This window comes from Eptesicus fuscus, chromosome 22 (assembly GCF_027574615.1).
Source record: "Eptesicus fuscus isolate TK198812 chromosome 22, DD_ASM_mEF_20220401, whole genome shotgun sequence".
Lineage (NCBI taxonomy): Eukaryota > Metazoa > Chordata > Mammalia > Chiroptera > Vespertilionidae > Eptesicus > Eptesicus fuscus.
In genome coordinates this window covers 31,552,453-31,623,899 of record NC_072494.1, presented here as the reverse complement: position 1 = coordinate 31,623,899, position 71,447 = coordinate 31,552,453, and the positions used below count along the sequence as shown (strand labels likewise).

Genomic DNA, 71,447 nt, shown 5'->3' with positions numbered 1-71,447 from the left:
TGAAGTACTGAGGAAGAAATTGTTAAAAAAAATAATAATAATATGAAGTGATATGAAAAAGTAGCAAATAAAGTTTCAAAACATAATAGAGAACCGAAATACATAAATATGTCACAATATATATTTATATACTGTATTTGAGGCCCCTAGAACCATAAGAAATGCAAAAAAAAATTCACTGTTAATAACTCATTCTTGAATTGCCCCCTTAAAAATCAAATTGATCCCCCGTGGGGCGTGTGCCCCACGTTGGGAACCACTGGTATAGAAGATGATGGCCTTCAACTGATGAGACCATGGTAACAACAACCCTTTATATCTCCACAGGCTTTACAGTTTTTACGTGTATTTTTACTTAATGTGTCTGATTCCATCCTCATGATCTGGAAGTGGTATTATTCTCATCCCCATTTGTAGCCGGGTTAACTGAGACACAGAAAAGTTAAGTGCTTTATCTGGGGCCTGGATCCAGCACCCCTGAATCAATGTGCTGTACCAAGTCCTGCCACTGCACCCCGCCATCCAAATCTCTCCCTTCTTCTACACACTAAACACCAACAAAGACGCCAGCAGCACGGAGAGCCAATGAAGTGGCTGGGAGAAGACTGCATGACCCCCCTCTTCAAACACACCTAAACCAGAGTTCTCTTTCCAATCACCCTCACCACCCAAAATCCCAGTGCCCACAGAACCACCTCGGCCTCGTTGAACTCAGCCCTGCTATCTCTAGCTGCCATTCCAGCGAAACTCAAGGCCTGTGTCTCCAACATGTATTGAACCAGCCAAAGAGCAAAAATGCTAACCTACCCCCTCCCTTCACACTGGGCACTGAGCAGGCACATTTTCAACCTCCCCCAGGCACTAACCATGCTCTCTCCTACCCCCGTTCCAGGGGGCAGGTCCTCTATAAACACCCCACTGCCACTTCTGCAGCTCCTGCCCAGACAAGTTTCCGGGGGCACAGCTACCCCAAAGCTGAGATTTGGCCGTCAGAGTGTTTTCCGCAGATTAAAACACACCGCTATTTCTTGCAGACAGGCCTGGGTGGTGGTCCTGTTTTTCCCCTGCCTCCCGGAGGGAACTGAAATGCCAACTTCCAGGTTCCCAGTCAGTCCTCCCTTTAGTTCAGCCCTGCTCAGGGGTAAATTCTGGGTCGATAGCCATATTTCCCGCGCCCTTCTTCTCTGCTGGACTGAATTTGGGGGCCGGCGAGGGGGAAGTGCAGGGTACTGGGTGCCGCTGCCCTGCATACGTTAGACATATGTTTAACCCTAAAGGACTATCCGGGCTCCCCACCCGCCTTCACCAGCGGACTCGAGCGCCTTCTCCCTCTCCCTTCCCAGGCTTCCACTTTTGACATCCATCAAGAGCAGGGTTGGGGCAGGGATGACCCCTTTACCACCGAGCAGGCTCCCTGTGAAGTGTGGCACCTCAGGCCTCCCTTCCAGCCAGGCCGGGGAGACTTTCCACATTTCTCCACACCGCCAGCCCTCCAGCCCCGACGGGAAGAGGCCTCACCCCCCAGCAACCACGCCCGGCGCCACCCTCCCAGCACCTCGCTTGTCTACTTGGAAATCCACTGGTGTCTCCCAGGGTGGGGGCCGGACTGTGCTAAACAAATCCAGGGAGAGAAAACAAACTGGCTAAAGCTCCTGGCCTCCCCCCCACCCCCAATTTCCCCAAACACCCACCAGCACCAAAAGGCCCGCGGGCCTGGGAATTCCCCTCTTGGGAAATACAGAGGCCGGCGGCCCAGCGATCCTGCAAAGGGTGGAGGCTCCTCAGCTCCATCCGACGGTGGGTGGTAGGAGCCGAGGGCGGGTGGGGCGGGGAGGGAAAGGGAGTCGACGGAGTGTGGGGTCGGGAGCGCCCAGCGCTGCGGGGCTAGGGCACCCCAAAAGCTACCAGGAGAAGGGCGACAGTCAACCCCACAGGGTATCCCTCCCAAAAAATACAGATGTCCCCAAGTTTTCCTAACCCCACAAACTCAGGAGCGGACCTTTCTCCACCAGCGGGCGTGTCCCTCCCAACCACCACCACCCCCAGATTCGCCTCCAGAAGTTGGCGTCCCCACCTTTCCCCAATCCGGCTACCAGAAGCGGACGTCCCTCCGAACCATGTCCCCAGCTAAGATCACCAGTCGCCACCGCGCTCCTCGACAGGTTGGGCAGGTAACACCGGGCTCGGCGCAGGTCGGGAGTGCGGGCTCGGCTCCGGGTCCCGCACTGGCGCTCACCTGCTCCGCCCAGGTGCGCCCAGCTCACGTCAGCGCCTCACCCCAGACGCCGCAGCCACCGCCGCCACCTGGCCACGCCTCCCAGGTGTGGCCACGCCCCCCGCGCTCCGGATTGGCGGGTCGCGAGGAATATGAAACTCTGTGCTGGCGGGCGGCCCCGCCCCGCTTCTTACCCGCACCGAGAAAATGTGCAGATTCGGGCGCACACCTCGTGCCCACGGGGGCTGGTGGTCCAGGGAACTGGAAGCGACGGGGAGGTCAGATCTAAGTCCAGAGGGGGCCACCCCGCCTTCATGCCCCATAAGGACGCTGTTGTGTGGAGACTGTTAACCCCAGATAAAGGTTTTAGCGATTCTGGGTGGCCCGGCTCCCCGTGGGCCTGTGGAAGCAGGATGTGGGGAAGGGACTCTGGGGCTCTTCCAGAGCAGGAATTCCGCCTTGACTCCGCCTCTTACCTGGGTGACCCTGGCTGAGTTACTGCGTTTCAGTTTTCCTCATCTATTCAGTCACTCTCCGGTAAAGACGAAAAGGTTGGCGTCTGGAGATTCGCACCCCAATGGTTTATCTCATTTCAAAGTATTGGGATTCAAACCCCAACTCCCTCGGTTACTACAGGCTTGGGAAAGTTTCTAAGCTACCCAGACCCCAGTTTCTTATCTGAGCTGGAACAAGGTAAATCATAGCTCCCTGCTCAAAGGGTATTGTGGGGATTCAGTAAGTTACTTCAATATAAAGTGATCGGAACAGTATTTGGCACTCATCGAGCGCTATATAAATACTTGCCATGTTTATTAGTGTATAAGGATAAAAAGTACCATACAGGCAGAGCAAGATGAAATCTTTCGCAGAACAAGATGAAATCTCCAGTTATTGCCTGAAATTCAAGGCCTGTAGATCCCATAACAGGCACTTGATGAGAGAACCCCAGTCCAGACAGAATACGTGCTTACAGTGAGCTGTGCACCAGTGCACGAGACCCCGACTGCACTGGGCTGTCATCAGTAAGAACGGGCATAAGCAGAGTACTTAGGTGTTGGAGTTTAAAGCACTGAGTGAGAGACCATGGAGGGGGAGTATTATGGTTGAATAGTGTCCCCCTAAATTCAAATGTTGAAGTCCCATAACCTCCAGTATCTCAGAATGTGACCTTACTTGGAGAAAGGGTCCTTACAGAGCTCATCAAGTGAAAATGGGGTCCTTTGGGTGGATTCTGCTCAAACATGACTGGTCCTTATAAAAAAGGGAAATTTGGACATAGAGACAGGCACAGGGAGAAGATGGCGTCTACACGCCAACGAGAGGCCTGGAACAGATCCTTCCCTCAAAGCCCTCAGAAGGAACCAACCTTACAGACACTTTGATTTTGAACTTCTAGCCTCAGGAACTGGGAGACAATAAGTTTCTGTTGTGTGAGCCACCCAGTCTCTGGTATGTTGGTTCAGTAGACCTAGCGGCCTAATGCAGGTAGGCTGGAGAGCTCCAGATTCGTAATCATGTGGACTTGATCCCCAGTCCCAATTAAGCTTAGGGACACAGCCAACAAAAGCCTAGGAAGGCAGCAAGCCCCAAGCCTGACTCAGCCAGCTGCTGTCTCAGCCGCTGCGTGTGACCAGCTCTGCCTTCATGCAGGGGAAGGGCTATCTCATCAGCACAGCCAGATCTTTATGACGGATGAGCTCACTGGACAAGCAGCATCTTCCTTATAGCCCAAGGCTAGGCTCCAGAGACCGAGCAAACAGTCCACTGCAGGTGTGTGTTAGGATCAGAGAGGGCCACCAGGAGGGTGTCATTTAAGGGGAGATAAGTGCCCAGTCACACCCTAGCCTGTTTGGCTCAGTGGATGGAGTGTCAGCCTGTGGACTGAAGGGTCCCAGTTCTATTCCGGTCAAGAGCACCTACCTCAGTTGCAAGCTCAATCCCTGGCCCTGGTTAGGGTGTGTGCAGGAGGCAACCAATAAATGTGTCTCTATCAGCTCTTTTTCTCTCCCCCTCCCTTCCACTATCTCTAAAAATCAATGGGAAAACAAAATAAATTAAAAAGCCCAATGGCATAAAAGTATAATAAAAGTGTAATATGCTAATTAGACCGGACGTCCTTCCCGACCTTCGGGACATAGCCAGGGCTGTGAGGGAAGCTCGGGTCCTGGGTGCCAGAGGGAAGCCAGTGCTGGCAGCCAGGGGAAGGAAAGCCTACTCTTGCATGAATTTCGTGCACCGGTCCGCTAGTAAAAGTATAAGCCCACATGCAGGCATTCACTTTTGCACTAGCTGAGATCTCCACAACTAAGGTGATTTCTTAAAGCTCTTTAGAAGACTCGTATTTTAGAATCAGAACATTCAAGCTGGGAGAGCCCCGCCAGTCCTCTAGTCTGAGGGTGAAACTGGCTTAGAGATATTTGTTTGACCCACACAGTATTTTACACACCAGGAGACTTCACAGAAACGTCTGGATTCTCGGCAGCTCTTGAAGAATCAAACGCTCTCAACACCCTGGGCCCGCAGTTCCACCTGGCAATGGCTGCCCATGGAGAGGGGCCTACTCATTACCGCTGGTACAACCCCACCCTCTTGGGTTCACGCATTTACTTTAATTGCCTGACCCTGTAGGCATATGAGGTTGCAACCTCTAGTCCAAATCCCCCCTTTTTATAAGTGAGAAAACTGAGGCCCAGAGAGGTCAAGTGATTTGCTCAAGGTCAGATAGCAAATTAGCTACAAAGCCAAGACTAGAACCCAAGCCCAGGGCTGTTTCCACTTGGACCTGGCTCAGCACCCCAGCCAGAGTCTATTCTGATTAGAACTGCACTGGTTGTTAATTTTTTTTCATCACCAGGGTATGTAGGCATTTTTGATGCTATATGGAACAAAACTAAGTCCCAAGACTTGTGTCACTCTACTGAAGAGCCAATGAAAAGGGAGGAAGCAGGAGGAAGTAAGGTAGAGACCAGAAGGAACTTCCTGACTCTTTGAATGGTGAGATCTGGCTTGGTCTAGGGAATGAACCTCTCCAAGGCTCTGGAGAAATCAGTTCTTTTATGCTCTTGAAGGACTCTCTTAGGATTCAGATGTCCCCGGTGTGGCTTGGGCCTGGGATGTCCCCATTGTCTGTCCATCAGATGGGGCAATGCTGACTCACTCCTGAGTGTGAGTTTCAGGCAGTGGGATGTATGTTTCAGCACATGGGGCTCTGATTCACAACTACATGGAACGGGGAATTCCCCTCTCCTGCTCCCAGGCAGTTCTGACTTGGTGAGGAGGGGTCTCTTTCATCACTCAGAGGCTTTAACCTCTACAATATCAATCCTGTGACAGTAAGGTCATGTGGCCCAAATCCTACTCTTCTTAGTAGAGCAGAGGACATGGCAACTGGGGAGCTCTCAGTGGCTCAGTACAGTGGAGAGCTTAAGGTCGCTGGAGTCAGTGATAGCAGCTACTCTCTGAGGCGGGGCTGCAGGCTGCTGGGGCTGCTGAAGATGCAGTGGGGACCTCCAGCTAAACAATCCAATTCTGTGCACTCAGGGTCACTCAGACCCCAGCCAGCCTTCTGCGAGGCATTCTGGAGCCCAACTGGTCTACCCCAAATCCTTTCTCCATCTTGGTTTCTCTCTGGCTCCATCCAACTGCTTTAAGGTGCCACAGTACAGATGAGCCCAACACATTGCCTAGCCTAAACTTTAACGCACATTGGTTATTGCCCCTTCCTCTGCCCCCATACCCTCCATAGATTCTATCCCAGAATGCAATCCAAAACCTTGAATTATCACTAATTCTGCAGCAGAAGCTGCACCAGAAATAAATTCATAAATAAATTTCACTTTCCAACTCAGGCACTGCAATAGACTTCGGTTCGGCACTTTAGGAGAATTCCCCACTAGGTATTCAGCCTCTATTTTTAAAAAATATATTTTTATTTATTTCAGAGAGGAAGGGACGGGAGAGAGAGAAACATCAATGATGAGAGAGAATCATTGATCAGCTGCCTCCTGCACGCCCCCTACTGGTGATTGAGCCTGCAACCTGGGCATGTGCCCTTGACTGGAATCGAACCCAGACCCTTCAGTCCAAAGGCCGATGCTCTCTCCACTGAGCCAAACCAGCTAGGGCTCAGCCTCTATTCTTTTTTTTTTTTTTTTTTTTTTTAAATATATTTTTATTGATTTTTTACAGAGAGGAAGGGAGAGGGATAGAGAGCTAGAAACATCGATGAGAGAGAAACATCGACCAGCTGCCTACTGCACACCCCCCACCGGGGATGTGCCCGCAACCAATGTACATGCCCCTGACCGGAATCGAACCTGGGACCCCCGAGTCCGCAGACCGACGCTCTATCCACTGAGCCAAACCAGCTAGGGCTCAGCCTCTATTCTTAAGCCAAGCTTCGCACTGGCAAATGTTCTCAAAGAAACAGCTTTCTTTATTCCAAACTTGGATCTAGGTGGGAAGAGGAAGAGGAAGAACTAGACCCAGTAAATCACTTGGAAGGAAGCCGCCCACCCCTCCTCACCCTTACTCCCGGGGCACCCTCCCTTTATTCTTTCTTTCCTTCGGTGTCAATCTGAGGCTCCACTTCCATCTCCCCTGGCAAAGGAAGCTTCCATTGGCCCTACAGACAACGGAGCCCACTAAGAAACTACAACTGTCATGCATGTGGGACTTCACAACTCTGATGTCAACTCTGCTGCCCTGTTGGGACAGACCAGTGCCCTGATTCTGACTTCATGGTCAGCACCAACCCACCTACCCAGTGACTGCATGCTGCTGTGAAGTGGGGTTGTGGATATGAAAGCTCTCTGACATTGGTCAAGTGCTTTGCCGACTGGGGAGATCATCCCTAGTGTTATCTGCTCTTTGTTTCCTCATGTAAATTCTTCTCTCCTGGCCTCCCGTCAAGTCTTTAAGGCAGCAAGGCACGGGCCGGCCAGGATCTTGTAAGCCAGGAGTTCCTGGCACAGGGCTAGGCTCAGGGTAAGGTCCGTGAGCACGGGACAATGAGCTGCCTTCAGAAAAATGAGTTATATGGACATATAGAATTTTGGGCGGGGGTGGGGGAGAGCAGTGTGGTAAGAAACTGCGCTTCTGTTCCATAAGGCTGATTGACCAAGTGTTTTATCTCTTCTCCTTCCCTAGCCCATTCCAGTACAATAATAATGAAGGAATTGTCGAAAGATAACCTTGACTCACAAAGTTAAGACAGGAGAAAAAGCATGGGAAGGGAGTTAAAAAGGGATGAGATATTTCAACAAAAACATTAAGAGATGGCATATTTCAACAGATATAGGGCGTGGAGAGGGACAATGTTTTGGTTATAAAGCTTTCAGTACTATTTGATTTTTAAAGCAGATATGCATAATATGTCAGAAAAATGTTATCATTACTTTTTTTTTTTTTTTTTAAGAAAGAGCAATTGGGAGTCAAGAGACCTGAGTGTCCGTGTCAGCACAGCTTGTCCCTGTAGTTATCTGAGCCCAAGGAGCTGAACAAATTCCTTCTAATTGTAACCAGTCCTAGATTTACGACTAAATTCTAGAGGCAGCACTGATGTCTTCCCCAAATAACCTGCGCTTTGGAATGAATCTAAACTTGTCTTAAGCCCGGCTGGTGTGGATCAGCAGTTGAGTGTCGACACAGAAACCAAAAGGTCATTGGTTCATCCCTGACTGGTTCGGCTCAGTGGATAGAGCATCAGCCTGTGGACTGAAGGGTCCCAGGTTCGGTTCCAGGCAAGGGCATGTACCTTGGTTGCAGGCACATCTCCAGTGGGAGGTGTGCAGGAGGCAGCTGATCTTTGTTTCTCTCTCATCGATATTTCTAACTCTCTATCCCTCTCTCTTCCTCTCTGTAAAAAAATCAATAATATATATATATATATATATATATATATATATATATTTTATTTTTTTTTTTTTAAGGTCATTGGTTCGATTCACAGTCAGGGCACATGCTGGGGTTGTAAGTTCGATCCCCAGAAGGGGGTGTGCAGGAGTCAGCTGATCAATGATGTCCCTCTCTCCTCAATGCTTCTATCTCTCTATCCTTCTTCCTTCCTCTCTCTCTCTCTAAAAGTTAATAAAAACATATTTTTTAAAAAAAACTTGTCTCAAATTATCCTTTTTTCAGTTGCTAGTTGTATGAATGAGCTAGCTGGACCTCAGTTTCCTCAGCTCATGCTTGAGGATACTGCCTATTTCACAGGACTGTCAAGATAATTAAATGAAATAAATACGACAGTAACAGGCTCAGCAAAAGTTCTTTTTCTTCAGTGCTGTGCCCGCCCATTTTTTAAAATATATATTTTATTGATTTTTTATAGAGAGGAAGGGAGAGGGATAGAGAGTTAGAAACATCGATGAGAAAGAAACATCGATCAGCTGGGGATGTGCCTGCAACCAAGGTACATGCCCTTGACCGGAATCAAACCTGGGACCCTTCAATCCGCAGGCCGACACTCTATCCACTGAGCCGAACCGGTCAGGGCATGTCCTCCCATCTTCAGGCAGGAATCTGACACAGTTCTGGGCACCCAGCATTCACTTAAGAAAAACTTGAAGAATTCAGATATGAGTTCCTGTATATTTACTCTTGGGGAAGGAAGGCTATGAAGTGGCTCGGGTCTGGCACACTCATTGTCACACGACAGACTCCCACACTAATTTCTCCACATCGCCTAAAACTTGAGTTGTATAGCATTAAAAAGTCATTCAAAAGTCATCCCTGCCCAAACCACACCCAGATTCCTCAGCCTGAACCACAATTAACCTGCACAAGCTGAAGCCTAAATGCCATGGAGGGCTACCCCAATCAAGGAAGGAAGGGAAGATGTACATACAGATGTAGGAGTTCAGTGTTGACCTCATATGACCCCTGGCAGGCAGAACCCCAGAGTCAAGAGCTAAAAGGGTTTAGGTCTTTTCTAAGACAGGCTCAGACCCAGCACCGGGTCCATCTTGCATGAGACACAAGCATCAATCCTTCATTCATCATTTAGTAAATATTTTTTGCACACTTAGTATATGCCAAACAATATCCCTGCCCTCATAAAACATATTGGCTTCTTTTTTTTTTAATTTAAAAATATATTTTCATTGATTTCAGAGAGGAAGAGAGAGGGAGAGAGAGGAAAAACATCAAAGATGAGAGAGAGTAATTGATCGGCTGCCTCTTGCATGCCCCCTATTGGGGATCAAGCCCACAGCCCCGGGCATGTGCCCTGACCATGAATCGAACTGTGACCTCCTGGTTCATAGGTCAATGCCCGCCCAACCACTGAGCCAGGCTTGCTGGGCAGCATGCTTTCCTTTAAAGGAAGCAGCCTCTAAGCTCTGGCTGATGGTTGCTATACAGAAACACAGGCCCAGTTTTGCCGCTGGGAAATCTCCCAACTTTTTACATGCTTGCAACAATATTTAAAAATTTTTCTGATGGACATGTGCCGTATGAAACATCCCACAGGAGCTGCTGTCCTGGAGGATGGGGACATCATCATGGTTCCTCTGTGTTCCCTGTACTTGCTGCACACAGGGCCTGGGACACCGTGTTCAATACGTATTGACTGAATACATTTATACATAGATTCATTATTAGTATGTGTATTTTGCACTTGAGGAAAACAGTCTTGTGGAGGATGCAGGTCACGTGGGAAGTGGCAACGCTCAGGTTCAAGTTCAAATCTCTGAACTTTGAAATAGACCAAATGACTGGCAAGAAAGATGGACTCAGAGTGGAAACAGGGGTGCCTCGGAGCCTTCCACCACCTTCCACCCCCGAGCTGTCCCCACCTGTTTCCAGCATCCTGGGTGAGGGCCCCACCTGTTTTTAACCCCCTGGGAAACTTCTGATCCCACTCTCTGGGACTCTTATTTTGTCCAGACCTAGGAATCAGAGACTGGGGCAGCCCACACACCACCTGTCCCTCCCCTGGCACAGCGACATCTGCTGAACGTTGAGCTGCTGGCGGCAGCCTTTCAAATCCAAAGAAGGACCCTCCAGGCTGGCCAGGCGCCTGGCCCACTGAGTCCCCTGGGGCAGGCTGGTGGCTTCAGAGCTCTTTCCGTTCATTATTTACAAAACATTATTCGCAGAATCCGGCGAGGCTGCTGCAGAACTGGAAATGGAAGGACGTGGGAAAATAGTAGAGCCAGTGAGGGGGGGATTTGGGGAAACAGAACACCAGCCACGAGGCTTCTAAAATGAGTCAAGATTTCTAGTAAGATCCGCTCAGTTGACAGGACCCCGCCCCATGGGTCTCACTCCTGCCCTTTCTCTTAGGTCATGAGGGGAATTCGAGCTTCGTGCTCCGGAATGTTCATCTTGCTCACAGCCCGATTGACAGTCAGTCATATCCCCGGATGTGTGTGACCATCTGTCTGTCCTGGGGGCGTGAAGAAAGTAACAGCTCTGTCCTTGACCCTGACTGAGCCGGGGGCTGGATCTGAAGCTTCAGGGGCCTGGGAAACTGGGCGAGTGAGTCAATGGCTGGAGGCCCCGGGAGTTTCGCTCTGGTTGGGAGCTGGGTCCCCACCTCCCAGTTACTATTCTGTGCAGTGGCAGGTGCCAGCTTGCCTCCCCTTCCCGCCCAGCCAGGAAACCAGCCGCATTTCTCGTTCAGGCCCAGACCCGTCCCGGCCGCCCGGATTCCACCGCCCAGGCAGGAAGCGCCTCTCTGCCCAGCGACCCTTTCTTACCCTTTCTTTCTGGGTTTTGTCACAGAGGAATTTTTATTCCAGCAGCTCAGAGCGGTGGGGGGTGGTGGGCCCAGGGTGGTGGGGTGGAGGTCAGGGTGTGAAGGAGAAAAGATGGGAAGGAAGGAAAGGGGAACGTTAGGCATTCCATTCCTGGAGCTGTTTCATCCCTGAATCCAAGGCCAACGAAGGAGGGGGAGAAGGATGGACACTGTGAGTCCCCGCCCCTGGACAGCTGTGAGGAGGCCTTTCCCTGATTCCCACGGGTGGGTGGGAAAGAGGCCGGGTCTGGGCAGGTGTGGAGAGGGCTGGCTCCCTGTGGCCCTGGGGGAACAGGCCCTGGCTTGCTGACCTCTCAGGTAGGAGTCTATCAGGTAGGAGCACATGCACAGAGAGAGAGAGAGAGAGAGAGAGAGAGAGAGAGAGAGAGAGAGAGAGATGTGCAGACATGTATGTGTTTATTCTTTATCTGAGATTCAAATGTAACAGGGTGTCCTGATATTTATCTGGCAACCCTGATATAGGGGGTCAGAGCTCCGGAGAACTGGACTGAGGCTGAGACTCCACCCCGCCCCCTCCCCCCCACCACCACCACCTCTTCAACATCAGCGAGGCAAGGGCCAGTTTCGGGCACACAGCCTTGCCTTGACCTGCTCCCCACCTGCTCCTTGGGCACTGGCTTTCCAGGCCCCGCAGCCCACAGCCAGGGCCCCTCTCCCTGCAGCTCTGCAACTGCAGACTTTCATGTCAGGTTAATGCTCCATCCTGGAGCCCCTTTGAAGATGAAAGCTCTCCCCAGGAATGAAGTCTCTGTTGTTGTAATTAACATCATTAAAAGTGACTTTTCTCATAGCACTGTAGAAACCTGGGGGACTTCACTTCTTCTTTTTTTTTTTTTAATATATTTTTATTGATTTTAGAGAGGAAGGGAGAGGGAGAAAGAGAGATAGAAATATCAGTGATGAGAAAGAATCCTGCACGGCCCCTACTGGGGGTCGAGCCCACAACCCGGGAATGTGCCCTGACCCAGAATCAAACCATAACTTCTTAGTTATAGGTCGATGCTCAACCACTGAGCCATCCTGCCAGGCATTCGCTTCTTGCAAAAACTACCTACCTTGCTCTTTCCGGAGATGGCCAACCTCTTCTAATCCAATGCTGGGGTTGGGTTAGAAGCCCAGTCCTTGTGCCCACTTAAACTTGTTTTTACCTTTTTCAGGGGATTCTTCACCACAACAAGGCACCCATCTCTCCAGGCTCAGTAGCCACACTCTCCTGGGACATATCTGTGCCTCCTTTCCTGGGTCAATAACACCTGGTCAATGGTAAAGCCTACGGCTACTGTTTCCACCCCAGCTCTGGACCAGACAGAAGGGGTGCCAGCTGCTGCCATCTCATCTCTCAACCCAAATGCCCAGACCACTTAGTGCAAACTCTTCCTTGATTCCAAAAATCAGGTTGTTCTTGTGCGAGAGACCATCTGGGAGGGCGTGTATTTCCCTCCAAAGGTTGGTCATACACTACTCACCAGGGCAGCTGAAGGTCATGCCCAGAGGCCCTGAACGGACTTTGTTGTCTTCATTCTTTCTTTTTTTAAAAAAAATTTTAATTCTTTATTGTTTAAAGTATAATATGAGTCTCCTTTTCCCCCCATTGACCTCTCCCCGGCTGCCCCTACCCCCCAACACATGCCCTCATCCCCCTACTGTCTGTGTCCACGGGTTATGCTCATATGCATGCATACAAGTCCTTTGGTTGATCTCTTATTCCCTCCCCCTCTCCCCCCTCCTCCCTCCCCACCTCCCACCTTCCCTCATAGGTTGGACAGTCTGTTCAATACTTCTATGTCTCTGGTTCTATTTTTGTTCATCAGTTTATGTTGTTCATTATATTCCACAAATGAGTGAGATCTGTTTTAATTATTTCTAGGAATGTGTTCACTTGCTTTTCCCAAGAAGGTGATCAACTCTTCCACAGAAAGAGCCACAGCATTTTATTCCCTAAAGGTATGGCCTCCTCAACATTACTAAGTGGGTTGTGCCAAATTAGCATCTCTCTCTCTCTCTCTCTCTCTCTCGCTCTCTCTCTCTCTCTCTCTCTCTCTCTCTCTCTCTCTCTCGCTCTCTCTCTCTCTCTCCTCTGTTCATTCCACTTACAGAAATGGTCTATGCGGGTACCATTGGCAGTGCAAAGCCTCTGCTCAAACTGGCCATAAGTTCACGAATTTCAGATGGTAGACTCTGTTGATGGCAAATTAGCAAGAGGTTATAAAATGTCCCTGTCACCCAGAATCTGTCTTTAATACACTTATATTGGCCCTACTCTAGATGCTCTTAGTAAATCATAAGAAAGAAGCTTACGCTCTCAGGGCCTGGTCTTTATAGCTGGCTCATCTCCCCACAACCCCCCACCACACCACCCACACACACACACACACTTGAAAGCAGAGAGCCAACTCCTGCCCACCCTTCCTATTTCACTCAGTTTAATAGGAACTTGTGCTTAGACAGCAAATAATGCCCCACAAGAACAGTTCATATTGAACAGTATTGATCTAGTCTCTTTGAGATTCAGTTACCAGAATGTGTCAGATGAACTGGGGATGGGTGGGCGGGGAGGAGGGAAGGGGAGGGGCTGACTGAGGCCCAAAGCAGGCAGTTGTGACCAGGCCGCTGATGTGAACTTTACCATAAGACGGGAGAATCTGGACCAGTGAACTGGGGCCTAGAGCCCATCAGAGGGGAGAACTGGCTATGGGAACATGGGAGGCTGATCCTGAAGCCTCCTTCCACCCCATCCCAACTGGCACTGTTGGGAGTGCCTGGGGAAATGACCCTAAAGAACTGTCCCATTGGGAGCTAGCTCTGGCATGGCACCCCTGAGGCTGGGTGTAATGAGCTGGCGGGATCTAGGGGGAGGGGAGGGAATGTGGGGGAGCACAGCCAGGCTTCAGCAGTGACTGCTCAAGAAGCATGTAACCAGGACCAACCCTTGGGATTGGGTCCCCATCGTTGAAAGACTTGGCCAAACCAGGGGGGAGACAGGACTTCTTGCTAATCTACTCACGTAGAAGCTCCATGTCTTAGTTTGCCTGGGCTGCTAGAACAGAATACCACAGACTGGATGGCTTACAGACAGCAGACATTTATCTTCCACAATTACGGAGGCTGGGAAGTCCAAGATGATGCAGTGTCTGGTGAGAGTGCCCTTCCTGGTTCTTAGAGAGCTGTCTTCTCGCTGCATCCTCACTCGAGGAAGAGGCGAGGCTGCTCTCTATAGTCGCTTTGATAAGGGCACAAATCCCACTCATGAGGGCTCCACCCTCAGGACCTATTCACCTCTCATGGCCACACCTACTGATGCCAGCCCACTGGTTGTCCGGATTTCAACATGTGCATTTTTCACTTCAGTCCATTATACTCAAAATGTCACTGGGATTCCCACATTAAAAGACACTCAGTCCTTTTAGTTAAAGGTTAAAGCACAGGGACAACTTTGAAGGATGATTATTCTTTAAATAATATATGTCCTTTGTTATTTTGTTTGTTAATCCTCATCTGAGGATATGTTTCCATTCCTTTTTCAGAGAGAGTGGAAGGAAGGAGAAAGGGAGAGACGGAGAAGGAGAGAGAGAGAGAGAGAGAGAGAGAGAGAGAGAGAGAGAGAGAGAGAGAGAGAGAGAGAGGTGAGAAAGACACATCTACTGGTTGCCTCCTGTACCCACCCCAACCAGTGGCAGGGAGTGAACCTGCAACCCAGGTAGTACCCTTGAGCAGGAATCAAACCTGTAACCCTTTGGTGGGCAGGCCAATGCTATAACCACTGAGAACACTTGCCAGGGCAATATATACCCTTCTTAGAAAATAAACCTTTAGTATATTTTTCAAGAGAAAAGCCAAGTGTTTTCTTCATTTTTTTTTTTTTTTTCTTCTTTTGCTTTCTTCATTTTAAAACCAGGAATATGCATTTCCTCAAGTTTCTTTCCTTTGAAAGATTTTTCAAGATGTTTGTTTTGTTTTCTGAAGAGAAAACACTGATTTCAGGGTATATACGTGTATGGTTGAAAAAGTTTCCTCCTGCCCTAGCTGGTTCGGCTCAGAGAATAGAGCGTCAACCTGTGGACTGAAGGGTCCCAGGTTCGATTCCGGTCAAGGGTACATGCTCAGGTTTCGGACTCAGTGCCAGTGGGAGGCGTGTAGGAGGCAGCCGATTGATGATTCTCTCATCATTGATATTTCTCTCTCTCCCTCTCCCTTCCTCTATGAAATAAAAAATAATAATAATAATAATAATGAAATAAAAAAATAAAAAGTTTCCTCCTTGGACCCAGCTAACAATGCTTAACCCTTGCCTATGCTACCCTCATCTCTCTCTCCACTAGAACTGCCTTGTCCCCAAATACATTCACCAACATCCCTGCCAGCCATCAGAGGGACTGTGGTTCCAGTTGCTTTAGGATTGGAGGACACACTGATCCAAATATTCATCTGGCCCCCAATCCCTCATCGTGTCTCTGGGCAGAGCTGCAGGAGCTCTAAGTCTGCAGAGTCAGGTTAGCATGTCTGTGCTCGACCGAGTTCCAAACAGCTTTGCAACCTGCCTCTGTGGAGCTTTCAGTGCAAGAGTTTATCATACACTCAGGAAGGACCTCTTTAGTTGTGAATTTTATTTCTGAAATTCTTCCTTCTCCAAAATTGATCCGGAGACATAGAAGCATGGAACAGACTGTGGAATCTCAGAGCGAAGTGGGGGTGGGTGGGGGGTGGGTGGGAAGAGATCCACCAAAGAACTTGTATGCATATATGCATAAGCCTTGGACACAGACAATAGGGTGGTAAAGGCCTGAGGGGGGCGGGGCAGGGAATAGAAAGGGTCAATGGGGAAAAGAAGAGGACATACGTAGCACTTCCAACAATAAAGATTTAGTTTTGAGAAACATAAAATTCTTAGTTCTCCCCATGAACGCATAGAGAAGAAAACAAGGAGAAATAAAAAGCACAAGAGGACGCCAGACAATCTTGTTCATGAGAAGTGGATGGTTGTTAAATGCAGGGCTGATAGTCCTGGGGTTTCACGATCTAAACTAAAGGAAAAGCTGGCCCCACCCCCAAGTGGCAGGTAAGTCATCGCCCCAGGAAAAAGAATGAGATCGAGGGGGCCCAACCCTCCAGATGCAACAGGCTCCTTTGGTGATTAAGCCAGCGATGATGTGAGGGCCGCAGTGGGGAGTGATCTGGTAACAGTCAAAAGTGGGAGAGCATTTCAGCAGCAGCTGTTGATTGGGGCTAATAGGCGATTAGAGACTTGTTTTATGGATGCTAATTCTTCACTTCATTTTTGAAAAAGTAAGGACCACAATTCTACCCCGAGGATTTTTTTTTTTTTTTTTTACTTCTTTTCTCCAAAAGAAAAAAACAAATCACATACTGTCACACAGATTGGCTGGCGGTGGCTCAGGAGGGTGGAGGTTTTCTTGGGCAGGATGGCATGGAAAAGACAAACGAGAAAAAAATGCCTCACTTCTGAGCCAGCATCGCAGGCTGGATGAATGACTCCTCCTCGCTGTTCTCTTAGTGCATGACTCACACTTGCATTAAAGAATGTGTCAGCTTGTGTGACGTCATGGAGGATCGTCTGTTTCTAGAACAGCTCTCTCCTCCTGGACTGTGGGCAGCCCGAGACCAGGGCCTGTGTTTGCTTTTCCTATAAATTCCCTGGCGCTCACCATATGTCCAGTGTGCAATCAATGATGACTCAGGAGATGCCCTCCAGATCCTATACTGGGCCCAGTGGCGTATATGAAGTGCAGACTCGTTTAGTACTTAATATGTGACTGAGATGCGAATCCAGATCCATCGGAGGCCAGTGCTGGGTTGTAACCGCTCGGTGAACCTGCCTTTCCTGAGAAGGGTCAGTCCGTCAATGAGAGGCAACACCAGCTTTCCTGCTCCCCCAGGCGGCTCCTTCTCAGTCGCCTGGCTGGTTCTTCCCCACCTTCCCCCCCCCCCCCATCTCCGGGCTCCTAAGTGTGCAGGGCCCCAGGGCTCAGTTCAGGCCTCTTCTCTGTATTTATGATAGGTGATCTCACCTGGTGTCATTCACATGCTGACCGCTCCCATAGTGCCTGGGCATCCCGCACCCTGCATCTCTCTCCTCTGAACCCCAGCTGTGCACTCACATCTGGCTACCTCCCGGACTTCCCCATTGGCCGTCTATAGTAAAAATCTCAGGCTTCACATGCAGATCAAATGATGATCTTGACATTTGTTGGACGATGATGCAGGGGCTCTGAGGCCACAAGGACAAAGCGGGGTGTGTGGCGGGGGGTGAGACAGAAGTTAACAGCTTTGGGGAGCAGACCCCTGAGATCCCCTCTTGTTATAACCATGTCCCACACAGGGACTAGCATGGATGGCGTGGATTTCAAAAACTGAATTCACGGCAGCCTCAGCTAAGGGTGATTATAGCAGGAGAATCTTGAGATACCAATTTCAAGAGATGTTGAGAAGTGGGAGGAAGCATTTGGTAAGAATATGAAAAAAGTCTCCCAAGTGTTGGTGGGCGGCATCAATAAGAAGCTCACTGCTCAGGGGAGGCACTGGCAAGGAAGGCTGAACAGCCTTGTCACTCATACCAGACAGCACTGTGATTTCTCTAAGGTCCAAATCTGATCACATGACTCCCTTGCTTGAAATCCTTTAATGGCCCCTCACCTTATATGGGATTGGGCCTAACCCCCCCCCAGCGAGGCGAGAAAGGCCTTTACCGGACTGACCCTCACCTGCCTGCCCCTGTGACCTCTCCCCTCTCATCCATCCAACACAGACCATATGCAGTTCTCCAAACACATCCCGACAGCTTTGCTCACGCTATCCCCTCTCTCAGGAACATGCCTTCCTTTGCATGTTGACCCAGGAAACCCTGACTGGGCACACCCTCTGTGTACTTCCCCATTACCTCCCTCCCTCTGCCTCCCAGCAGAGCATTTAAAAATATCTCTATATATTTTTATTGATTTCAGAGAGAAAGGGAGAGGGGAGAGAGATAGAAATATCAATGATGAGGAATAATTATTGATTGGCTGCCTCTTGCACATCCCCCAATGGGGATCGAGCCCACAACCCAGGCATGTGCCCTGGCTGGGAATTGAACCGTGACCGCCTGGTTCATAGGTCACTGCTCAACCACTGAGCCATACCCGTTGGGCCAGAGTATTTCTTTATCCTCTGGGTTCCTATAAGCCATTGTACTTCCTTCTAATACAGCACTTAGCCCATGACAATGTAATGAGTCAATTGCTTTGTTTCCTTAACTAGATTATGAGATCTTCAAGGTCTGAAGATCTGAGGTCTGAGCTTTTTATTTAATTGATTTTATTTTTTATTTGTTGTTAATCCTCACCTGAGGACTTTTTTCCATTGATTTTCAGGGAGAGTGGAAGGAAGGGGGAGAGACTGAGAGAGAGAGAGAGAGAGAGAGAGAGAGAGAGAGAGAGAGAGAGAGAAACATTGATTGGTTGCCTCCCACACCACCCTGGCCAGGGGGGATCAAGCCTGCAACCAAGGTACAGTTACCTGCCCTTGACTGGAATCGAACCCTAGACCCTTCAATCAGCAGGCTGATGAGAGCTAGGGCAGCTCTGAGCTTTTTAAATCCCGGATGCCTCAGGCCTGGAATACGGTGTCAGTTTAATAAATGTTTGAGAAATGAATGAACATATGCATGCTGTGCCTTTGCCAGAAAATACAAAAAATAGAGTGTAGTTACACCAATACTCCGCTAGAGGGAGGAATATACACCTTTCCCCTCTAGCACAGTTTTACGCTTGTTCTTAGATTAATATAATCTGATGAAACATTTCAGTTTTAGGTTAGACCTAATGTAAACCAACCTCTGACAGACCTGAGGAAACATATGTATTAAGGGTCACTATTCACCAGGCTTGACAATGGGTAACTTCTTAAGGGCGCAGATGAACAGAAAGGGTAGGAACCGTACAAGACATTTTGCATTTGTAGAGGGCGTCTGTAGAGTGCGTTTAAGTGCAGGACAAAGCTTTCCTTTTCTCAGACATAATCTCGTTTTCTAAAATATTCTCCACCTAGAAAGCTTATTGCTCCATCCATGCTGTGGAACCTGATGTCTACACAGCTTTCCAATTTCCTGTTCCGTACCCCTCATATCCTGTCTTGAACGCACACACGCTGTTTGTAAAGTCAGCTGAAACAACTCGTACAGCCTGAGATATAGAATCTAGAGCAACTTCGAGTTCAGTACTAATGTTCAACGAATGTGACTGGCTGACAGTGTCCAAAGGCAGCAGGTTCCTCGCCCTCCCCCGCCTCCGGGCCCCCAGCCCCAAACACTGTCCTCCCTGCGTCCTTGGTACCCAGGGTGTATGGGTTCAGCACGTATCCCAGTGTACTGTGATAATCTGTGTACTTATTCCCATCTGGACACGACTGCGAACTCCTTGAGGAGGCCGGCATGGGTCTTCCTCTTTCTCCTCGCCTCGGCTGCTGGCGTAGCATCTGGCACACAGTGTTTACGAAATATTTTTTGAATAAATAAATAAGCTCATTTCACTATAAGGGCACCCAAAGACTGGTTTCTGCCAGCACACGCAGGGAGAGGCTAGACTGCTCTGGGGTGTATATAGACACATGCATGTGCTTAGTAAACTCAGATGCCTGGACACGCACACACACACACACACACACACACACACACACACACACACACCTACCCTAGAATCTTCCCAAATCAGTGGCTGAGATGTCTGAATTTACATCGTTAGAGAGTCATACCTTTGGCTTATATATGGTTCCCTGTCAACATGTCTTGAATCTGTGTGCCCTGTTATCACATAAATTTCAAAACGCAAACATCCCCCAGTATCTCGATTCATATCCTCAAGTTTTGACCTCCCTACCCGCCCCCCCCCGCCCTTAAGAATCTCAGCTTACTTTCTGTAATCTGCAATAGAAAGGCTTGCGTATGTCTTTTCGAATACAGAGCTAAATATTAAATAAGCTCTCTCAAACCACATACACCGTCATGTTTGCAAGGAATTAAAACACATCAATTTGTATGACTCCGTGAATTAATACTGACACTAAAAATAAAAACGAAAACTGCATGAATCACCATTAGAAGATCAAGTGAATTGACTCCTGGTGTTGAGAACTAGTCAGCGGAGGGAGAGAATCAAGCATTCGTTCTGCCTTCCCTATATAAACTGTATCATTGGGTAACCAAAATTTAGATAAGGAACAAGTTTGTCACTATGGAAAGAGCCCAGCAAGTTAGTGAAGAAAAAAAATGTAAGAATTAGAATATCTCCCCCTATGATAGAAGTAGAATGCAATCTCAAATGAATGAACACATTTAGACATTAAGCACCAGTGGCTGCTAACAGCACAAAACAGACATTATATGCCTCCTGGTGGACATGTAAAATGCCAACTACAAGGAAGTCTGATCCAAGTTCTAGGTCTGGCCTGGCCAGGTAGCTCAGTTGGTTAGAGCGTCGTCCGGATACGCCTACGTTGCCGGTTCCATCCCTGGTCAGGGCACGTACTAGAATCAACCAAAGAATGCATATGTAAGTGGAACAACAAATCTCTCTCTCTCTTCTCTCTCTCTCTCTCTCTCAAAAGAATAAAAAATAAAAGAAAAAGAAAAACTCAGTTTCTGGAAAAAACAAAGTCCTAGGTCCAACAACCTATTCACGAGAAATATAGAGAGCATTAGAACACAAAAAAAACCAGCAAAGTGTTAAAAAAATGTTTATGAGACAATCAGAATCGGAACACTGACCTTGATATATGACGATATTAAATAATTATAACTTTTTTAGGTGAAATAACGCTGATGTGGCTATGTTAAAAAAGAACCCTTGTCTTTAGAAATGCAGGCTAATATATTTACTGATGAAATAATCTGATGTCTGGGATTTACTTAAAAAATAATGAAGAGGAGTGTCAGGGGCAGTGGTGAAACAAGATAGCCTTGTGTTGGTCATTGGTGAAGCTGAGCAATAGGTCCATGGGAGTGCATTATATCATTCTGTCTACTTTTGTATATACCTGAAATTTTCCACAAAAAAAAAGTTTTTAATTTAAAAAATTGCCCTAGCCGGTTTGGCTCAGTGGATAGAGCGTCGGCCTGTGGATTGACGGGTCCCAGGTTTGATTCCAGTCAAGGGCATGTACCTTGGTTGTGGGCACATCCCCAGTGGGGGGCGTGCAGGAGGCAGCTGATTGGTGTTTCTCTCTCATCGATGTTTCTAACTCTCTATCCCTCTCTCTTCCTCTCTGTAAAATCAATAAAATATATATTTTAAAAATAAAAATAAAAAATGTATTAACACCTTTCTGGACATTCTGAAATTCTTGTCCTAAGAGATGCCTTAGGACATTATCCTGGGAAGTCTCCGGGGAATTGCAAATACCCTGGGAAAAGTAACGTTAATTCAGAAACCTCTCTGCGAACTAACACAAAAGATTACTTCCTGGAGTGCCTTTAGCCCTGGAAATGCTGTGTGCCTGAGGGTAAAGGTGAAAGAAAACCCTTGGAGGAAGGAAAAGAAAGGCTACCTGGGAAGCAGAAAGCTACGAACAAATGTCGCCTTCATCGCACTTTCCCCAGGGCCTTCACTAGTTGGCACATGCATCTTCTCTGTGTGACTTTTCCTAAGAGAACTTTGACTTCAGACGTGAAAAAAAAAAGTTCAAATTCCGGAGTCCCGGGTTAAAATGTCACAAAGGGTCCCCTTTTACGCAGTCAAAGGCTAATGTAAATATTTTCAGGAGAAGAGGGGCCCCTTTTCCCTCGCTCGGTGAACCCATGAGGAGGCCCGTTGGGTGGAGCTGGGCACATTTTTGCCTGAACCTGGGAACAGTCTAGACCTGTCCACAGGACCACAAGGATGTGGAAACCAGGAGGGTAAGGAGTCACCTCAATTGCTCAAGAGCATGGCTTTTTATAGATTTCTGGAAGAATACCAAGAAACTGGTTGCCTCTGGGGAGAGAAGCTGGGGCACTGGGCATAGGGTGAGAGGAAGACAAAAAAGACTGAGTCTTTATTGTTTCAGCCAGGTTAGACTGTGGTTAGTGCCTTAAAACATATGATGACATTCTGCACACAGCCTTTTGTTAACGTAAGTGACTGTGTACCTTTTATCTTGACATTAGACAGAAGACAGATGTCTGTTTGTTTATGGTTTCCTTAGCTGGGCCAGCTGTTGGCACCACCCGCGGTTTGCATATTTCCTTGGTACTCCCTTATCTGCCCTCCCTACCCCACCCCAGCCTCCCAGAAACCATTAGGAGGAGCAGACGGCCACCAGAACTGACATGACTAGGATCCTCGTAGTGCCAGTACAACTTCTGCAGGTGTGACATGGTACTGGGCAAAGCTCACATTTTCACACAGAAACAACCTCCCCCGACTCCTGTAGCAGAGCCAAGTGAACAGGCTCCTGTTTCACCTTAAAAATTCAGGTTTGTTTTTATAGGACGTGATCTTATATAAGGATCATGAGGAGAAACGTGTCATTGTGTTTCTCTTGTGGTCTCAAGTAGCCTGCACGCTCTGCCTGTCCCTGGAGTACTAGTCCAGTTTTGTTTTATGCTTTTTCCTCGTTGTTTATTGAGGTCATTATTTACATACATCAAAATCCAACAATTTTAAATGTACAGTGTGATTACTTTGAGTAATTGTATTCAAAGTTAACTACCACCACGATCAAGACATAAAATAGCCCAGCTGTTGTAGCTCAGTGGTTGAGCATCAATTCATGAACCAGATCACAGGTTCGATTCCTGGTCAGGGCATGTACCTGGATTGCAGGCTTGATCCCCAGTAGGGGTGAGCAGGAGGCAGCTGATCAATGATTCTCTCTCATCATTGATGTTTCTATCCCTCTCGTCCTCTCTCTGAAATTAATTATATATATAATATATAATACATATATATTATATATAATTAATATATATTATATATTAACATAATTTATATATTAATATACTATATAATTAATATATATTATATATTAATGTAATTAATATATTATATACAATTAATATATTATATATTAATGTAATTAATATATAATAATATAATTAATATTATATAATCTCCCCTTTGCCAAGAGTTGATTTTTGAGACAGGTAATTTAGTTCTACCGTGTGGTAAAGATGAAGTGAGATGTGCGGGCACCCTCACATATTGGTTGGTATTTTTATCATGTTATAATATAACCATCTCCGCTACTACATGTTTATGCAGGCTGACTCCCACAGCCCAAACAGAAGCACAAAGCAGGCCCCCCATTTTATTCAGGCCTGGCAGCCCCAAGCCTACCAGCCCGCTTCCAGGACTAAGTACACAAGGGCACGCGTGCCTGTGCTTCCAGAGAACCTCGCTAGGGGGCAGAGTCGGAACTAGGAATTTCTAACGCCTGTCGTAAAAGCGCGACGTAAAGCGGGTCTGCTTTACGGCAACTTGCTTCCGCCGTAAAGCGCCGGCGGCGAGCCCACGCTGGTGGGTAGAAGGAACAAACTTCCCGGTGGGTAACGCGGCTTTGGAAGGCGGGCTTTCTCGCGATGGGCAAACGCAGCAGCCGCAGCCAGAGCCAGCTGCTCAGCACCCTGACCAAGAAGCAGAAGAAGCATCTTCGGGATTTCGGCGAGGAGCATCCCTTCTATGACAGGTACGGAGGGGCCGGCGTCTTTTCCGGGGCGGGAGGCGGCGGGGAGCCGCTCCCCGGGCTGGGCCCGCCGGTCTCCCGGGGATGGCGAGGGGCAGCTCCCGCCCGTCCCCACGCCTCCCCGGCGCCCGAGTGCTCGGGGTGCGCCCCGCGGTGCTGCGCTGGGCAGGATGCAGGCGGCCACCCGGCGGAGACGGGTCTTCCTGCCTCATGTTGAGCCCGTAGCTTGATGCCGGACCACGCTCCCGCGGCGTCGGCTGGTGTTTGTGCGGAGAAAGATTTTCCACATTGATTTGCTTTTTGCTTTCTTTGAAGACTTGCTTGGGACCTTCGAACCCATGTGTGGGCAGTTGTGGGTTCCGCTGAGTGCCAGGCTGCTCCCACCCCTGGGCCGCTTTATCCGTGACCCAGAGGGATGTTCTAATGAAGACATTGGCTAGAAACGGTGAATCCGAGGCCTTTTATTTGCCAAATTCAGCCATTTTTTGGAGGAGGGCCAGTTGTTGTGTGGCGCTAGTGCTTGTCATGGGACCTCGTGAAACTTTTCATTTGTCAGTTGTTACCCATTTGCTATCTTCTTACCTTGGTAGTCCCAGTGCACGTGTTGTTTTTACATGACTATAGTTATAATGTGTTTAGAATGGTATATATTCTGCCTTTTTCATTGGTGGTTGTGTCATCAGACGTTGTCCTAATTGCAACATACTTACAGTTAAACATTACCTGTTTCTTCTCAGGGTTTCCAGCAAGGAAGCGAAACCGCAGATTTGTCAACTGGTAATGCTTTCTACCTTCTTTATGATAGTTGGTTCTGGGTTGTTACTTTTAAAATTATCCTATCCTCCTATATAATAAAAGGCTAATATGCAAATCGACTGAACCGCTGAAGATTGGTCGCTGTGATGCACACTGACCACCAGGGGGCAGATGCTCAACACAGGAGCTGCTGCCTGGTGGTCCGTGTGCTTCCACAAGGGGCGTGCTGCTCAGCCAGAAGCCGGGCTCATGGCTGGCGAGCGCAGCTGTGGTGGCGTTCCTGAGGGGTCCCGGACATCGAGAGGGCACAGGCCAGGCTGAGGAACATCCCTCCTTCCCCTCCCCCCTCAGTGCATGAATGTTGTGCACCGGGCCTCTAGTATGTAGTAATAAAGTTTGGCTACATTTCCATTCTTTTCAATTCTAGATGTAAGCTGTTATTTTAGTGATGTTGCTTCATTTTAAATGCAGGTGTCATTAAAGTGCCATGTGGTAACTTCAACAGTAACCAGAATTTGAACTGCTCTGAGGGATCAATCTATCAGAACCTGCTAGGGATGCTTACCAGCCTGCATTCTTTTTTTGTATTGTAATTTTCCTGTTGCTCCTTTAAATGGGCCAAATGTCTGACAAATAGGTTAGATCTCCATAACCTAAAGCTTTATGTTAGCTTTCTTCCCGGGTGGAACATTAGCAGTTCAAAGAGGATTAAGAGCTGGCAAGCATGCTTCACTTATTTAGGTGCCGTGCCTTTATTTAAACAAGGCATGCGGCCTGCCAGGCTCGAGTTTGACATGGTTGTTAGGGTCTTAGCTAGATTAACTATTTTAAGTACATGTGGTGCTGGGCTTGCTTGAATCGATAGGATTGCGTATTTGCAGAAAAGCTCATTTTTATTTAGGAAAGTCTGAGCCTGTTATGCTATTGGCCTGAGGTAGCAACGAGAACAATATAATCGTGTTTTTATATTAAATTCCCATTTTCCTTTTAGTCAGAGAGCTCAGATACATCAAACTCTGAAAGTGAAGCAGAGAGTGAACCAGAACAAGTTTCTGGGTACCACAAACTACTCGCCACATTAAAGAATGTTTCTGAGGAAGATGAGGAGGAGGAGGAGGAGGAAGAAGAAGAGGAAGAAGACGATGACGGAGACGACGACGGAGATGACGCTCTAGCTGAGGCAGAAATGAACAGCGACAGTGATGTCAGTGTGGAGGAGGAGACGGCAGCAGAGTCTTCTGGGATGCCGGAGAGTAAGTGTCTTCGTGTGGGTTCATCCTCAGTGCCAGGGCCATAGACAGGGTGCCCCCTGGGCACAGTGCCCTGGACTGTGTGAGCTTGGTGAATGCATGTGGATCCAAAGCAGAGATTCCTAAACTTGTTGGCCTTAGTAATACCTTTGAGAGTCTGATGAAAACCTTCTTGCGAGAAAAATGCAGAGGTAGCATTTTTGCTTAGGATTTCCAGGACTTGACCAAAGTTTCCCTTAATAGAGGAAAGAGAACATAATTTTGCTTTTGCAATGGTCTCAATTTATTCAAGGGATTTCTGTTCCTCAGAGAAACCTAGTTTAATGGAAAAGAGACACAAATATACACAGTTTTTCAAGAAGCAGGTTTTCATGGAACAGCTGGATTTAAGGTGGTGAAGAGCTGCCGAGCCAGGGTAATTTAACAAGGGGGAGCTTCAGAGAAGGGCTGGGATTGAAAGCTTAAAGGCACCCTTTCTCACTAAGAGTCCTAGGCTGCTGCTTTCTTTAAAATCAACTTTATTGAGGTCTGATTTACATGCAATAAAGTGGACCCATTTTAAGTATATAGTTCAATGGGTTTTGACAAATGTATACACCTGTGTTATTACCATCACAATGAAGCTACAGAACATTTCCAATAACTCCAAAAAGTTCCTTCTTGTCATTTTACAGTCAGTTTCCCATCCCAGGCACCAGGCAACCACTGACCTGCTTTGTTTCACTAGAGATTAGTTTCGCCTGTTCTGGACGTTTATATAAGTGGAAGCATATAGTATGTAGCCTTTTGTGTCTGGCTCCTGTAGCTCCTCCTTTTGTGATTCATCCATAGTATTCTAATTCATTAGTTTTAATAGGATAAAAATTCATTGCCTCAAAATTAGAGGTGTGGTGTGTTTTTTCTTTTGTTTTTCCATTTTTCTGTTTTGGATTTTTCAAAATCAAGTTGTTTTTATAAATTATAAAAGTAACATATATATTTACTGTAAAAATCCAAGAACGTAGTATAGTTAACCTATATCCCCACCACTTAGAGATAAACATATTTAGCATTTTATATAATCTGCCAGGCTACTTTTTTATAGGTATGCATATAAGTACGAGTATGTACATCTATTTGTGTGTATGTATATAACGATCTCATACATTTCTGTTACTTAATTTTTTCTTTGGTAATATAACATGGACTTTTTTCCATGTCTGTAACTGGACTCACATTAGCTTCTTAACCGAATAGTATTTCATTGTAAATGATATGTGGTAACTTAATTATCCCATTGATAGACAGTGATGGAATCATTTTTCCCAGTAATTTCTTGTAAAACCCAGTGCTGTGTTGACTGTCTTACATGTAGAGTTTAATGTACTTTGTCTAGTTATCATCTTGGAATAAGTTCCTAGAAGTGGAACTGGGTCAACAGTCAAGCTTAATCTTGAAATTTGTTTTCCACCTGAATTTGCTTAGAAGTAAATGATGGCAATGGGCATCAGTGTTGAAAAAAGCTAAGGAATTAGATTTTATTTGTCAACAGACGTATCATTGTATTTACAAAATCTTTCTCAAAATTGGAGGTAACGTCTTACCTGCTGACCCCAAGGAAAAAGATGGGGACGAGGCACCCGGCACATCACAGCAAGAGTCGCCGGAGGAGTTTACAGACACAAAACATGAGTCACTTTTCAGCCTGGAAACCAATTTTCTCGAAGAGGAAAGTGGAGGCCACTGTCCTCTGAAAGCATCACAAGGTCAGAATTCATCAGGTGCTTAGCACGGAGGGTGTGGGTTCACACACACTAATCTCTTGTTATGGAATGAGGAGCAATAAAAACAGATACTTTAGCAGCCGGATTGTGCTTTTCAATGGTCAGGCAGCATGGGGAGTCGGGAGTGAGGTGGGGGAGCTGCTGAGGAAAGCAGACAGCTTAAGACTGGTAGGAAGGGCGGCCAGTTCCCCAGGCCTCGTTTCCACAATTGGAGACGTCTGACTGTCTTCCCATGTAGGGAAGGAAGGGAAAGAGGAGAAGTACTGTGCATTTTCCTCTCTACCTTCACTTGCTCTTCTCTGCCTCTCCTGTACCCCTCCCACCACCCCCACTCTCTCTAAAAACCATTGGGAAAATATCTTCAGGTGAAGATTAACAAAAAATAATAATAATAATAAAATAAAGGAAAGAAAGCCACAGAGGCAGAAGAATTTGAGGGCCGTGTAACTCAAAATTTACATTTTGAAGAGGTAGATTGAAGGTACATCCTGTAATACCCCAAATTTCAGAATGAGAAGTTTTGAAGGTTTTTGAGCTGGGAAGTAGTGTGATTAGAAAAGTGCTTTAGAAAAATGAACCTGTCAGAAACTTTCACGCTCTGGACTGGGAGAGGGTTTGGGGAAAGTAATGGGAAAAGGGTGAGTTAACATGAAGAGCAGCATGTCATTCGCAGGGGAAGGCCAAAACATGCCTGCCATTTCCTCCAAGTGTTCTGACAGTCTCTGTTCCTCAATTAGACCCGTTTCTACAACATGTAAACGCGGAGCTGAAAGAAAAGGAAATTCAGGCCGTTGCCACAAATCCCAAAACTACCCACGAGCTAAAAGTAAGTGTCGCCGGGTCAGCTCAGCACGGGGGCGGAAAGCTCCAAGTAAAGCAGTGTCTTGGGTTTGGCGGTCTCCCCGAACACAGGACATCCACCCGTGGTGGAGGGCTCGATGGGGAGCAGGACACAGGGAGGCTGCAGGAGCCTCCAAGGGCACAGGTGTAGCTAGAAAGGGACTGAGAAGCTGGAGTGTGGGAGCCAGTCTACCTGTCTTACATTTCCTCGTTTCCTTTTTTTTCTTTTTATAAATATATATATATTTTATTGATTTCAGAGTGGAAGGGAGAGGGAGGGAGAGAGATAGAAACATCATCGATGAGAGAATCATGTCTGGCCGCCTCCTGCACGCCACCTAGTGGGGATCGAGCCCGCAACCCAGGCATGAGCCCTTGACTGGAATCAAACCCGGGACCCTTTGGTTCGCAGGCCGACACCCTATCCACTGAGCCAAACTGGCCAGGGCCATTTCCTCCGTTTTGCTCCTGCTCAGTTGTGTGTGTGTTTAGTTCTGTACTGTTTTGTCGCATGAGTAGGTTCCCCTACCCTCCACCTCAATCAGGATGCAGAACATTCCCAGCACCATACAGATCCTCCTGTTTCCCCTTGCCCCATTCCCAATCCTTGGTAACCACTAACCTTCTCCATTGCTATAATTCCTATAACACTGTTTGAAAAAGTTTGTCTGAATCATGAACCTCAGCATTTCCTACACTGTAAGAAGAGCATTCAGGCTTGTGGTGAGGATTGAATGACATTACTGTAGATCACGAAAGATCTTGGTAAATTATAAAGTACTATGTGAATATGAGGTATTATAATTCATTTCTAACATAGCTCTTGCTCTGTCTCTCCTAGTGGCCCACTCTGGGTCAGCTTGTCTTTTCATCCAAGTTTCAGAAGTTGGAAACATTTAAACCCCCAAAGGACCTTGACCTAAAGGCACTTTATCTCCAGAAGCCCCTGGAATCCACCTGGACCAAGACCAACAGCCAGTTTCTCTCTGGTCCCCAGAAATCAAGTAGCCCCTTCACACCGCTCCAGAAAGAGCTCTTCTTGATTATGAATTCTTACCAGGACTTGTTCTACCCAGAAAGGACCGCCCTGAAGAACGGGGAGGAGATCCGCCACGTGTACTGCCTGCACGCAATAAATCACGTCCTCAAAGCCAACGCCCAGGTGCTTGGCAACAACAGCAGGCGCCGGAGCCAGAAACGTGGGGTGGGCGACGATGACGACTTCAGGGACCAGGGGCTGACGAGGCCCAAGGTGAGTGGCAGCAGGAGAGCTTTGCCCTCAAGAAGGAGGCTGCAGGGCACTGCCATAGAGGTGCCTGGCACTTACTAGGCACTCAGGGATTTTAGTGATTAGAGTAATGAATGAGGCCAACAGGGAGCACATCGGATGGCCAGGTAGTGTCAGAGCAGTGCTCTGTGGGCTGATTCTAACAGCGGCTCTAACTGGGACCTTGTGAGTAGAAGGTCCCTCCATGATAATTCTCCTTTAAGATAAATCCTGAACGTACATAAATAACGCTCTATTATCCATCTCTCCTTTGTGATTGTGGAGCTGGATGGGACCTTACTGAGCCTCTTGTTTGATCCCCACATGTGACACTCTGGACTGAGACCCAGATTCGTAGGGGCCTTGCTAAAGAGAGCCAGGAGGGGAGTAGCAGAGGTGGGGCGAGAACCAGAGATTCTCCTCACTAAGCCCCAGAAATACGGGAACCTTGGAAAAGGGAAAATCCCCCTTTTTCATTGTATAGTTATTGCTGCTTAAAGTGGTTATATTTATTTGGGCTCAAACCCAAGCTGCAGGTGGATTTAGGGCTGTGATAGAAAACACCTTTAATTCTGTTAACTGTCCTTGCTGTTACGGAGCTAGATCTTATGTCGGCTGTCCCTCCCCCTAGCCCATGCTGCTCCCTACTAAAGAAGCCTCATCTTTTTAGATTGTTCCCATTGAGCTTAATGGGGTCTCCCAGTTTTAATACTGCTGTGGCTCGTGGAGTTTCTTTTTTCTTTTAATATATTTTTCTTTTATTATTATTATTTTTTATAATCCTTACCCGATGATATTTTTCCATTGATTTTTAGAGAGAGTGGAAGGGAGAGGGAGAGACAGAGAGAAACATTGATGTGAGAGAGACACATTGATTGATTGCCTTCCGCATGCCCCCAACCAGGGCCAGGAGCCTGCGATCAAGATACATGACCTTGAACAAAATTGAACCCAGGACCCTTCAGTCCACAGGCTGACACTCTATCCACTGAGCCATACCAGTTAGGATTTCAGAGAGGAAAGGAGAGAGAGATAGATACATCAGTTATGAGAGGGAATCATTGATTGGCTGCCTCCTGCACACCCACTACTGGAGATCGAGCCTGCAATCCCTGCATATGCCCTTGACCAAATCGAACCCGGGACCCTTCAGTCTGCAGGCCGACGCTCTATCCACTGAGCCAAACCAGCTAGGGCTCTTAGAGTTTGATAGTCCATCCTCCTTGTTTGATCACTGGGAAATCGAAGCCTAGACACTTAGTGTCACAGTTGGGACAATATTCACCCCTCTTCACCCTCAATTCATCGTCCCTGCATTGAATCTCTGTCCCCTTTTGGCCATGCTGGTTGCCTTCTGGAGAAACTACTTCAGAGTCCTGAACATCAGGATTATGAGATTATGTCTTTCCATTTAGAATCGAAAAAAAGAATAAGAGACAGATTACCCAGGAAGCACATTGAGCATATGGTGAATTACATGATCTAATTGGGGTTATTTCCACTGACGGTATTGTTTACAAAAGGGTGGTTAGAAATTATTTATTTTTTAAGCATTTTTGTTTTTCCCCTCAATAGTTATAACTTTAACCTGCTTAGGAAATGTTTGGAAAACTAAGGCCTAAATTTCCCATTAAAATAGGATCTTATTTCACAAATGTTTTATCATAATTTCTGAAAAATGTACTACAGAATGTCTAGAAAAGTAGTGATGCATTTGTCCTTTTCCTTGGGTCTTAATGTGTAAAAATACTAAGTTTCGTGGGAGACAGAAGTGAGTCACATTCCTTGCCCTCAAAGAGCTGTGTGTTTATGTCCTTGGGTTTTTGCTAGTGGACTCCTCTGTTAAGGGCATTGACTTAGCCTAAAAGGTATTTCCCAGTTCTGCTTGAGAATTGCCTCTCCTGGAGCCATGAGATTGAAGTCCACAGGACGTGGTGCTGTGGATATGAAAGTTGCTCAGCTTCTGGTACTGAGTCAGGTTCTGTGCAAAGGGGCGGGGGCCCCTGCTGTACAGAGGGCGCGTCAGCAGCACATGCTCAGCAGGCTCACCTTGAGCTGCCCTTTCCCCTTCCCCACCACGGCTGCCATTGCTCCCCCCACAGGTGCTGATAGTGGTGCCGTTCCGGGAAGCTGCTTTGCGGGTGGTCCAGCTCTTCATCAGCCTCCTTGAGGGCGACAGCAAGAAGAAAATAATTGTGAGCAACAAGAAGAGGTTTAACGGAGAGTATGGCTCCGATCCCGAGGAGAGACCTCCCAACCTGAAGAGGCCTGAGGATTACGAAGCCGTATTTGTTGGCAACATCGATGACCACTTTAGGATCGGTAATTCCTCCTCGTCAAAACCGAGACCCTGAGGTGTGGGGTCTCATAGCTGGAGGCTGAAGCCCGGAATTAGGCATCTTTCAGGGGTCACTGGCTCAGCCTCCTGACAACCAGCGTGCATTTGAGACATGTTGTTGGCCAGGGCAGAGAGTCTTACTGAGGCTGATGGGGCAGACACTTGCTAATGGGGTGCAGCGTCTCTGAAGGCACAGATAAAAGGCACATGACGTTATAACAGAAATGTCTCAGCACACGCATAGCTGCAGTGCGTAGTCGGTGCTGCAGGAGTCCTTGGGAAGCTGGAGGTGATGGGCTGAGGGGGTCAGTCTGGGGAGGCTGAATAAACAGCATCTGCACAGTGGTGGACCTTCCTCCTGCCTGCCATCCCCCCTCTCCCCCCCTCACCTCCCCTCTCCTCAGCTATCACCACACAAGACTTCCTGACTCCCACTCAACCATTCACACTTTCTTGTCTCTCATTGAGCTCCCAAGTACTTGGTTGGTTGTATATTAGATAGAAGTTCTTGGAAAATATTCATTAGTCAAATATGCTCATTCATCAAACACTTATTAAGCATCTGCTGTGCTCCAGGCACTGTTAAGAAGCTGGGGATACAGGAATAAAAGTTACGATGCCTACTGGTAAGGAAGTCCAGCCTCATGGGGGAACAGGCAGTCCAGAATGATAACTGTTATGATCAGAGGTCGCAGTGGCAGTCCTGGGAGCATTTAAAATGATCTCCTTACCCAGCGTGGGCACAGAGTGGTTAGGGAAGGGCTCCTGGTGGAGGTGCCATCTGTACTAAGTTGAAACCTGAGTAGGATTTAGCCAGTTACAAATGGGCATGGTCAGAGTGGAGGAAAAGATTTGGGACAGGAAACTGCATGTGCAGAGACCTCAGGGTGAATAAGCCTGGCACGACCTAAAATGCACCCAGGCTTCAGCGGGGGTGCCGGGTGCAAGGGGACAAGAGCTGAAGTGCAGTTTTAAACTTGCAGGTGTCCAGTGAGCACTGACAGAGCTGATGAGTCTGCAGCTCAGAAAAGAGACGTGGGCTAGAAATATAAATTGGTGGAGAGGTGATGTTAAAACCCTGGTTAGTGAATAAATTTACCCAGAGCTTTATGTAGAGTGAAAGTTGCACCTGAGGGTGAATCAGGGATTTGTGGAAGAGCTCTTTGGATCTGGAAAGATCAGTAATGATTGAAATGGAAGTCAGCGTTCGAAGCACCAGTGAGGAAAAGGACATTTCAGGGAGGGTGTGTTCAAAGTGCTGCTTATGCATTCATGACAAGAAACACTAAAGTGCCATTGAATTGTTACTGAGAGCTATTGGCGACCTTAACAAGAGCCATTTCAGTGACTCCCGAGCATCAGAGGCCCGGTTGTGGTGCACTGAGATGTCAGAGTAGAGGCAGTTTTCTGGAGAAGTTTGACGATAAAGGAAAGGAAGAGTGGGAGCCAGCAGGGACCACAGGTGCAAGGGAGGGATGATGATTTTAATAAGTCAGTTCCAGCATGGTCTATGCTAAGGGGAAAGGTTGGGAAGGTACAAGGTTGGGGTGCTTGGAGAGGGTGGGAGCTAATGGCGGGGTAGTGATGAATGAACTGACGTGTACTTGGCTGTTTTGTGCAGGAGTGGCAATACTTCAGAGAAGCATCCGGCTCTATGCCCCCTTTTACTCCTCGGACATCCTCATTGCCTCCCCTCTGGGCTTGAGGACCATCATTGGCGCAGAAGGGGAGAAGAAGAGGGATTTCGACTTTTTGTCTTCTATTGAGCTTCTCATCATTGATCAAGCTGACATTTACCTGATGCAGAACTGGGAGCATGTCCTGGTAATGCTGGTCATTACATGAGAGGGCAGGAAGCTCTGGTTTGTCCTGTGGGGTTAATTGAGTCTAGATTAAAACGCAGGGTAGTTTGGAAACAGGGACATAGTCCACATTTCCTAATTATCCACAGATTGGTCAGTAAACTGTCCAAAGAGACAGAAATTCTTGTCAATATTTTCAAATCTCCAGAAAAGATTTCCCCTGAAAGGTCACTTCTGCTAATAGACCTTTAGTGTGGCCTATTCATCCCTACTAGAAGTGTCTTTATCCGAATAATGCCTCTCACGGTTTATGCTTTCTTTGGGTTTGGTCTTCAGTGGAGATGGGAGAGCATTGTTCACAATTTTTTTAAAAAATACATATATTTTTATTGATTTCAGAGAGGAACGGAGAGAGAGAGTTAGAAACATCAGTGATGAGAGAGAATCATTGATTGGCTGCCTCCTGCACACCCCACACTGGGGATCGAGCCCACAACCCGGGCATGTGCCCTTGACCAGAATCGAACCTGGGACCCTTCAGTCCACACAGGCTGACGCTCTATCCACTGAGCCAAACCAGCAAGGGCTGTTCACAATTTCTTAATGTGAGATCTTGTTTTGCAGAGAAGTGCAGATGTCTTTATTCCTCTACTGTAATTTTTGCTGTAATTTTTATTTCTCCCTCTCCATATATTCTGCAGTGTTGTCAGTTTTAGGATTAAAAACCTATGCTTTGGAACAATCCTTATCACGGAACTATAGGTGTGGTGTTTTTTTTTTTGGTTTTTTTTTAAGGCATATGAGAACTTACCTTTCCCACAAGCCCAGGGCTTGTAAGAAGTTTGGGACAAAAGGGAGTACTTATTTATAAAGGAGAGCATAACTTATAGTACTCATTACCCTTCAACAATATTATAAGATAAAAGTTTAAATAGAAAAGACATGATAATGGTTCATTGTCTTTCATTTGAGGAAGAGGCATGTGTGGTGGCTCTGGGAATGTAATGTTTTGAGAACATGTCATTGAAGGACAGAGGCTCTGTTTTCCATGTCGTTTTCCTTCTTGACCAAGTGTGGGACTGAGGAGCCCATAGAGTAACCAGGGGGCATTTCCTTTTAAAGGAAAGTTTCTGTAGGCACCATTTGATCCTCTTCAAAAGGTCCCCGAGGTGGCCAGTTTCAGCTTATCTTCTCGGGGTTGTTCGCTTCACTTTGGGCAAGTCACTCACTCATCTGAGCCTCAGTTTTCTTGCAGTTTGGGAGATGACAGTACGTACTTTTTTTTTTTTTTTTTTTAATATATTTTATTGATTTTTACAGAGAGGAAGGGAGAGAGAGAGTTAGAAATATCGATGAGAGAGAAACATCGATCAGCTGCCTCCTGCACACCCCCCACTGGGGACGTGCCCGCAACCAAGGTACATGCCCTTGACCGGAATCGAACCTGGGACCTTTCAGTCCGCAGGCCGACGCTCTATCCACTGAGCCAAACCGGTTTCGGCGACAGTACGTACTTTATCCATGGGGTTAAATAGGATGACAGACTTGTAAAATGCGTAGCAGCGCCCAGTTGGTAATGCTCAGTAAATACTAATGGTAGTGTGATTTCTGTTGAAAGCATTTGATGAACCACATGAACCTGCTGCCCTTGGACTCACATGGGGTGGACTTCTCTCGAGTGCGGATGTGGAGCCTCAATAATTGGTCCAAGTACTATCGCCAGACACTGCTGTTCGGGGCCCTGCAGGACGCCCAGATCAACTCCGTGTTCAACAAGTACTGTGTCAATGTGCAAGGCCAGGTGCGTTCTCCCCCTCTGGGGCTCCTGAAGCATTGCGTGTCATTTGGGTCTCGAGGAGGAAGGAGAGGAGAGAGGAGATGATGGCGACAGCTCGCCGCCTAATGCTCTTGTTGACTCCTGGCAGGTGGCTGTGAGGAACGCCCCGCTGACAGGCGCCATCAGTCACGTGCTGGTGCAGCTCCCGCACGTCTTCCAGAGGATGGAAGCCGAAAACCTAGCTTCCGTGATTGACGCCAGGTACCTGTCCCTCCCAGGGGCACGCCAGTTTACCGCTGGGCTCCGTGCTGGTTTTATAGATCACCACTTACCAAATGAGATGAGAGAACTGAGTCCAGTCATGCCATTGTTACAACAAGACACCGAAGCCCAAAGAGAAATGGTGCCTTGACCTAGTTCCCATAGTTAGTTAGTGGCAGGGTTAATAAGGTAAATCAGAGTCCTTTCCCCTAGACTGGGGCATTTTTAACTTATGTTAATGCTTAATGCTGCAAAGTATCCCAAGGCAACAACTTAATTGTAAGCCCTTCAGGGCAAGAACTATTTTTCTGATTCTCTCTGTATTTTCCCTTCTCCTCATTGTGTTTAGTCAGGGGTACCATGGTAGCAGAGTGGTGTTGAGCATGTAGGAGGTGTTCAGCAAGTATTTGTTGACTGACTGATGACAGAATGAATGAGTGAATGAAGGAATATGTGATTTGGTTGGATACTTCCTAGAATAATTTTCTGCGATAACCAGCACTGCATCTATTCTTTATGATCAACGGTATTAGGGCTTATTTTTTTAATGTGCTTATCAAGGTTTAATCTTACGTAATCGCTTTTCGATGAGGTGAGCCATGTTGGCCTCTTGGGGGGGAGGTAGAGAGAGGTTGCAGCTTGCCCAGGTCACTCAGTTAGTAGGGACGCCACAGGCTCACCTCTAGACCACTGACTTGGCCCTTTGCCTTTCCCAATCAGGTTTAACTTCTTCGTGAACAAGATTTTGCCTCAGTATCGTGATGCAGTCATGTCTCACACGCTCATCTATGTCCCCTCCTACTTTGACTTTGTGCGTCTCCGAAATTACTTCAAGAAGGAGGACCTGAACTTCACGCACATCTGCGAGTACACCCAGAAGTCCGCTGTCTCCAGGGCCAGGCACTTCTTCCTGCACGGGGAGAAGCAGTTTCTGCTCCTCACAGAGCGCTTCCACTTCTACAAAAGGTACAGCGGTGCGAGGCTCCAGGTGTTGTTTCGGGGTGTGTGCGGGGGAATGCAGAGCAAATCACGGCCTGCTCTGAGCACACAGCATGGCGGCACACGCTAGGCTTTTTGGGGTTACAGGACCCGCCCTCACTCTGCCTCCTGCAGGGAAGCCAGGGTTTGGGGGCTTGGACAGACTCTTGTGGTTGCTTGGTTTCCTCCCTAAATGGGCATTGTTGAAAAAGGAGATAAATGAGTGACAGCAACATAACAGTGTATAGATCTGGAGTGGTCCATACTCCAGGCACTTTCTTATCTGTGCTTGTACACCTCGGAAAGACAGTTGAAAAGCTCTTAACTGGGACAGCACAGTGAATACAGGAAGGGGAGGGGCCTGTCATAGAAGCTGTTGCGTGTCGAGATGGAGGCTGAGCACCGTGTCAGTGTTCAGAAAGGTTTGTGTCCTGAGAAGGTAGGCATGCACTTACTTCCTCACCCAGGAGAACCAGGGCCAGGGCCCCTTGATGTTTGCAGAGGCATAAGGTGAGCAGCTTAGAGGTGATTACTTAAGGGTTTCAGCCTCTGTTTAGCTCCCCCACCATGTGACTTTGATAAAATAAGCCAGATTGGCCTTTTTAAAAAAACAATTCTAATTGTGTTGGGTGTTGGTATGTTGAGCCTTCTGTTACTATTTGGGACAGTTGCAGCCCTTTGTTCCCCCAGTTGTTTTGCTAATTCTCTCTGCTGCAAATGAAAAAGCCCTATTTGAACCCTCATCCAAAAGAGAAGGAAATCGTGTCCTGATTCCTTTTCCTTCCTGATTCACAATAATGTCCAATGAATGTAAGTTCTGTCTGTACTGTTTTATTAACTCGCAGTCATATATGCCAACAAGGGGCATATTTTCTCAGAGAAATCTTCCCGGCTTTGGAGCATATCGGATGATGCATCTTGACATTGAATCGCCTATATGCTGATACTAGGATGGTGCTCCCCAGACACGCTCTTGTTACCAAGATGGGAGGGAGGAGCCCGGCAGCTCTCCGGCAGAGCGGGCTGCCCTGACGTGACCTCTTTGGGTAGTCAGCTGACAAGGTGATCTGAGTGGAGAGTGGAGAAATGGCTACAATTGTGTTTCGTGGGCTCCATCCAACTGACAAGGCTGTTGGCCAAAGAGTGTTAATGAATGCCTCTTGTTGACATTATTTGCTTTGTTCCAGAAGGTTCTTTTCATTCATGTTGGAGAGTGATATTTGGGGGGAGCTTGTACTCAGCAGGTCTTAAGAGCCCTTAGTTTTCTATTAGCTTGACAGATGAAAGCCAGCCCTTGTGGTAATGTGGGTAGGCTGGAAAACTTCCCGGTGTGTGTCTTAGCAAGTGTGAATTAAGCTGGGATGAAGACTGTCCTCATAAAGCAGCTATTCAAGGAGAGGGCATGGTGTCCTACTTAAGAGAAAGGAGCCCTGTCTTACACTGTTCATTTATTTACCAAACCATGTTTGCCTGCAAACTCATGAAGACAAACCTAGCATGACCTAGCATGTGCCATTTGTTTTATACCCTGGGAAGGTTAATAGATGTACCTGTGTTGAAGATGAACGGAAAAAATGTGTTTCAGAGTTCTGCTAATTATCTCTGGGTTCCCAACTATAGAGTTTTTTGCTTGAGAGATCACCAAGGTGATGATGGGTGTTTTGATCAGCAATGCCTTTGTGATTTGATTTTTTATTTGACCTTGGAAAAAGTACATGTGTTTTGAACTGTACTATCCAACTCTGGATAAAATTCTGTATTTATCTTCTCTATGGAAGTAGGCAGTGTTAGAAATATTACAGTTTATTTGTGAGCCAGTAAAAAAAATTCAATCTGAAGATTTATTTTCTTTGGGGGACATGAAACCAGTAGAATCTTAGGATTGGATGGGCACTCTGTCAGGATGGCCCTCCAGGGAGAGGGAGGTTCCAAGTTCTTTTCTGAACTTTACCTGTGGGTTCCACAACAGGGAGGATTGCCAACCGGGGGCAAGTCAGAAACTCTGGAAGTGCGATTCCTGGAGTTGGGAAGAGCTTCTGGGGTATTTCTGAGTATCCCCTGCTCCTACATGAGAATCCCAGTTCTAGAAGTGGTAGGCCTGTTCTCTGTAGACCAAATGGATGAGCCAGCCGATGGCCTGACCAGTGGTCAAGTCTCTTTGATGACCTCCCTCAGCAAGCATGTAGCTTCTAAAACAACATTCTTTCATCTAACCATAACACCATTATCATGTCAGTTGGCATTACTACAGTAATATCATGTAACATGTAGTGTCTATTCAAATGTTGCTGGTTGTCCCCAAAATGACGATTGCGGCTGTTTCCCCTTAGCCCAGATTCAGTTAAGGCTCAGACATTGCATTTGGTGAACATGTTTCTTTTATGTGTCTTAGTTAACAGGCAGGGACAGTTTTGCTTCCCAGAAGACATTTGGCAATATCTGGAGACATTTTTGTTGTCATAACTGGAGGGTTATTCTGATGGCCTCATGGTTCTAGTGGGTCGAGGCCTGGATGCTACTAAATGTTCTACAGTGCACAGGACAGTGAATTATCTGGCTCAAAATGTCAGTAGCGCCGAGGTGAAGAAATCGTGACCTAAAATAATTCTCTCTCTTTTTTTTTTTTTTATGACATTGACATTTTTTGAAGAGTCCAATCCAGTTTCCTGTAGAAAATCCCACAGTCTCAATTTGTCTAATTGTTTTCTTATTTAAACCAGTGGTTCCCAAACTTTGCTGTACATTAGAATTCCCTTGCCAGGTCGTACCTCAATGCCAGTTAAATCGCAGTGCCTGGAGCTGGGACCAAGCATAGATATTTTAAAAAACAAACAGGTGATTCAACATCCAACAAAGTTTGGGGACTACTGATTTAGGTGAAACACTTTTTGGTAAGAATTCTACCTAGAGGATGTTGTCTACTTCCCACTGCATCTTATTCATCCCATTCTTTGTGATGCTAAGTGTAATCACTTGATCAAAGTAGACCTGTTCTTCATCCATCTCTCCATTGTAAAAATACCTTTCCTATGTAATTAATGTTATCTATGGGGTGTGTATTGCTTCTTTTAATGGCTACATAGTATTATATTATATGGATATGTAATTAACCCAGTTTTCTTTTAATAGGATTATAGGTTTCCCCCTCTATTTTATGCTATTATATAGTACAACTAAAGGCCTGGTGCATGAAATTCGTGCATTCAGGCGTGGGGGGGTGGGGTGGTCCCCTCAGCCTGGCCTGCACCCTCTTGCTATCCAGGAGCCTTCGGAGGACATCCTTAGTGCTGTTGCGGAGGAGGGAGAGGCTCCCACCACCACCGCTGCGCTCGCCAGTGGTAAGCCTGGCTTCTGGCTGAGCAGCACTCCCCCTGTAGGAGCGCACTGACCACCAGGGGGCAGCTCCTGCGTTGAGCGTCTGCCCCCTGGTGGTCAGTGCACTTCATAGTGACTGGTCATTCCGCAGTTTGGTTGATTTGCATATTAGCCTTTTATTATAATGCCAAGAACATCCATATGCATAGTTTTGTGGGTTTTTTTTCATTGTCTAAAGTTTTACATATGTCTCCTTTTTTCCCCAATTGACCCGCCCTGCCATTCCCACCCCGGGCAAGCCCCCACCGCCCCAGTGTCTGTGTCCATTGGTTATGCTAATATGCATGCATACAAGTCCTTTGGTTGCTCCCTGCCATTTGTCTCTGGATCTATTCTTGTTCATAAAATTATGTTGATCATTATATCCCACATATGAGTGAGATCATGTGATATTTATCTTCCTCCTACTGGCTTATTTTGCTTAGCATAATGCTCTCCAGTTCCATCCATGCTGTTGCAAATGGTAAAGTTCCTTCTTTGTTATAGCGGCGTAGTATTCCAAATGGTAAAGTTCCTTCTTTGTTATAGCGGCGTAGTATTCCATTGTGTAGATGTACCACAGTTTTTTAATCTACTCATCTGCTGATGGGCATTTAGGTTGTTTCCAGATCTTAGCTATTGTAACTTGTGCTGCTGTGAACATAGAGGTGCATATATCCTTTCTAATTGGTGTTTCTGGTTTCTTGGGATATAGTCCTAGAAGTGGGATTACTGGGTCAAATGGGAGTTCCATTTTTAACTTTTTGAGGAAACTCCATACTGTTTTCCACAGTGGCTGCACCAGTCTGCATTCCCACCAGCAGTGCACGAGGGTTCCTTTTTCTTCACATCCTCGCCAGCAGTTGTTGTTTGTTGATTTGTTGATGATAGCCATTCTGACAGGTGTGAGATGGTACCTCATTGTTGTTTTGATTTGCATCTCTTGGATGATTAGTGACTTTGAGCATGTTTTCATATGTCTCTCGGCCTTCTGTATGTCTTCTTTCGAAAAGTGTCTATTTAGGTCCTTTGCCCATTTTTTGATTGGATCATTTGTCTTCCTTTTGTTAAGTTGTGTGAGTTCTCTGTAAATTTTGGAGATTAAACCCTTATTTGAAATATCATTGGCAAACATGTTCTCCCATGCACTGGGCTTTCTTGTTTTGTTGATGGTTTCTTTTGCTGTGCAGAAGCTTTTTATTTTGATGTAGTCCCATTTGTTTATTTTCTCCTTAGTCTCCATTGCCCTAAGAGCTGTGTCAGTAAAGATACTGCTATGACATATGTCTGCTATTTTGCTGCCTATGGAGTCTTGTAGGATTTCTATGGTTTCCCATCTTACATTTAAGTCCTTTAGCCATTTTGAGTTTGTTTTTGTGTATGGTATAAGTTGGTGATCTAGTTTCATTTTTTTGCATGTATCTAACCAAATTTCCCAGCACCATTTATTGAAGAGACTGTCTTGACTCCATTGTATGCTCTTGCCTCCTTTGTCAAATATTAATTGAGCATAATGGCTTGGGTCTATTTCTGGGTTCTCTGTTCTGTTCCATTGGTCTATGTGTCTGTTCTTGTGCCAGTACCAGGCAGTTTTGAGAACCGTGGCTTTGTAATATAGCTTGATATCTGGTATTGTGATCCCTCCAACTTTGTTCTTTCTCAGTATTGCTGTGGGTATTCGTGGTCTTTTTTTGTGTGTTTTTTTTATTCCAGATGAATTTTTGGATAGTTTGTTCTAGATCTTTGAAATATGCTGTTGGTATTTTCATATGCATAGTTGATGACATAGTTGCCTAGTTAATTCCTTAGGATAAATTTGAAAAGAAAAACTTGGTACCTCAAAGGCTGTACACAATTAAAAATTTGCTCACTCCCATGTTCCCCTTATCTTCCCTCCTACCCTCTCACCCCTGCCATCCAAAATACACAATAATTTATACACTGGCCCATTTCTACAAAACCCCGCTTGTTACCAGTGACTTGGTAGTCAAAATGATAGCCTCATTGTTTTAATGTATTTTTCTTGCTTTTTTGTGTTTTTTTTTTTTTTTTTGTAATTGTCAGTTAAATGTAGAGGCTGAGGCCAGAAATACTTATGTCCAGTCACACCTCTTTGTGTGAGGCCACTAGTGTGTGAGTTGGGAATCTAGTCAGGCTTTGGTTGTTACTATAGTAACCTAGGATACAGCCCAGATGATGGCTTCATGTGGAGCAGGGCCTTTCTTCAGCGTCCTGCTCGCTCAGCTTTCACCAAGGCTGGTATCCAGTGGCAGAGGAGGGTCTGCCTCCACACTCCTGCCCCTCCCCCAGCAGCAGGCTGCCCCTGCTTACCCACTGCAAGGCTTAAGGCAGGAGAGGGGGCTCTCTGTCCAGCTCGGTTTTAGGCAGGCCTTGCTCATTCTGGGTTTTGGAGGTGGGACTTTCTCTGGGTTCTTGCACACCCTCATGGCAGCCAAGTTGTGTCTGTAGAGGGTCTTGGTGGGAAAGAGTTCCTGCTTCTCCCCTGTGGTGGCAGACCTTTGCTCACGTCAGTAGGATATCGGGCTGAATGGGTTTCATGTTGTTTCCTCAGGAACAGGCCACTGTTGCTCTTTACTTGGTGTAAGTTGTGGGGATGGACGGAGTTGGGGGATGGTTACTGCCCCTCTCTTAGGGCAGATGACTTTTGTTTCACCTACCCTCCCCCATCAGCAGTTGACCTTTGCCCTCTCCCATTGGCTTCAGGTTTTTGCTTCATTTAAGGTATGGGTCTGGGAAAGTTCGTATAAGGGTACATGTCTGTACCACCAGTGAAGGCCTGTGGAAAAGAGCTCATGAGTGCCCAGCTGGTGTGGCTCTGGGTTGGTATTGACCTGTGAACCAGGAGGTCATGGTTCAATTCTCGGTTAGGGCACATGCCCAGGTTGTGGGCTCGATCCCCTAGTAGGGGGCATGCAGGAGGCAGCCAATCAATGATTCTCTCTCGTCATTGGTGTTTCTATCTCTCTACCTTTCCCTTCCTTTCTGAAATCAATATATAATATATATAGCTCATGAGTGAATGTGAACTAAGGGAGTGTCTAGGAATCCCAGAAAAGCTAAGCTATCATCCAAGCCCACACTTGTCCTTTAAAAATTGCTGAAAGTGTAGCTGTTTTCTTCCTGCCCACTTCCTTGGCAGCTTCTTTTTCCTCTTGTTCTCTGCCAAAGGGGACATAGTTCTCATGTCCTCTTTTCAGAGGGGCTTGTCACTCTGGAATAGTCATTAGTGGCCTGAAGCTGGCCTATCCTGGCTCTTGAGATTTCATTACATGTCTCTTCCCAACTCCAAGTTCAGCAACATGACATTGGTAGCTTGAAATAGGCCATGTGGGAGTATTTACACCACAGAAATTGGCAAATGCTTCAAATCAGTACCCTCCCTTCCCAGCACCCCATCCAATCAGTTCACCTTGTTGCCTCGTAACATCAGCTGTCTAGGCTCAAGAAAAACGCTTTCGTATATGATCTGGAGTTTTCTTGTTAGTATGGGAGCAATGTTCTTTTGAGTTTTCTACATCTGAAGTGGAGCTCAATGTTTGTTTTTGTTTTAATAACTAGCGAGGTAGAACAGCTTACTCAAGTTCATTAGCCATTAGAATCCTTTATGGAAGGTGATGTTGCAACGTGAACCAAGGAACGGGTTGCAGTTACAGTTTGAAAGAGGAGGGTCTCCAGAGAGATCAGGAAGAGCCGTGGGATAAAAACGCAATGAAAGCTTGTTCTCCGTGAACAAAATAAAATTCCCAGGGGAGTCTATAACGTCAGCAATGTATGAGCGAGACTAACAGGAAAAATCAGAAACTTGTCAACATACAAAATCTTTGTTATGGTACCCCAGAGGGAATGATTGACCTCGACCCTAACCATATGGTGAGTCCCTAGGGTCCACCACTCCCTCCTCCCTCCCACCACCACTGTGCAGCAGGGAAAGAATTGCATGAGCTGTTAAACTAATTGCTTTCCCATAATGCCTAATGGGTCCTCAGGCAGGATTTTGTAAATGGATGAACTTGGGACATCTGCCGTGGCGTTAACATGTCTGTAGAGTGACAAGAAAAGACTAATGGGAAAGCATTTACAGTTTATGCAGTTTATCTTATGTGCTGGCTCTGACCTCATCTTCATTACAGAACAGTCTGTGTTGCCTGATTATAATAAGGATAATGTTAAATTGTAAGTGCCTGCCTTTTAAGCTTTCTCTTAGACAGACCGCTAATCCCAAGTCTACTATCTTCTCTACTCTACCTCAGAGTATACACAAGTCTACCCAGAGCAGACTCAAGAAATGTGATTTATTTTATCATCTCTTAAGCCAAATATTAGGAATTCAAATATGTTGTCACAGAAATAATCCCTTCGAGCTCTAGTGAGCGTAACCTTTGGTCTGTTATTGGTGCCCTTGTCTTCCCGCTCGAGACGCAGCGGCCGGAGTGAACTGCGCCCCTGCAGATCTCTTAGGTAGCTTTCCTGTACGTTTCTCAAGTAGACCTGGCCTCTCTTTCCCCTTCTGACAGGTACACTATAAAAGGCATCAGGAACCTGATTTTCTATGAGCTGCCAACATATCCCCACTTCTACAGCGAAGTCTGCAACATGCTGAGAGCCGCCACCAGAGGAGAGGAAGCCGCCTGGACCTGCACTGTCCTCTACTCCAAGTACGATGCCCAGCGGCTGGCTGCGGTGGTCGGCGTGGAGCGGGCCGCGCAGATGCTGCAGTCCACGAAGAACGTCCACCTCTTCATCACTGGAGAAAGATGAGAATTTGTTGAGCAGGACATGGTATTTGGCGTGACACCTGGGCTTGATTCTGTGCCACGTGGACCGGATTCTGATCACTTCTACGGGACAAGGACTGCCATAAGGAAGGAGCACCCAGCAGCATCATGTCTGAGACTTCTTTTCAGGTCACGTGTCCCCGAAAAGTTCAACGTAAACCAAATGTTAGTAACTCCCATCTTCAGGAGGAAACCAATGGGAGGGACTCTTAGAAGTTGATAAAGCAGACTTTTACTTGTGAATATTTTTTTAAGCCATAAATTCTTTTATTGTGATTTTACCTCTAATTTATTACACTTGGTAAATTTGTTCAGATTTGCCTATTTCTGTTTGGTATTTTCTTAAAGTAAGGCATACGTGTCATTGCTTGTGAGAACTGGTGATGAGAAATTGGAAGACTTCTCGCTGCTGAATATCATCTTAATTTTGGATTGCACAGGTTTTGTAGAACTGTTATTTTTCCCCAACCAAACTTAAAAAACTGTAAATATTCGATTTTAATTCAACCTAGAAGAGTGCATTTATTCACTGATTTTTTAAAGTCACAGTAGTAAATATTTTAGTTAAAATATACACTAAAAATACTATATAAAATAATTTCTATTTTGTTTCAAGAAATAATTTTATAAAACTCTTGATGTTGAAATATCCATGTTCAACCTCATCATCTTCATCGTTATTCTAGTCATTCTTTAAGTCGTATAACAGATAAAAAGGAAGTGGTACTTTTTGAAATATTTTTAAACAAAAGTACAGAACCAGAACCATTTGAAAGTAAGTTGCTGACTTGATGGGCCTCTCACTCCTTAAAAACCACCGAAGGACATTTTTCTATGGAACCACAAAACAACCATCAAATCAGGAAGTTGCAATTAGTATCTTGCCATCTAATCTTTGGACCCATTCAGATTTTACCAAATGTCCCAATAATGACCTTCATAGGGAAAGGGTGCGGTCAGAATTACACGCTGCTTTTACTTACCCTGTCTCTGGATGTCCTTCATTCTGGAATAGGACCTCAGCTCTTCACTGGCTTTCTTGACCTTGACCCTTTTGAAGATCACAGGCCAGTTATTTGGAGTGTTTCCTTGTGATTGGGTTAACTTACGCATCTTTGGCAGGAACAGCTCAGGAGCAATGCTGTGTGCCCACTGCTCTCTTGGGAGTCCCATCCCTGCGGACGCTGCCTGACCGCTTGTTTCCGGTAGCGTTTGCAGGTTTTCCGCTGTAGAATCACTTTCCCCCTTTCCTTACAAATTTGTATCCGTACGGACTTGTAGTTTCATCTGTCATTCATTGGGTTGTGATCCGCTACTATCCTTATTTCTTTAGATGTTTCAGTGTCTCAGGTAGGACGAGCGGGAGCACCTTCAAGCCGACTCCTGTGACTTTTTGACTCGCCCTCCGTATACTTGGACATTTCTTTACTTTCTGGCACAGTAAGACATTCCACGCTCGTCTTGTATTTTTCCTACTCCAGCCCTACAGTAGAAAATTATTTTCAAGCTAGGATTTGAGGGCTAAGTGTGCTCAACACTCTTGTGGAGCCACTGGTCCCAGGCCATCTCAGTGGAGTTTGGGAATATTTACTTGTGTGTACATGTATATTATTTATTTCTGTTTCTATATATTAAAATCATGAATTCATATCCTCCTCCGATTCCAGTCTGACACCACAGGGTTCCTCTTAGTTTTCTCCCTTTTCGTATCTGTAACTCCCTCCTCAGAGAGTGGCATATGTGGCTCCCATTTTCCTCAGTGGAACAACCCTTAATTGGTACAAAATTTCTTCTTGGACACACTTAAAACTGCTTATTAAAAAAAAGTGAAAGCACTTTGGGGTCTTTCTGCTATTTCAATAGGCATTTTTATTTATCTCTCTTTTAAAAAAATATATTTTTACTGATTTCAGAGAGGAAAGGAGAAGAAGAGAAAGATAGAAACATCTATGATGAGAGAGAACCATTGGTCGGCTGCCGCCTACACACCCCCGACTGAGGATTGAGCCTGCAACCTGGACATGTGCCCTGACCAGGAATCGAACCGTGGTTTCTTGGTTCATAGGTCAACACTCAACCACTGAGCCATGCCCACCGGGCTGTTTCTCTCTTCCTAACATGGAAAATAGAGAACTATTTATTCCATATGTAGATGGGTTCCCAAAGTTGCAAAAATTTAGGTGACAGTCTTAAGCTTACCGAACCTATGCAACAAAGAACTTTTTATATCTATAGAGTGCCCTGTGCTTATTGGCATATTGGTGCTGTTGTTCACCATCGAGCTTGTCTATTGTGAGAAAAGAAATGAGTTTATTTGTCTAGTTCAGAGGTAAGAGGAAGAAGGAATGCTGATCACCTGCATCTTCTATTCCATTTTCTTTTCCCTGTGGATTGTAGCTAATCTGGCTTTCCTTATCAGCATTCACAAGACTCCCAAATCTCCAGCTCCTCTGCTCCTCCGCTCACCTGTGAGCCCCGATTTCAAGTCCACGGTGTAGCCTGGGGAATACACGTTTTAGTAAGCATCCATGGTGATTTTGGTGCCAGCTTGTAGCCAGGCAACTGCTTCTTGCCTGCGGAGAACACAGGATTTCAAGTGTGAACAAAGTATTGGGTTTTGTTCCTGGCTCAGCACCTGGGAAAGAAGGTAAGCTCAGCAGTTGGCCCTGGCTCCACAACATTCCACTCGAGTCTCTGGAATGGTTTCATTAAAAGGAAGCCTTAGCATCAGGTCTTTTGGACCATGGGTAATAATGCCTGAGCTAGAATTACATGTCTTTTATTTTTCATTTTATGGTTTTTAAAAAAAATATATTTTTATTGATTTCAGAGAGGAAGGGAGAGGGAGAGAGAGAGAGAAACATCAATGATGAGAATCATTGATTGGCTGCCTGCTGCACACCCCCTACTGGAGATTGAGCCCACAACCAAGGCATATGCCCTTGACTGTAATCGAACCCAGGACCCTTCAGTCAGCAGACCAATGCTCTATCCACTGAGCCAAACCAGCTAGGGTACACGCTGTCTTGATATTTCTTAGCAAGCTTCTTTGCAGCAAGTGGCGAGATGGTGCCTATAGAAAATAGACAAAGGAACGGTCCCAATCCTGGGAGGAGGATGAATTATTAGACAGAAAGAGGAACTTACCCAGAAAGTAAGACTTTTAAACTTTTTTCTTCCCCATAGTAATAACTAGCTTAGCACTTTTCTTTTTGTGGGGGAAAAGGCTTTGAATCATGAATGCTTCCTACAGCTGGCTGCACCACGTTCAGCATTCATAAAGCAAGAGCTAGCTAATCACAGAGAACCAGCAGCCGCTAAACAGCCCTCTGCTGGCTTCCAAAGGCTTGTAATTGAGTGCAGATGGCCCGGGTGGGATGGGGGAGTGTGTCCCCGCTGACTTCTCGCACCCCAGAGGGCCAAGGCGGGCTCGGGAAGGCTCAGCGCTGATTGTGCCCTCGTGGGGGCAAGAAGCCAGGCTGCCGAGGGGGTCAGGGGAGGCAGGAGGTGTGAGAGCCTGCAGGCCGCCTTCTGCCCAGCCTCTCCAAGGCCACAGGAGCAGGTCTTCGGACAGCAGAGTTTAGATTGGATGAGTCTAGGGTCTCGAGATTGCAGCGGGCCTGGGGTGAAGGAGCGAGTTGCAAGTTGTTTATAACCATCTGCAGAGCCTCACTGGGCAGCCTGCAGGTGGCTGCGAGGTGCCAGGAGCTTCGGGAAGAGGGATGTAGTGGAGGGATGTAGAAGAGGGATGCATAGACCTCGCCTGTCAGGGAGCATCCTCCAAGGACGGGCCTTCACAGCCAGCCCACCCTCTCCTCCACCTGTCTCCTTCCAGTCTCCCAGTTTCTCTCCCGTTAGAGGAGGGATCTTCATTACCACGTCTACCCCAGACTTCTCGTTGAAAAAGCTTTTCTGGAAGCCTAGCTACATAGAGTTCTAAGCAAACTTCAGTCAGCTGTTAATTACAGAGCCAGGGCATCGGGCGTGGCTCCACAGATAACCATAATGGGTGTAGTTTTTGGAAGATGAAAGAGAGGAGAGCTCCCTCTTTCCTCTGGGCCTAGACATTCCCTCCCCAGTGAACCCCCCCCCCCCCCCCCCACGTTCAGCTGACAGGAGAAAGTGTGTTTCTTTCTAAACACGATTTCTTCTTCCTACACCGTGTGCTCCAATGAGAGTTGTCCTGTTCCTGGAGCTGAACACGGTCCTATTCTCCCTCCCAAGTTTGCTTGCGTGTGTTTCCCGTCTATGAGGACTTTTCTTTCTTCACCGTGGGAAGGAGTGGCCTCTGTTCGCATTGCGTGTGTTCCCATGTAATCCCAGGGTTTCCCTTACACCTCTGGCCACATTGTCCTTAACTCCTGTGGGAGCTGAGGGCCTGAGAAGGATCAGCTCCGGGCTGTGCTCATAACAATGGGCTGGCTGTCTCGACAGTCTCCAGAGGGGTCCTGACTGGTCTGCTTGCCACACGGCTCGTTCCCTGCACGGGGACATCTGAGCCTGCCCCTGGTGGGCAGCTCCACCCAGGTGTCACCCTCTGCTGGAGAAACATCTGCACTTGCTCATCTTCCTGATGGCCCCCCTCAGCGGGAGGGATGACACATTCCTGGGCTGCTCCTGGCCCAGCTGTCACGTTCTTCAGTCTTGGGCCTCTGCAGCTGGCTGTGACCGGTGGGAACCGGAGCCTCGCTCGCTTGCCTGCCACTTGGCTGACTTGGAAGCTGCACTGATTTCCTGCCAATCTGTCCTCCCAGCTGAGTCACGGCCACAGCTGGCTACCTCTTGCCAACCCAGGGAGTGACACGGAGCCCAGTGTCCTGCAGCCCTTGTCCTCACTGCCCTCTGCAGCCCCTTCATCTGTCAGTTTGACTCCCCCCTGGAGGGATGGCCCTGGGCTCACAGCTGGTGTTTGTCCAGATGGTCATTGGTTTTTACTTTGTGCTCATTATCTTTCAAAGCTGGCACTGAGCTTCAGGAAGAGGGATGTAGTGGAAATGCGTAGACCCACATCACCACCCACCTACTGCAGGTGCTCCTGGCTACTTCTCAGCTTCCTCATCTTTCTCAAGTAGGGAGTAATGCCCACTCCGCTGACAGGGATGAGAAGAGAGAGAGAGAGAGAGAGAGAGAGATGTAGTTTGCCTGTGTTCACCTCCTCCTTCCCTCACAGAACCCTGGATTTTATTGGGGTGGCACAATATGCAGCTAACACATTTCCCAGGCCCCTTGCAATAAGGTGTGGCCAGGGAAGTGCGCACTAACCATTGGGCAGACATTCAGGGGAGCTCTCCAGCTCGGAGGAGCACCCGCTTCCCTCTTCTTCCCTTTTGCCGCCGAGGCTCCTGAGGACGGAAACTCTGTGCATAGAAGATGTGGAGCAGAAAGTCAGGAGCCTGCTCTCTGATCACATTCTGGAGCAGCCACGCCGGTCCTACCGGCCTCCCTTTGCCCTCTTAGGTGGAATCTAAACCCCTAATCTGTTGAAGCCACGGAGGCCAGGCCTCTGCTGTTAGCAGCCCCTCACCAATACAGACGAGACATGGAATCACTGAGTCCTAAAGTCCAAAGACTGCCTGTTCTTTCTTCTGTCCTCTGCAGAAACTAACAGAAGGACTGGACTTGAGGGTAAATGCCTGGCCACTTGGGGACGGTGGGGAGGGAGTGCTGAGGCCTCTGTGACTTTGCACTATCACCTGTCATGTCCAGCCCAGACTGGATGCATGAAAATTGGGGAGGACCAGTGTCCTCTCCTAGGCTTTATGGAAACTGATAGGAGCAGAAAAAGAAGTGGCAAGAAAACAGACTTCAACCCTGAAAGCCAGTGACCACCTGTTTTTCATCTCTCCAGGTATATTTCAGAGCAAAATTAGGAAATGGTCTTGTGATCCAGTCTGCCACGTGACCCGTGTGCCACCTGTGCAGGCAGTCGCCAGCCTCTGCGTGAGTGCTTTCACGGATGAGGTACTCACTTGGGCTCCTTTCATCAGCTCTGATCCTTAGAGACTTTGTAAAACTTCCACCCATCAGAAAGTCCTGGCACGTCTACTCTTATTTTGGATCATTCTTGCTTATAAGCCACATTCTTTTCAAGTGAATAAAAATGAGATTTTGGAGAGAGAAAGTTTCAGAAAGTAGCTGTGGGGATTTTATTCAGCAAATTCCAGTTCTTAAGGATGAGGAAGTTTGATATTTTATGAGTTGCAAACACCAGGTGGCGCTGTGAACAAGAACAGTGGCAGGCACTTCCCCTCGCCTCTGGCTGTGCTGGGCTACTGCTGTCCTGGGCTCCCGAGCTGCAGAGAGAGATCCATAGCGAACACACAGCAAACGCAGAAATTCAGAAACAGGCACAAAAACTTGTGGTATAACTCATTGTTTATATTTATACGTTAATACCTTATAAAAATGATTCCACAGATGGTGCGTTTATTTCAGGAAACAATTTTTGTAGAGCAGTGAACGCTGTGTTTTAAGAAATGGAAAGTCTCAAGCAGGTGCAGTGTATAATTAAACTCACAAATCACTTCTAAAATAGACACTTCTAATACAAACCCAAAATTATAACTTGGAATAACTTCCTTTGGAGACACCACCACATTTGTATAGATGAGGCCCAAGCCAAATGGCCCCCTGGCACCCCGTCACCACGCTGTGGTGACACCTTTTCTGCAGAGAAGAGATTGGCCACAGTGACTTAGAATTCTGGTTGCTCGCCTGAACCTTCCTTCTGGAGGAGTCAGAGAGTATCTTGTAGAGACGGAAGTTTTCTCTGTTGGGGACTTTCCTAGCTTCTTATCCATCTACCTCTCCCAGGCCTAGCTTGTTGGCTTATTTCCTTCATGAGACTGTCCACTCCTTCACCTATGCTGGGGCCAGATTTCCTAACGCCTCCTGCCTCTTTGGTCCTCCTCGGGAGAATAGCATTTGCCCGGCCAAAAGACAGCAGGGGGTCATGGGGAAAGATTTATTGAATACCTACTATGGGCCTGGAACCATCCTGGGTGCTTTACCTACATCATCTCACAACCACCTTAAATGTAGCATCCATCGTTATGTTGCAGGAGAAACAGATGCTCAGAGAAATTGGGTAATTTTCCCAAAGTTAAATAGCTAGTGGCCAAGGCCACGTGTCAGGACCAGCGGCTTGGATGGAGATGAATCGTTGAGGGGGTTTCTCCCTTTCTTGTCTGGTCAGTTCGGTCAGCGCTCAGGCCTTGATTAGGCTCTTCTTGGTATAGTCCTCTCTTTGGAACCTGGTGGCCTAGGCTTTGATCCAAGCTTTACCTTTTACTGAGCGTGTGACCATGGGCAAGTTGATGATCTTGGTCTTACCTCAGTTTGCTTATTTGCAAGGTAGAGATAATGATGTCTTTCTTGGGGAGTGGTATTGCTAAGGATGACATGAAACCACATACATACTTGTAGAGATCATAGGAATTCTCTCCCTTTCCCATGCACACCCATTGATTTGTTCATTCTACAAATATGTGCTGAGCAATGGGTGAGGCAGACATGCTTCTGCCCTCAGAGAGGATGGTGTAGCTGGAACGGGGAGAATATAAACAGAAGCTAAGCAAAAATGTAATTTCAGATGGAGCTAAATACTGGAAGAAAATGAAGCAGGGTCAGAGGATGGAGGTCTTTGGCCATCCTGCTTCCTTTGCATGGAATGCCCCATCACCACGTCCAAGCTGTTAACCCTCACTCATCTTTCCAGGCCCCCTTCCCATGGTCATCTCTGTGGAATCATCAGTTTATTGTCACATGTAATCATGCCCGCCTCCAGCCTCCAGACTTTCCCGTTGGTTGTCTAAACCAGTCTGAGGCTGGGGACCCCACTCTATCTCATTCGTTGTTACATTCTCCAAACCACTGTCCACCCTCAAGAAAAGCTCTTTGGATAGATCGGCCAAAGAGAAAAGCTGATCCTATCATCCTGAGCAACGCCCTGATGTACTGGTTCGCAAGAGGCAAATCCTCAGGGTGGCCTTGAGGGTGGGGAGAGAAAGGGAAAGGTATCCTGAAACCTCTGCAGGAGCCAAAGGAACAGACTTTCAAACAAAGGACCAAATGAAACATCGCACTGTGTATGAGTGTGTGCATCAGAGGCAGGGATGAAGGCTGATAGAAGGGAAAATCCTGTTTTCTAGCAGGCAGAATAGTGGTCCTCTTTTCTAAAAAGCCCAAGGCTTCCTGAACCAGGCCAATTTTAGAACATTTTTATTATTTCAAAAAGAAACCACAGCCCAGCCAGCTTGGCTCAGTGCTTAAGCGTTGACGTATAAACCAGGAGGTCATGGTTCAATTCCTGATTAGGGTACATGCCCAGGTTGTGGGCTCCATCCCCAATGTGAGGGGTGTGCAAGAGGCAGCCAATCAATGATTCTTTCTTATCATTGATGTTTCTATGTCTCTCTCCCTCTCCCTTCCTCTCTGAAATCAATTTAAAAAAGAAAAAGAAACCCCATCTCCTTTAGCCATTAATGCCTTTAGTACCACACCCCAACCATTAGCTTTAAGTAGTCACTAATCTACTTTCTGTAGATTTCCTTGTTCTGGATGTTTCTTATGAAATGAAAAAAAAAAAAAATCATGTAGTATGTGGTCTTTTCTGATTGGCTTCTTTCACGTAGCATACTGTTTTCAAGATGCTTCTATGTTATAGCTTGTCAGTACTTCATTCCTTTTGTGGCCGAATATCTATTCATCAGTTGATAGAAATTTGAATTGTTTCTACCTTTTGGCTATTATGAATACTGCTGCTATAAACATTCAGGTACAAGGTTATGTGTGAACATATGTATGCTTTTATTTCTCTGGGGCATATACCTATGACTGGAATTGCAGAGTCGTGGTGACTCTATGCTTATTTTCACATTTCTGATATCATCTGAGGGTTCTGATTTCTCTGCATCCTCACCAACACTTGTTATTATCTGAATTGTTTATTCTAGCCATCCTAGTGGATGTGAAGTGATATATGATTAGTGGTTTTGATTTGAATTTCAATGTTTTTTTATTGGTATATATCTTGTTTTATGCTCACAACTACTTTATGAGGTAGGTGGATTATTACCTCCATTTTATAGATGAGAAGAATGAGGCACAGAGAGGTGAAGTGACTTACCTAAGGTGCACAGCGGGTGAGGGTTAGACTAGGACAAGAACTCTATCAGTCAGCTTTCTTTTTTTGTTTTTTAATATATATTTTATTTATTTTTTTTTTTACAGAGAGGGAGAGGGATAGAGAGTTAGAAACATCAATGAGAGAGAAACATTGATCAGATGCCTCCTGCACCCCCCCAACTGGGGATGTGGCTGCAACCAAGAACTCTATCAGTCAGCTTTCTTTTTTTGTTTTTTAATATATATTTCATTGATTTTTTTTTTTTTTTTACAGAGAGGGAGAGGGATAGAGAGTTAGAAACATCAATGAGAGAGAAACATTGATCAGCTGCCTCCTGCACCCCCCCAACTGGGGATGTGGCCGCAACCTTGACCAGAATCGAACCTGGGACCCTTCAGTCCACAGGCCAACCCTCTATCCATTGAGCCAAACCGGTTAGGGCTATCAGTCAGCTTTCATGCCCCTAAGTAGTCCACCATGTTGCCTTTGCATAAAGAGCAAGAGGATTGGGGACAACAGGCAGAGTGGCCAAAGGACTTTTAAGGAGAGGAATATCTGCTGCTCGATTTTAAATAGTTTATGTTGCTGCATATAAATTTCCTTCATCTCCATGTGTGAATGGTTAGTTTGCGGAAAGGGAGCCCAGTTCTTTCATCTTTGAGTTAAAACCAGGGTGAAAATAAAGGAACAGCCATAAGATGTAGGGCAGAGAACAACAACTCAGCAGGGGCAGAAAGTTGGAGCCAGCGCTGAAGCAGATCACGGCTCCCTTAATAATTCACAGAAATTTGCAAGAGGGCTCTAGCTTTTGAATAATCCAGACACTTCAAACAAACCTTATCTGGATCCGAAGGGACCGGGAGACCCCAGCTGGGTTCATTTATGGAATCGTTTAACAGAAGTATGGACAGATTTGTCTCCACCTTCTCCCCACTCCACCCCCAGCCAGTTCTTGGCCTCTTATCCAAATGAACATGTGGTGCCAAAGCCGCTCTTTCCTCCTCTCCCTTTGTGTTAACACTGAACACACGGGCCTTTGTTTCTGACCTTGAAGAGACTGTAAAGTCAGCATCAGTCTCCAAAATCTTTCTCAAAGATGGGCCTATAAGAATTCAGAGGGGTTAGCGGACACCCCATATAGAAGCTTTCTTCCCTCAAACTTACCCCAGGATTCTTTTTTTTTTTTTTAAATATATTTTTATTGATTTCAGAGAGCAAGGGAGAGGGAGTGAGAGATAGAAACATCATTGATGAGAGAGAATCATTGATCAGCTGCACACCCCACACTGGGAATCAAGCCTGCAACCTGGGCCTGTGCCCTGACCAGGAATGGAACCGTGATCTCCTGGTTCATAGGTCAATACTCAACCACTGAGCCATGCTGGCTGTACCCAGGAATCTTTTTGCTCCAACAGCTCCCACCCCAACCCTACACACACATGCTCCAACAGCTCCCACCCCAACACACACACACACACACACACACACACCCACACACACACACACACTCCTCCTGGTTCCCCACCAGACTGCCCTATGATTCTCTCTGATACGAGAAGCCAAGGTAACAAGAAGGAGGAAGGAGTGAGTCTGAATCAGGTGCATTTTCTGTATCTCCATCCTTCATCCCCGGCATCTGTCTGCTGATTTATCAAGAAGACTGGGCGATGGTTTAGGAATGATGGACGGTCCTCGGAGGAAGCAGTGCCAGAAGCGTGATGAGCAGAAATGCTGAACAAGATGCTGGCTGGAGGGGAAATCTGTCTCCCAGGCCGATTAGTTTGGGTGGGAGCCAAGAGAGGCAGAAACTTGTTACAGCTCCACTCATCTTTCTTGCTAAGTTTTTCCCCCTGGATCCCGGAATAAAATGAGATTAGCCTCAGAGCTCAGAGTGGCTCACTGGTCTGAGCATACCACAGCAGTGTCTCAAGGCAGATGGACTGTAACTAACAAATGCAAATGATTCATCTCCCCATTTGGTCTGTAAGACACGTAAGGACAGAACTATGACCTTTTTTCTGTAATTCCTGGAGTAACCAGTATAACACTGGACCCAAAAGGTCGCAGAGCAACTTGCCAAAGTGAATTGACTTCAAAGTAGAAATGAACTTTCATTTTTTATTTTCCTTATTTTTATTTTATTTTTTTCTGAACTTTCATTTAAAAAATATGTTTTTATTGATTTTAGAGAGGAAGGGGGTGGGAGAGAGAGATAGAAACATCAGTGATGAGAGAGAATCATTGATCGGCTGCCTCCCATACACCCTACACTGGGGACCAAGCCCGCACCACAGGGAATTGAACTGTGACCTTCTGGTTCATAAGGCAGTGCTCAACCACCGAGCCACGCCGGCCGGGCTCTCCTTTCATTTTAAAAATAAAGAGACTTTGTCTAATTTGCCAGCTGAGAAATGGAAGCCAGATGAATTTAACTCGTTATGATGCACGGAATACGATGGATAATTATAAACAGGGAGGCCCCTGGTGAATTTTGGAGGAGAGAGGTTCTATAAAATGTTGAAAACATGATGCTCAGATAGTCGAAGATTTATGTACCTCATTAGGGAGGGAACCGCAGGACGACAAAGCCAAATCAAAGGCAAACACAAGAGACTTTTACATATGACCATTAAAAGAAAGGATGTGGGAAGTAGGTTTGCAAAGTTACATAAAAGTTGATAATATCCCACATGGCGATAAGATCAGACTTGGGGTTATGTTTTCTATTTGATACAATTCATTTGCATTTCTACCGGATAAAGGTCATTTGCCACATAGCAATCTTCTTAACACCTAACTTTATAGAGTCTGGCCCTAACCATTAGTAGTTAGTAAGTCTAACTAAATCACCTCCCTAGGGCAGGCATCACATGATCCTTGGGTGGGCTTGTTAGACGATGCAACGGCATGATACTAAAGGGTACATGTTAAACTTCAGATAATTTTTCTTAACACACAACTTCACTCTTTATAAGATCCACAGGCCATTTGCCTATTAATAAAGTCACCGTACATGACCACACGTATGGCCAGAAAATGGTGTTCAGAAGCTATGGGATCCAAACTGCAGCCCCTGCTGACTTACCTCCCTCCCGCTTTTGCCATTTTCCCATCTTCCTCCATGTTCCTTGGAAATAACCACCCACCTGCGTGGAATGAATAGACTTACCTCTCTCTGTCTGACTTATTTTAAGCCCTAGGTTTATAAGCCAGTATCTCCTGTTATGAATGGGAATTGTAGTTGTTAAAAATGTATTTGTTCTCTTTTGCTTTTCCCCTCATAGACCGAAAGCCATTTCTCTGGATCCCACTCAAGTGTAGGTTGGCTATGCCAATACCATCAACTACAATGACAGTCTTTCTAGGCACGCGGTACCTGACCGTGAGGGAATTGCTTGTCGAACGGCTGGGAGGATAGCCCTGCCCTGTTGAACCAGGGTTAATGAACTCAGCAATGGAGCTTTGGAGGCATAACTGTCCATCTCTGAGGGTATGGCTTGGGAAGAGCTCCAACTCGCCTCTGTGGCATTCTAAAACTGGCAAAGGCAGGTGAGAGGATTGATTGGCACTTGTAACTGTTATTGCTACCCGCTGGACCAGCTGGAGATTTAAAAATAGCATTTCTCTTGTTCGGTCCCATTTGCTACTATGAATCCTCCAGCCTCCTCATAGTTCTCCCTCCTGGTTCTAGGGGACCCCAAGGAGCATATCACATCTCTATATATAAAAAGCCAGAGACCATAATGCCGTAATGACTGGAACGACCAGTCACTATGATCCTCACTGCAGCCAGGGAACCCAGCCCGATTGGGGGCAGGGCTGGCTGGCCAATCACCCGCAGCCCCTTCCCCCAGCTGGCCTGGCCCTGATCAGGGCCTGATCAGGGCAGGCCCGCTGGACCTCCCCCCTTCACACGAATTCGTGCACTGGGCCTCTAGTGTGTCCATAAAATAGTCCTCTGGGCTATGGCCAGCATCCATCATTTTCCTCATGCCTTGGCTTGCTGTGCTGAGTTCTGTTATACAGATCACGTATGCCAGTGAAGCCACCTGGAGTCAACCACTCTCCACCTCTCATGTGCCACAGCCACCGGCACCATGGCCAGCAATCCTCTGCACTGTCTAATGCCCTCCCCACCCCTGCCAGCTTCTGTGGAACAACTCACTTAGTCTTAATTCTTTCCTTATTGCAGCCCTTTCTCCCGAGGGCTCAGGCAGGTGTCATTCGTGCCTAGAGGGAGGACCATCTAGTTTCTCTGCTCCTCTCCCCTGGACCCAGATTTGTGCAACTCTACCCTTTGCTCCTGAAGATGAGCTCTTTCCTGGGAGGCCCAGGCCGTGATTCTCCAAACGTGCCCGAGGATGGCTGGATCCAGGGTGAACAAAGTCTAGGTTCAGGTTGAGACCCTGTCACTCCACCTGCAAATGGACATGCGTGGGAAAACAAGACGTCACCCATCAGCCCTGAGAGGCTCACAGACACTGCCTTGGAGAAGCAGAGGGACGCAGGCACAGCTTCGTGGCTGGTGAAGACAGAGTGGGATATTCAAACCGAGAGACAGGACAGGGAGGCCTCCAGTATCATCTCAGCTGTGCTGTGAATGAGTCTGGACGAGTCACTTCTCTTTGGCCTCACTTTCCTGACATATAAAACCAGAGGATTCTGTCTAGATCAGGGCTCATCAAACGTTTTGCGTAAAGGGCTAGAGAGTAAATATTGGAGGTTTTGTGGGCTATCCGGTCTCTGTCACAACTACTTAACTCTGCAGTTGTGGCATGAAAGTACCCATAGAAAAACGTGCCCGTGTTCCAAGAAAACCTGGCTAACAGGCACAGGCGGTAGACTGGACTTGACCCCCCTAGGCCATAGTTTGCCAGCCCCAGGTCTCGGTGGTGTCCAAAGTCCCTTGAAGTTTCAGCGGTTCCTTTAGGTTAGAAGTGAATTACTTTGATCCCACCCATGTGACACATTGAAGTGTAAGATCCCAAATATAATAACACCAACAGTTGACTTGTGTTCTTTTTTTAGATAACACCTTTTCTTTTCTCCAGTAATAAATTGCATCTCAGCATCATTTATCATGAGCCTGAATGTGCCAGTTGATGGTCTTGCTGGAGGGGAATCTAACAATACCCATGATTAAATCACACACCTCAAATTATTCACAAGGTAATGAAAAGACATACAAGTAATAACCGCAAAACATTACAGTTATTGCTATGATTATACTGTAATCGATTATCAGAACTTAAATCAAGTTCCATTACATCCCAATTTCAGATGCTAGCAGGGACCAGGTTCAAGGACATTGCAGCGTAACACGTGCAGGATCTACTGAACATCGGCGGGTCCTCTGCAGTGCATTCCTGCGAGAATGGATGGCCGTGCCTTCTCCGAGAAGTCCTGACGCAGACTGAGACTGGTCCGCAGAGCAATGCCGCGACAGACTGCCCTTCCGATGCAGTAAAAGTCAGACCTTGGTTCAGCTGCAGAGAAAGGAGTGGCTTATAGAGCAAAGCATGTGAAGAGAACCTCGGGTTCTGCAGTGTGGCACCTGGCGTTCCATGTGGATGGGAAACGGGGGGCAGAGCTGCGCTGTAACATTCCCAAGGCAGGATCCGCATGGCTTGGTATTTCTTGTGATATTTCTTTTCTTAAAGGGAGATGAAGTGTCAATAGAGAAGATGCTTAGACCACAAGCGAGTTATTGTGCTAAGAATTTGGTCTTTGACATTTTCACTTCTAAAATGTCATCATCACTCAATATAGCCCTTCCATAAAACCTGCGATAAACTTCAAGTTCCTTTGACCGTGGGGCTAGATGGCTCCAAAGGCTTACCTTAGTCAAGTCTTGGGTAGCCACAGAGATGTCACCGGAGGAGCAGTTACGCAGTCGCTTCAGAAAACCCTCAATCCATTTCCAGCTGACGTTGGGATGTAGTATACTTTGGCAGAAATAAATTTATATTTTTCCAATGTTTAAAAAATATTTTTATTGATTTTAGAGAGAGAGGAAAAGAGAGAGAAAGAGAAACACCGATGTGAGAGAAACATTTATTGGCTGCCTCTCACATGCCTTCACCAGGGATCAAACCTACAACCTGGGTATGAGCCCTGACCATGAATCAAACCGGCGACCTTTTGGTGCACAGGATGACGCTCAACCAGCTGAGCCACACTGGCCAGGGCAAATTTTTCCTGTTTTACCAGAGCCCTTCATTTTACACGTGCTGAAAGAAAGGAAAGCTTAGAGAAGAGGCATCTACTTAAGGTAACAGTTTAATAGAAGAACCAAGTTTAGAACCTCGGTCTTCTGAAGCCAAATTTAGAGCTCTGTGAGCCGCAGTAAGAACTACATTTTACACCAAGCATGTCAAACTCGTGGCCCACGGGCCGCATGCCTCGTTTATTTGGCCCGTGTTAGCCTTCGAGTTTGACATGTTGGTTTTACACTGTGACCCTGTGTGCCTGCAAGAGCACACCTGCACTCCTACGCTCGTGGTTTCTGTTCTTTCCTATTTGATTATTTCCTTTCAAAAGGGCTGGTCATGATCCGCTCAACTGGCTTCACAGCCCCCTGAAAGGTCTCAGCTCAGCTCCGATTTTCAGAAACTCTAGATGACAGAATTACTCACGTGCCGTCATGACTACGCTTTCTTACAACAGCGTGAACAGGTTTTCCCTCTGAAAGACTGCATTTCTGTGCCATTTTCATAGGCGAGAAGAAAGAATGTGTGGTTATTTGGTTTTCTTGGACCAAAAAAGTGTAAATGGACATATAAGGAGCCACAAATCTGTCAAGTGTTTTCAAAGCATGTTCGAAACTCACTTTCTCCATGAATTCTTTCCAGACTAAACGTATGGAGCATTGACTCTTTCAACACTGATGGGCAGTTTTTTGTGTTTTGTTTTTTTTTTGCAGTACGTTCAACCACTAATCCTGAACCTCACCCTTTTCACATTCCTTCTGGGAGAAGAGAAAGAAAGAGAGAGAGAGAGAGAGAGAGAGAAATGTCCCATTGGTGTGTAGGAGGCTCGCCCTGCTTATTCCGGATTCGTGGGGAATGGAGGCTCCTCTGTATGATGGAGGATCACGTGTCAGCTCTACAGATCAGAATTCTGTGTGTTCGTGTGCTGGAAACGTGATGGGAATGCAACAAAAATGTCAAAATCCAGCTGGTCCAGAATGGAGCACAGGCTTCTGAAAAGATAAGCAGATTTCCAATGCAATTTTAGAAACTTCAGGATCTGAATAACAGAAACCCAACTAGTTTCAACCTCTCTCCAGTCCTCCACCCCAAGCGTCCTTCAGAGTTATGTCCAGCAAGGATCCCTTTGAAATTCATTTTGTTTTCTCAGCCACCAGGGCTGCGGGAGGTCTCGGCTAGGGGCGAGGAGCAGAAGGGGGAAGTGCAAGAAGCAAAAGGTTTAAAAATCCTTGCACAGGAGAATTGGGCTACAAATCGGAGAATCACAGCCGGAGCGGTGGACTCTCAGCAGATCTTACAAGTGGACAGACCCTCAGGCCTGAAAAGGTCTCTCCTAAAGTGGCTTCGATCTCCTCCTTTCTTCAAGAGGCGGCAACAGGAAAAGCAGCCAGGGAGGCAGAGGCCAAACGCTCTCCTCAGCGGCTGCCCCGCTAAGCTCTGACCCCTGAGCTGATGGGAGAATGGTTCCCAATGAAGTCACTTCATAAAAAACAGACCGTTTTCCATCTGAGTGCCTCCGCAGTTCTCATGTTGATAATTTGTTGCTCTAATAAGCTGGAGCGGTTGAATGCCAAGGCTGCAGCCGCTGAGGGTGGACAGAGGCGGGGACCACGTTTGGCAATGCCCTTGCCCTGGTGAGGGGACCGAGGAAAGCTGACAAACGGCAGTTCCTTACAATAATTCTGTTCCCTGGAGACCTGGGGCCGAGCTCTGTCTTTCCCAGCCTGAAGGTGGAGGGTATTTCTATGCCACTGAGATAAAAGAAAAACCAGAAAAGCCCCTGCGCCTTTTGTTAACTGAAAGATAAACAGGGGAGGGTTCTTTTTTTTAAAAAAATATATATTCTTATTGATTTCAGAGAGGAAGTGAGAAGGAGAGAGAAACATCAATGATGTGTGAGAATCATAGATCGGCTGCCTCCTGCACACCTGCTACTGGGGATCGAACCCAAAACCGGGCATGTGCCCTGACCGGGAATCGAACCCGAGACCTCCTGGTTCCCAGGTTGATGCTCAACGACTGAGCCACGCCTGCCGGGCAGGGCTTCCCTTTTGAAGACCTCGCTGGGATTGTTATCAGAGGAAGGGGGGGTTTTGGGGACCACTGGAGTAAGCATTTCCGGAGGCCCACACGGGAGGATGCGATGTGGGAGAAAGCTTCACTAGTATTTCTGTGGAATTCCCTCTCTGAGTTTCCAACGTCCCATGTCCCTTTGTCCAGTCATAGAAGTGTGGCTGGGGTTTCAGTGAGGCTAGAAGCAAAGCCAGTGTCCAGAGTTTCCTTTCCAGGTTGGAGCCGGGTTCAGTACAGCATCAGACTAGTTACAGTCCATTAGCCCATTGTACGAGGGGTTTGCATGGCCGTGGGCCACGTGGGCGAATGCACGAGAGCCCCACGCACCCAGTCACACAAGTCTCAAGAGTCCCAAGAGCCTGGCCAGTGTGGCTCAGTGGCTGAGTGTCAACCCATTGACCCTGGAGGTCCCGGTTCAATTCCCAATCAGGGTACACGCCCAGGTTGTGTCCTCGATTCCCAGTAGGAGGTGTGCAGGGGGCAGCCAATCAATGATTCTCTTTCATCATTGATGTTTCTATCTCTCTCCCTTCCTCTCTCTGAAATCAATAAAAAACATTTTTTAATGAAAAAAGGAGTCCCAAGAGCACGAGAGAGTGAACCCCTATGTTCAGGGACTTAAATATCCCACATTTTGTGCCTTCGCAGTGGCCACGCCCATTCTGGTCAATGACCTTTGTTCTCAGGTGTGGCTGAGGGCAAGCATCTTCTCTAGTCATCCCAGCGTTACTGGGCATGTCTGTCTCCCCTTTGATGGGCCCCTGGGAGTGTCAAGTTGTAGCTTCCTGGGAAAGCTGTCCAAATGACATGCCTCTAACGTGGTCTTCTCCCCTGGCGCCTTTCCTGTTATTAATGGCTGGGTTAAGCACAACGGTATCAGGATGGGAGAAGGAGCATGTTCCCTCAGCTGTATTTGAACAGAAGCATGGAAAACCTCTATCTTTGTTCAGCAGTGTGGTTTTAGGACATCTGGGGGTTGGGGGGGGGGGGGGGGCAGGCCACCCAGTTTGAGGCTGTGGACTTTGAAGTTAGACCAAGTGTCAGTTCCAGTCCAGCACTTCCCAGCTGTGTGACCTTGGAACTGCGGCAATCTCTCCGAGCCTCGTGTTCCCCATCTGTCAAAAGACGATGCTACCCGGTCGGGTGGTGGTCATGAGTAAAGGAGATTGCATTCGTGAGTGCGGAGTGTCTTATTAAATGGTACAGAGAAAGGGGAAGTTTTTTCCACTTTACAGACGAGGAAATGAAGGATTAGAGGGATTAAGGGGCTTGACCAAAGTCATAAAAACCAGTGAGTGGTAGGGTCAGGATTCTGTTTGAAACTAAATCCAGGCACCGTGGTTTCCCTGCTGGTACAGATGGAAGCAAGCATTTAAACACATCCAATCTCACTGGCTGTGAGCTGAGCCGAGCTCTTTCTGATATACTTATCTAAAGCAGGCTAATCCCAGAGGATAAAGAGTATGCTCCCTCGATATCTTGGCAAGAATGAATACCCTTTGCCCTAACCGGTTTGGCTCAGTGGATAGAGCGTTGGCCTTTGGACTGAAAGGTCCCAGGTTCGATTCCAGTCAAGGGCATGTACCTCGGTTGCGGGCACATCCCCCGTAGGTGTGCAGGAGGCAGCTGATCGATGTTTCTAACTCTCTATCCCTCTCCCTTCCTCTCTGTAAAAAATCAATAAAGTATATTAAATAAAGTAATGGTATGTTAATAAGCATATTATACAAAAATATCAAAAAAGAAAAAAAAGAATGAATACCCTTTGGTTTTTAGGCCGACCTTGCTCAAGGATTCCATTGTTCCGAGCGCCTGAGCCCATTTCTCTCTGAATTCCGGGACATCTGGTCGCTGGTTCTCTGTAGCCAGGATCTGCTGCTTCACGTTTCTTCTTTAGCGTCTAAAAAAGATTTCTTCTCTTCCGTCCTGAGACCCAAAAGAAAATTGATGGTCCTGGCTCCCCACCTCTGACCTCCACTTCTCTCTCAAGTTCCCCTTTGCATTTGGTTTGAGTGGAAAATCCCACTGCGGCCTTCTACAGATGACTGCAGTCTCTCTAATCATATTGAATCTACAGAGATCAATTTTTATAACCCTAACTGGGTTAGTGCCTGAGTTCCTGTGATCATTAGATATCTTGGACCCATTCTTCCGGGGACAGGGGTCCCTTGGGAGGCTACTTGATAGTGGGCAGCCATCTGTCTGGAGTCATTTCTACTGTGCTGGGGAATAGAAATGTGTGGCTCTGATCAATGTCTTTCCTTAGGGCTGGGCATCTTCTGGCTCCATTCTCTTGTTGGCACTTTAAAGGGCAGCATTTCCCACCGTTTCTATTGGAATAAGTCCCTCCTCACTGTAGTGGAAAGAAAACAGAAGCTATGCCATCATTTGGAGTGTGTTTAGTTCTCTCTCTCTCTCTTCTGATTTCCTTGCTTTCCTCTCCTTGACTCCTCCTTCCCTTCCTCCCTCTTATCTTTTCTCTCCCTTCACTCCCCTGGTTCTCCTTTCCTCTCTCTCCCTTCTCCTTCCTATTCCCTCTGTCTGTTCCTGTCAATTCATACATGTTGATTAGGTATCCAATTGATTGGGCTAGATGACTGAGTACCCAAAGTGATATGGTATCTGCTCTCAAGGAACCCATAGCTGACAACCTAGTGGAAACTTTCCCTATAACACCTTCTTTTTTCCCATTTATATTGAGGACGGAAATATCTAGATATCATTTAGGGTTAGTAAAAATTTTCTTCCAAAAACTAAAACTTGCCCTCGCTGGTTTGGCTCAGTGGATAGAGTGTTGGCCTGCCGACCAGAGGGTCCCAGGTTCGATTCCAGTCAAGGGCATATGCCTGGGTTGCAGGCTCGGTCCAACGTGCAGAAGGCAGCCAATCAATGATTCCCTCTCATCATTGATGTTTCTATCTCTTCCTCTCCCTTCCTCTCTGAAATCAATAAAAATATATTTTAAAAAGCACACCATAAAACTCTTTGAGGATTATGTGTGAATCAGTCATTCATTCACACATCAGTGTGAATTAACTCCATAAGATTGCTTTCTCTCTCATACCGAGGTAAGCAGCTGCCCTGTAAAAAGAAAGATTCTGGTTGGAGGAGGAGGAGGAGAGAAAATGGTATCAGAAAACCATTTTGGAGGTTGGCAGCCTCAGGAAAACACTTTGAACAGCAAAAGGGCACTGTTCACTAGCGATTCTATCCGCCTAAGGCTTGTCAAACACCTCTGTGACCTATGGTTATCATTTGAACCAAGCCTGAATCAGAGAATTTGAAGAGCTTAAAATTTTTCTTTCTTCAGCTGTAAAACTGTGACTTTATTCTCAGCATCAATAGGTAGAACTTGTTTACTGAAAATCTTCCCTCACTAGACTGGAAGCATAAGGAGATCAGGACATTACCTGTCCTGTTCATGGCTGGGCCCTCACTGCCTAGAACAGTGCCTGGTCTACAGACTGTAGGTGTTCATTAGATTCTTGTTGAATGAATGAATGAAGTCACAATAGGATACACATTGACGGAGGAGGACAAACGAGGGGGAAATTACATGAGGTTGCAGGGTTTGGTTTAAGAAAGAGCTGCAGGCATATATGGGATGGGGTGGAGGGGCAATGGTAAGATATGTACACATATAATACCTTAATAAAAAAAATTGAAAAGAAAAAAAAAAAAAGAGCTGCATGGAGGAGGTTTCTCGGATAAAGAGTTAGCAGCCTATTTGCCTGGAGCCAGGGACAGTTGAGGAAGAAAAGAACTTTGCTGAGAACCAATAGGGAACAGAGCCAGTTGAAACAATGGGTTTGAAAGCATGAGCACTCTGGCAATTAACTCTTCTGAATACAATGGAACAGTCTGACAATTATCAGGTCCATGGAAGTAGCTTCAGGCCAAGAAGGGGTTGCCAAGGGGCCTGCCTGGTGGCCTGGAGGGTCGCTTCCCACTCCCCAGGGCAAGGCCGCTCACTGAGGGCCCCATGGAACGCTGGAATTCTCACAGAGGATGGCGGGTGCTGTCACTCGTTTAATTCAGGAACCCTTCCCAACTTTGTTCTATGGGGTTGTGCCTGTCCAGAATGAGGGATGAGGTGACTAGGCTGTCTCCTTTCAGGGAAGTCTCCCCGGCCCAGGCTGGCATGGGTGTGGGGGTGATTCAGCCTCAAGGTAGGGAATGTCTGTCGGTGAGCCCATTCAGCCCGCGCTGCCAGCATTACATGTGCAACTGGCTGCATGCTGATGACCTACTTTTCGGCTCCCTGAGTGATGGCAGGAGTGGTTAAACCCTTCATCTTGTGCTGCATCATCCTTCCCTCCCTCAACCTAAACCCAGAGATTCCCTCCTTCCTGGTGTGCATTTTTCTTTGTCTCAAATATAACGAAGCGTCATGCATCGGCCATTCATCGTGCTCTCAGCAGCAGCGGTGACTTCTGATTAGTGGGACAGCACAGGGGCCGCGGAGGGGGCTGTGGCAACCCTGGCTGCTCTGCTGGCAGCCCTGTCATCGCCACCCCCCCCCCCCCCGCACCCTCCCTCTTACCCCCAGACTGGCGACTGGTGTTCTCTCTGTGTCAACAGGAATCCGTCTGGGGATTATTCATGTAGCCGGACATAATGAATTCAGCTGTTTGCCAGTGCAGCTAATGGTTTTTTTTGCCAGCGCTACTAGGATCACGCTGAGTAATAGGATGTGTCCATACCAGAGTAATGCCCATTTATTAGCTTCTGTGGGAACACACACATTAAGAGAATCGCATTTTGCCCAACTCTGCAGCTGAGGGAACCGCTCATTAAAAATTTCCACTCAAACAACCTCGAGCTAAGGATTTGTGTTCCAAAGATCTGGATTTTATTTCACCAAAAGTAGTAACTCGTAAGGAGAAGACTCCCACAGGCTCAGGGAGCACAAACGACTCTGCCTTATATACAGACTCTGCAGGAAAGTTTACCTCCATGGAGGGGAAGAGCTGTAGGTCTGCAGAGAGGACCACCCAGGCAGTGGCGGATAGATGCCACCTCTCAACATTGTGTCATTTGGCTTGTTAAAATGACAGATTGGTTCATAGGTCGATGCTCAGCCACTGAGCCACACCGGCCGGGCCCACCTGATTCTTTTTATTGGCTTCAGCACCCACCCAATCACTTAAGCCCCAGACCTGGGAACCTTCCCAGCCAACTTCTTTCATGCCTCCCCCCGCAACTCCCCCCCCCCGACCCCGCCCCCCCTACCCTCTTATCTGCCTACATAATCTTTCCCAGTCTCACCACCTCTGTTCCTGACCGCTCCCTTCTCTACCACTTTCTCCAACCCCAGGCTCTCACTGTCTCTCCCTTTCACTGCTTCAGTAGTAAAAGCTGTCCCTGCTCCATCTTTTTCGATGCTGCTATGGAACAGTTTCCACGAGGCAGATGTGCTGATGTTATTCTCCTGATTAAAACCCTCAGCATATAATCCGAGCTTCTTGGGATGATGGTCTTTGAAGTAGCCTGCAAGTGTCTCTGCTATCTCTCCAACTTTATCTCTGGTGAATAACCCCCCTCCCTCATCCCAGTTCCCTGGCCATCCACCCTTCTTTATACCTCCATGCCTTATTTCTTGTGTCTTCTGCTACTCACGGATCCCAGTATACCTAACTAAGTCACTTTTCCCAAAGCAACCTCCTTCTCTAGCAGGTAGATCTGACGTTAGATTTAGGGTAGAACAAGAGCTGTGATGTAGCTGGCCAATAGCTCAGGAAAACTCAACTACGTTCCCATTCTCAGGTGCATTGTGGTAGTTTGGGACAATGAGGTTGGGCTGACCCTTTATTTCTAGTATAACTAGAAACACACTTTAGCGTAGCTAATGTAAGGAGCTTAAATAGATAAGGAAGCCATCTCTGGAGTCAGAATGCTCGGGTTCTGAAGCTCAACCCTTAGTTTCCTCACCTTTAAAATGGGAATAACAATAATATCGATCTCTTATGTTATTGTGAAAGTAAATGAATTAATCATGCAAGTGAAGATCCCGGATTTTAGACCAGTGCCTGGCAGAGAGTAAGTGCTTGGCAAATGTTAGCTATTGATGTTGTCAGTAGTAGTGGTAGTCATATTGCTAGAACTCCATTTTACCTATCAAACCATCAGAAGGAATTTACCCCATAACTATTGTAGAGATTATGGGATGCCTAGGTGAGTCTGCTGTCCTGTTTGCATTCTGTTTGCAGAAACTGATGGGCAGGTGCAGCGATGCAGATGAAAACACACAACCCATTCCCTCCCCCCCTCCCCCCACTTCATATTTCATTAAGGGAACTCATGGTCTGGTAGACATGGTGTTGGGTACAAGTACTTCCCGCTTGTTTAGGCTTAAGGCCACCAGAGTCTTCTGCAATTCAGCCCGAACCCAGGGTACTTCAGATCACTTCATGGTCTGCACCTCTGCAGGCTGCAATTTATAAGTCGCTTCTACCTCCATGATCTTCCGTGATTCCCAGACTTGACCTCCCCACCCACAGACAGACTTAGTCACATGCCTTTGGAAATGCTTTAGTTGCGGCTGTTTGGATGGTCATTCAGAAAACACCTAAATATTTGCTTTGGTGGTTTTGTGGAGACACAACGGAAAGGGACCTTTGGCAAATAGGCTTACCTCAAACCCCCAGGCAGGGAAACTACCTGGGAATTTGGCTCGGCTTTATATGAAGAACCATATGTTTCAGCTGAATAGGAAGAATCTGAACAGGGAATAGAGGAAGGAAGGAAACGAGTGAGACATGTCTTTCCTCACAGGTACTGGGGCTGCTCGCAGAGTGGTCTGCAGTGGCGAGAGCAGCTTTTACACTCCAGTGGCACCCAGATGCCCGGGAGACAAGCCAACAAGGATGAGACCTGAGAAGAAATGAAAGAAAGCCCAAGAGCAGCCAAATAACACTGCCATCCATTAACAAATTATTACAGGCCGAGGCAGGCTTTAATGAGATTTTAACAAAAGAAATCTAGTCGTGTTCCTCTGGGGCAAAGAGATTTTATTATGATGTGAATGATTAAGCAGGCAAGGGGCCCTCCCTCGGAGCTTCAATAAAGAGGAAATGTGTGAGCCTTGTGCCCGGCTCTCCCATTCACCATGAAGGGTTCTTGGAGGAATGGACACACGGAACACGCTCCACAAGGACTTTCAGTTTGGTACCTGGCCTGGTGAGCCAAGCGAGTTCTGAGGAAAATGGTTCCAGAGCTCCATGTTGTGATTGCAATAGTTCATTGTGCTTTTGGCTGTCTTAAAGGGCATCAAGAAATTCTCAAGAGATTCTTAACCCAGAGGGTACAGCGTCAGCCTTAAGCTGGAGGAACGATGATGCTGGCTGGAGTCAGGGCCTGCCTGCCCATGACCTTGTAAAACCGCTGGGTATCAGAGGAGAAGGTGATAAGAGTCTAATGGTTCAAGAGAGGAAAGAGAAAATAGGCTGCACAGAGTAGGTCAGAGGGAGGGAGGAAAAGTGTGGTCCGGGGAGTCAGATGTGCTGAACTGCTTGCATGTGATGGATTTTTTCTTCTACGTCTCCCACCCCTTTCATTTGTCCACTAAGTGAAACTTATAGGTAGGTAGTCCATAACCCCAGGGAGACATAGAACCATTTCAGTACTAATACTCCTGCTACCCAGGAACTTGTTTTGTTTGAAACATGTGCCTCTGGTGCCTCAGTGAAGGGAACCGAGGACCAGCTGGGATGATCCCATGAAGCCTGGACTATGAAATAGCCTGTTTCCTTGGGAAGGGCCGCTGGACCACAGAAGGGTGGGGGTGAGTAAGTGGTCTCCCTCTGACAAGGATTCTTTGCTTGACCAAACTGTAGTCAGGCAGCCAGACCTTCTCCCTCAGCCCATCTGTGCTCTAGCCTTGTAAAGTCCAGTTTCAGCAAGAACCCAGCTAAGTCAGTTTAGCAAGGATCCCTGACCCTTGAAATCTGACCGGGTTTCTCATCTCCCTCCATCCCCCAAGTGATGTCTGATTACCCTGTTGTCAGCAATAATCTGGTGAGGTCAGTTCACCCCTCCCCCCTGATTATTCCTCTTAGTAATTTTTAAAGATATATTTTTAAAATTGATTTCAGAGAGGAAGGGAGAGGGAGAGGGCAGTAAAAACATCAATGATGAGAGAGAGAGAATCATTGACCGGCTGCCTCCTGCACACCCCACACTGGGGACCATGACCTCCTGGTTCATAGGTCGACACTCAACCACTGAGCCATGCCGGCAGGGCCTCTTAGTGATTTTTCATCCACCGACCCATACCCTGCTCCCATACATTCCCACTGGCCTGCGCTGTACTTGGGACGGAGCCTGGCTCTATACTGAGGTCTCTTTTCCCCCATTGCAATAGTCCTGAATAAAATCTGTTTGGGCCGCTTCACTGTCCGGCTCTAGTTTTCTTTGACACCTACCTGGTGATGGGTCAGGGGGACTGATCTCTTGGCAGCGGGGCTCAGGGTAAGACTATGCCACCGTTTGTGGCAGCCTAACAACCAGAATAGCTTTGTACGCTGCTGGTAATACTCCCCTTGGGACCAGTGGCAGACACTGGCTGTTAAAATATTTAGTGTCTGATAATATATGATAAATGAGTCAGGAGTAGAGTAGCACTTCCCTAATGGCTCACACTGTAGGAAAAAGATTTAACAGAATTGAGGATGAATTTAAAATGACATGGAAGATAAAGCTCAGGAACATATATATTGGGGATAGATGGCTCATTTGGTTAGAGTATCCTGCTATTATTACTATTAACTAACAATTATGAAGTACTTACTTGGTGCCAGGTGCTGTTTTAAGTATTTGCACGTTAACTCCATGCTTGCCATACATACTATCTAAACCAGTGTTGTTGTTTTTTTAAATTTCCTATCTGCCATGGACAAATACTTTCATAGAATTCAATAAAAATTAATTACTACAAAGTGAATTTTTAAAAAAATGCAAAAGTTAAGCTTAATTATGTTTTGTTTTTGTTTTTCTTTTTTACTATAAGATTTAACTGACATAAAATTTCTTTGGCAAGTTGCTATAGAAGTTTCTAAAAGCTTATTCTTCATTGCTTATCTCCCCAAGGACCAATAACAGACCTTCCCATGAGCACATGTGTTGAAGAGTCACATTAGTTCATTCAGCCCTCATAAAAAAATCCTACGATGTGGTTCATGTCTCCATTCCACAGATGAGAAAACGGAGACACAATGCAGTTATTTTGCTA

General features: G+C 46.8%; 2 protein-coding genes across 3 annotated transcripts in view; one reads left to right on the top strand and one right to left on the bottom strand.

The window, feature by feature from the left end:
- The window catches only part of IRF6 (interferon regulatory factor 6), a 17,577-nt gene extending 15,302 nt beyond the window's left edge, over positions 1–2,275 (bottom strand). Inside the window, exon 1 of one of the 2 annotated variants that reach the window (XM_008146006.3) lies at positions 2,075–2,275. The gene's annotated coding sequence lies outside the window, so the exon portion shown is untranslated. The remainder of the gene's footprint in view (positions 1–2,074) is intronic. The other variant, XM_054712007.1, reaches the window with a different exon arrangement.
- Positions 2,276–23,454: 21,179 nt separating this feature from the next.
- Positions 23,455–46,636, top strand: UTP25 (UTP25 small subunit processome component). The gene is made up of 12 exons (XM_054711880.1): positions 23,455–23,630; positions 24,365–24,404; positions 25,375–25,636; positions 27,205–27,378; positions 28,134–28,222; positions 29,078–29,488; positions 31,606–31,825; positions 33,463–33,665; positions 35,262–35,444; positions 35,569–35,681; positions 36,402–36,647; positions 44,549–46,636. The coding sequence occupies exons 1-12, from the start codon at positions 23,524–23,526 to the stop codon at positions 44,790–44,792; spliced, it is 2,292 nt and encodes a 763-aa protein (XP_054567855.1). The 5' UTR covers positions 23,455–23,523; the 3' UTR covers positions 44,793–46,636.
- Positions 46,637–71,447: the final 24,811 nt, after the last annotated feature.

Coding starts and splice junctions, on each gene's coding strand:
- UTP25 (XM_054711880.1), top strand. CDS start 23,524: ATGGGCAAACGCAGCAGCCGCAGCCAGAGCCAGCTGCTCAGCACCCTG. Junction 29,489..31,605: donor AGGGGCTGACGAGGCCCAAG/GTGAGTGGCAGC, acceptor CTCCCCCCACAG/GTGCTGATAGTGGTGCCGTT. Junction 35,682..36,401: donor GCTTCCGTGATTGACGCCAG/GTACCTGTCCCT, acceptor TTTCCCAATCAG/GTTTAACTTCTTCGTGAACA.